The sequence below is a fragment of the Papio anubis genome, chromosome 5, assembly GCF_008728515.1.
Source record: "Papio anubis isolate 15944 chromosome 5, Panubis1.0, whole genome shotgun sequence".
In the NCBI taxonomy this organism is placed as follows: domain Eukaryota; kingdom Metazoa; phylum Chordata; class Mammalia; order Primates; family Cercopithecidae; genus Papio; species Papio anubis.
The window spans coordinates 150,681,829-150,753,917 of NC_044980.1; the positions used below are offsets into that span (position 1 = coordinate 150,681,829).

Consider the following 72,089-nt stretch of genomic DNA (forward strand, 5'->3'; position numbering starts at 1 on the left):
TCTAAAAAAAAAAAAAAAAAAGAAAGAAAAGAAAAGATTACGGAATACTCTTTGGATTTAGTGAGGAGATCTTTGGTTGCACTCACATGGGCTATTGACATGGAATGTTGGGTCCAAACACATATTGGAATGAAGTCGTGATTATCTCTATTTTTCAGCCTTCCTCTTTCTTAGACAAACACAAAGTCACTGAAAGCAAATTTATCTAGTTTGGTTTTTTAGTAAGTAGAGATCGAAACCAAAGATCAATATCATTTGACAGAGGGTGGCCATGAGCCAGTATTGAAACATCTGCCCAGTTCCAACTATCCTCTGATTCTCATCTTCTTACCAGCACCTCCTGGCAGTGGGCTAGGTTGCAATGTTAACTTTTAAAAACATATTTTTGCATGGGAAATAAAGGGAAGGGATAATGTACTTGATTTTCTTTTCATACTGCCAATTGTCTTCAAGTAACATCAAAACTTGGAATTCTAGTTTAGAAAGTAGAAAAAAAAAAAAAGGAGAGATGCTCTTTAGGAGGCTGTTAAGGACATCTGTCTCAGTGATTCTAACAGAACCTTCTCCAGAAGTCTTAGCCTGAAAAGTAAAGAACAGGGCAGAAAACCCAAGGGGATGAGCCCTGACCTGGGAGTCTAGCGACCTGAGATCGGATGCTATAACAGAGTCACTCCCTGTGTTACCTGGGGCAGGAGACTTTTCCTTTGTGGGCCTTGGTTTCCTCATCTATGAAGTGGAGAGGTTGAACTAAGTGGTCTTTGGCATCAAGATTCTAGGGTAACCTATTTCATCAATTGATGAATCTGTTGATGAATCAAGTGCATTGGCTGCAGGCTCTTCTTTCAAGGTCCCGCTCAGGATCTGTGTCAGGTGGGGTAGGAAATGGAAAGCGGGGTGGGCTCTTACCCATTCACAGATAGTCCTGGGAGCCTACTGTGTGCCAGGGACTGTTCTAGGCATTGAGGGCGGAGAGGTGAACAAGAGACTCAGCTACCCATCCTGATTCAACCAAAGAAGGGCTTGAATGAAGGGAAGGTTTGGAGTTTTTTTTTTTTTTTTAATTGTAGAAAATAAATCTTCCTCTCACGTCATTAGAGTTGGCACTTATTGACACTTGAGTGCTGGTATTTATTTTTAAAATTAGATTAACCATTTACTCTTTAGCAGGAAACAGAGCTTTGTTGAAAAATAACACTCAAGATAGGGGCATTTTGGTGGGAAAAATCTTGGTACTTTGGGTGCTGTTCTGGAGAGTGAGATGGGATGAGTAATTACAGCAGGAGGCTCAGGGTGGTATAAAGATGTGGGTGCCTTACTCTGGGCGGGAAGAGGGGTCTGTTCAGAGGTAGAGGAAGGCTCCTTATCTTGGGCCTCCCAGTTTTGCCAATGGCTGGCCCTAAAGTTACCAGTCAGGTTACAATGCTGTTTTCTATAAATGGGGATGGAGATGGGGAGGGGGTGAAAATAGAAATGATTTATTGTCCTAAAGCAACAGATCTGGGCATAGGCCCAGTGCTACTGAAAGGGTCCTTTTCATGATGCGTGGGCAACTCTCTTGGCTTCCTAAGTCATCAGCGAGGCGATTGGAATGACTTTTAAACATGGACCCTGTCAAATGATGCAAAAGTCCCATGATTTACATCCCCCAAAAGTTTATCTTGCTCTGGGAAAAAAGAAGACCTTGGAACCAAAGCTTCACATGTAGAAGCCAATAAAAACATCTTAAAATAACGCCCTCTTCTCCCTCCTGCTCCATAATGAGAAATGGAGAGATTTAGCAAGAGGTGGGGGTTGTGGGTAGGACTATCGCAATCACCAGTGATTGAGCTTCAAGGTCTAAGGACTTTGTTGTGGTCACTGGAAATGTAATGATTTATAATTAACTCCAACAAGAAAAACCAAATGCCATGCACTTTCCTAACAGAGCTACAAAAATAACCACATTCACAGTGTTTGCAAAATTGGAAACAAATGTCCTAAAGAACATAAGAGCTCCATGCCGTCCTACCCAAGCTTTGGAGGAAGAAAAATCCTGGCACTCCATCATGACCACAAATGATGAGCCAATATCGTTTGTCATGGGAAATTCATCTAGGCAAAATCAGATTGCACCATTAGCCCTCAATGACTCTGAGAAATAACCATACTGAAATGCCTCAAATTAAAAGCAGCCAAGGACTGGAATTAACATCCTCTCTTCTTCTAGTTGCTGAGTTTTGTTTCTTTATCCCCTCTTTGTAAATGGAAGAGCTGGAAGGGGGAAAATAAATACCTACTTGTACCTTACTCCTGACACAGCTTAGACCCATGTGGTTCTTAAGAGTGGGTATGAACAAAGGTAATGACCATGAAATGTATTGGGGGGCTCTGAGGTGGTGCAGAAAAGCATGGTGACCTTAGTTCACTGCTGAAGGATGATGAGGATGCTGGTGATTTGGCAATGAGATTAATAACTTGAGTTAAATTTTTTTTTTTTTTGAGACGGAGTCTTGCTCTGTTGCCCAGGCTAGAGTGCAGTGGCGCAATCTTGGCTCCCTGCAAGCTCTATTTCCCAGGTTCACGCCATTCTCCTGCCTCAGCCTTCCCAGTAGCTGGGACTACAGGCGCCCGCCACTACACCCGGCTACTTTTTCTATTTTTCGGTAGAGACGGGGTTTCACTGTATTAGCCAGGATGGTCTCGATATCCTGACCTTGTGATCCGCCCGCCTCAGCCTCCCAAAGTGCTGGGATTACAGGCGTGAGCCACTGTGACCAGCCAAGTTAAAAAAATTTTTTAAGGATATTTAAATTCCACCCCATGAATAACCTTAGTTCTTGTGCTGATGTGGAATATGAAAGGTTTGATTATGAAAGTTTATTCAGGAAAAATTATCTGTAGGACACCTTTGATGCTATTGAAGATGAAAGCCATGCAGGAAAGGACAGAGTTAATATTCTAAAACAATAATGAACTAAATCCAGGTAACATCATAAACACTTTAAAAGCATCTCCTTTAATTTGCACACCCCATGAGACAATCTTTACTATAATTCTAATTTTACAGATGAGAAAATAAAGTCTCTGCAAAGTTCAATAACTTGCTGAATTTCAGTTAGTGAGAAGCAGGACTGGGATAAGGATCCACGATTATTTGACTCCAAAACGTCTGCTCTAAACTGTTTCTTAGGTGGGTTTCTATGCATTTTCCCTGTAAAGGCAATGTTTTCCAAACTGTGATTCACCAGCTCAGGGGGTCCATAGGAAAATTTTGAATGACCTTGCCGTTATTTTTCTAAATCTGTATGTAAAGTCGAAAACAAAACCTTTTCAACTCTCATATCTCATAATCCTACCTGTGATTCTAAGAATTGAGTAATGTGCCTTCCCTCAGGGGACCCCAAGACCATAATGTTAGCTGAGGGAGAAGGAATATAGACGAGTGAACTTTCAAACAGACTAACTTAAAGGTAGCAGCAATCAGATGTGAAAACTTGAAAAGTGCCGGAGAATCAACTGCATGGACCTTGTCAGTCTATGTAAACTTTGCACAATGAATATGCAAATTTCTTACATATTCTCATGGTTATATACTTCTAACAGACCTGGATATGGCCTCATGGGAAAATGCTGGTCTAAGCCTTTCTGCAAAAGTCACCTATGAGACCAAGAATTTCTGCTGTTTCTGTCCAAAGCATGGGATTAATTGAAGAAATTCTCACTCCTTGTTTTTTGCTTGAGAAATTAATTCTTCCTATGGGAAATATTTTTAATGCCCTGAAACTATCTGAACTTCAGGAACTTGAGCCTCGTATTGTAGCTGCCTTCTGCCCCTAAGGAATATAATCTATCTAAGCCATTAAATTGTTGTGAATACCAATAACAGGACATTTTTATGGAGTTCAGGATATGAAGCAAAAGCATATTAGACTGCTCTGTGTGTGTGTGCGTGTGTGTGTGTGTATGTGTTTGCTCACATTGAAAAACTAGTTAAACATTTCAGATCTCTTTAGATGTATACAGAGTTATTACAAGGCTCCCAAATTTTCTAGAGGCCGCAATCTTCTGGTGATCTTTATCAAGCTGTTCTCCTTTATCCTCCTATGTGGCTGCTTGTTTGGTTCTTTCTCCCCCACCCCACGCCCCGCCCCCTTCTCTCTCTCCTTCTCTTGTTCTTTTTTTCTTGAATTTGGCTTTAACAGGGAAGTAAAATGTCAACTATATGTGAAAAAAATCCAGTGGTAAAATTTGCAAGTGGGAATACAATTTGAAAGCAATGCCAAAGTTAGGTTAAGCAGCCAGGTTTTTTTTTTTTTTTTAATTTAATTTAATTTTTAAAATTTCTCTGCTAATTAGGCTGCACATTTGAAATCTTAAACATGTGTAGAGTTGTGAGGGATCTTGTGTGTTGAGAGGGGCTTAATTCCAGCAGTGCTTGATAGCTGAGTGTTGAGTTTTCCAATGGTCACAATAGACACCATCAACATTCATTATTTTTTAAGTGCGTTTTTCTAAATGGCAGTGTGGAAGGAAGAATTAGAGAAAGTTAGAGCTGCCCTGAACTCAGATGTCATCTATCCCAAGGGTTTTTCATTTTTTTTTTTAAGCCCAGGAAACAAAATAATATCAAGAAGTCTGATGTGTAAAGCAGATAGCCTTGAGCCTCTATGTGTATAGGGGTGTTTGTGAGTGTGGGTTCATGAGTGCCTCATACTTCTCTGTTAGGACAGAGCGTTGTCTGCCAGCAGAGTAGCTGGAACTACATGCACACCACCACACCTGGCTAATCTTTGTGGTTTTTTTTAGAGACGGGGTTTTGCCATATTGCCCACGCTGGTCTCAAACTCCTGGGCTCAAGCGATCTGCACAACTTGGCCTCCCAAAGTGCTGGGATAACAGGCGTGGGTCTCTACGTCCAGCCTAGCTTTTTGGTTTACAATTTTTCTCAAAGTTAAGAGAATATCCAGAATATGCTTTCCTACTGATTTTCCAATATTCTGTATTTATAAAACAAAATATCCTCTGTATTTCTACTTTAGAGCTACTATTAGTTCATATGTTACAAATGTAATTAAAAACTTCCCCCCAGACAATCTCTATGCAAAATTGCTCTGCACTTCTTTTCCACCAAATGTGGTAGTTTCTGCCTGCTTGGAACTCACTATCAGTAGTCTCATCCTGTATCACCAACATTTGGTTAGAACTTTGTGTTTTATTTTATTTATTTTTTTGTCATCAGGAAACATTCATTATGTGGATGTGTGTATGGTCCTGGAGTTGTCCTGGGGATGCCACCAAACAAATACCTGATGTTTGAGCAGGTTCAAATCTAGTAAGATCTGAGCAGCTGAGACGGGGCAGAAGGCGGGGAGTGTAGGTAGTCCAGAATCGAAGAATCAAGTTGTTGGCAAGAGTTGCACAACAGAGAGTTTTACTCTCTGTCTTGTTTAGTCTAATTTGCTGAGGTAGAACCTGAGGGTCCCAGATTCTAATATCTTAAAAGGCAGGATGGAGTCAAGGGGCACTAGGCTGGGCAACTCCCTCCTGTGATAAGCCAGGAGCAGAGATACTAGAATTTCCCCACCACCTCCAACCCAAAATGGACTGACCAATGTTAGAGACCAAAGCACTCATTTAGACAGGATTTGGTCCTCTAAGTTGCTTTTTCGTGTGGACAGTACCTCTTCAGAGAATCTAGGCTTCATAGTTCCTCAGAGCTTGGGTGGTCTAATTACCAATTCTTTGCTGAAAGCTTTGCGGCATTCTGGCAACATGAAGTTGAAGCAATCACACCTACTTCTCCAGGCCTTTGAGAAGATGCCTATTTCAGTGCTCATGCCCTTTTCTTTAATGTATCTTTAAATGTGTGTGAGTGTGTGTGTGTGTGTGTGTGTGTGTGTATATATGAACTTTTATGTATATATATATAAAAGTTTAAGTTCTGGGATACATGTGTCTGGGATACAGGTTTGTTACATAGGTATACATGTGCCATGGTGGTTTGCTGCACCTGTCAACCTGTCATCTGTGTTTTAAGCCCCCCATGCATTAGGTATTTCTCCTAATGCTCTCCCTCCCTTTGCTCCCCACCCCCGGACAGACCCCAGTGCATGATGTTTCCCTCCCTGTGTCCATGTATTCTCATTGTTCAACTCCCAGTTATGAGTAAGAACATGCAGTGTTTGGTTTTCTGTTCCTGTGTTAGTTTGCTGAGAATGATGGTTTCCAGCTTCATCCATGTCCTTGCAAAGGACAGCTCATGCCCTTTTCTACTTCCCCTGTTAACCTTGAAAATGAGAGCGAGGGTTCAGCCTAGAAAAATGAATGGGGAGGGCACAGGCTTTGGGCATTTGATAGATTCTGGGAAACTGCCCCCCCCCCATCCTAAACAATAAACACCAGTCGTTCTTCTATTGTGTCAGGCATATATTTACATCATTAAAGATTCATCACCCCTCTGATTCTAAAAAGCATTTTCATGCACTGAAAATGTCTTCAAATATGAAGAAAGTACACTTTAATTGGATTACCATCTTCATAGGAATTAGTACATTTCTTTGATTCTAAAATGCGTTTTTACCCCACATTTTAACACTTGGAAAACGGTTATTAAATTGATGACTCATTTGAAAAGAGATGACATCTTAGAATAAAATACCACACCATAGCTTCTTTAGTTAATTTCTAATTTTGACTCTGAATGAAACTGTATAACCACAAGATCATGGTGGTAGTGACAGGAGAGGAGGAGGTGTGAGGAGCGTGTGGGCAGATTCTTGAAATGAGAGAGGGATTGTGCTAGAGAAAATTTTGCCTGCTTATTTTTTATCTGGGATTATGGTTCTCCTCTGACCTCCATTCAGCTGCTTATAACTGGGCATTTCTCCCCCAACTGGAGTGGAGAATTTTGGATCTTTTTCATCTTTACAATCAGCCGTTTGTTTATTGTCTACTACATAAAATTACAAGGAGATATCAGGCAAGCCCTTCTACTTCAGGATATATGGGAAAATTGAGAGGTTTTTGTGACTATTGTATAGTAGAGTGGGAAGAGGCCTCCATTAAATATTACTTTTTGGTAACTGCTTTGTGTGGTATAACTCACATGCCATACAATTCACCCATTTAAAATATACAATTCAATGAATTAATGAATTTTAGAGTCCTCATGGAGTTAAGCAATGATCATCACAGTCACTTTTAGAACATTTTCGTCACCACTAAAATCCTATACTCCTTAGCAGTCACCCTTCATTCCTCCCATTTTCCCTAACATTAGATACTACTATTCTATTTATATTTGTAGACCAAAAATACAGCATGGTGGTCTTCTAGGAGTTAGAAGTTTCAAGAAGATTCCAAATGTTGGTGTTACTACTCAAAAATTATTTCTTTGAGCCATATTTTCTTCATAAAATTGGTATAATGACCCTCACATCATAGATAATTATTATTAATGTGGAAGTCATGAGGATTAAATAGGGTAACAAGCAGGAAAGCATCAGCGTAGGGCATGTCACATACTAGGTTCAGATGAGATTGGGCATGTTCAGGGTGGTATGGCCGTAGACATACTAGGTTAAGAATGTTCTTCATGCATTCATTTCTCTTTAAGATGGAGCCCAGAGTTGAATTTCAGAAAGATGAGTGTTTCCTGGTCTCTGTCTTCCCTCTGTGTGAAGACCAAGTCCTTGGTAGGTGCCAACTCAGTGCCTCTCAGAAGTCCCGTTTGGAAACCGTTAAAGCTCAGTACTTGCTGGTGACACTTCAGCTCAGCAGTTAAACTGATAACACAAAACAGAGGGCTTGATTTCCATTTTCTTGGAAAAGAAAAAGCAATGTTATCTATTTTATTCAGATAATGGGAAGTAGGCCTAAACTCTCAGTATTTCCCACAAGTGGGTGGCTTTCAGAGAGATGCAGCATCCCCAAAGCCAGAGTGGTCAGTAAGAGTGATGATGTGGGACAGAAACTGTGATCCTCTGAGTGCCAACCCTCTCCTCCTGTGGACCTGCTTGCAATATAAGGACTAAGAGATGAGGGTCACCGGACTCCAAAATCAATCCCACAGGCATTTTTGGCTCTGGAAAAGCCCACTGAACAGAGTCAAACACTGTTCTTAGAGAATCTCACAGAGGGGCGAGATTTTGCCTTTATTTGCCAATTCTTGAGTAGCAGGAAGGTGAGATATGTTTCTGTCTTAGTATGATGGATGGCAAAACTGAAGTGGAGGGTAATTTCTGTGGTCTGAGGTCCTGAGATCTTCCAAGAAGGGTGTTTATGATGATCTTCTCATGATTCTAAACTCTCTGCTCCTGCAAGAATCAGGATGCTCCTGGGAGCTTTGAGTTCTGTCTCTACTGACTTTTGCCAGGACCAACTCCAGATTATTCAACTGAAAGCAATTTAGCAAAAAATAAACTGTTCAACATTACTATTTGGTGAAAGAGAAAAACATAATTATTTCTCAGATATTAATCCAAAAGCCTTGACAATTTTTGTTTGTGATTGCAACTACTTTGTAATCTTTATTTATCTTTAAGGATATTTGCCCATTTAAAATTTAACTTTTCAACAGGCCAGCCATGGTGGCTCAGCACTTTGGGAGGCTGAAGTGGGAGGATAGTTTGAGGCCAGGAGTTTAAGACCAGCCTGGACAGCATAGGGAGATCATGTCTGATATGGTTTGGCTCTGTGTCCCCACCCAAATATCTTATCTTGAATTGCAATCCCCATGTGTCTAGGGAGGGCCTGGTAGGAGATAATTGGGTCATGGGAGTGGCTTCCCCTATGGTGTCCCTATGATGGTGAGGGAGTTCTCATGAGATCTGATGGTTTAAGAGTGGCAGTTTCCCCTGCGTGCTCTCTCTCTCGTGCTGCTTTGGAAGAAGGTGCTTATAACCTTTTTGCCTTCCACCATGGTTGTAAGTTTCCTGAGGCCTCCCCAGTCATGTGGAACTGTGAGTCAATTAAACCTTTGTTGTTTATAAATTACTCAGTCTCAGGTTTTATCTTTATAGCAGTGTGAAAATGGACTAATATGGAAAATTGGTACTGGGAGTGGGGCACTGCTATAAAGATAACCACAAAATGTGAAGCAACTTTGGAACTAGGTAATGGGCAGAGTTTGAAACAGTTTGGAGGGCTCAGAAGAAAACAAGAGGATGTGGGAAAGTTTGGAACTTCCTAGAGACTTGTTGAATGGTTTTGGCCAAAATGCCAATAGTGATATGGACAATGAAGTCCAGGCTGAGGTGGTCTCAGATGGAGATGAGAAATCTACTGGGAACTGGAACAAAGGTCGCTCTTGCTATGCTTTAGCAAAGAGATTGGGGACATTTTGCCCCTGCCCTAGAGATCTATGGAACTTTGAATTTGAGAGAGTTGATTTACGGTATCTGGTGTAAGAAATTTCTAGCCAACAAAGTATTCAAGAGGTGACCTGGCTGATTTTGAAAACATTCAGTCATATGTGTTCACAAAGAGATGGTTTGAAAATGAAACTTATGTTTAAAAGGAAAGCAGAGCATAAAGGCTTGGAAACTTTGCAGCCTGACCATGCAGTAGAAAATAAAAACCCATTTTCTGGGGAGGAATTCAAGCTGCCTGCAGAAATTTGCATGAGTAATGAGGAGCTGAATGTTAATCACCAAGACAATGGGGAAAATGTCTCCAGGGCATTTCAGAGCTCTTCATGGCAGCCCCTCCCATCACAGGCCCAGAGGCCTAGGAAGGAAGAATAGTTTTGTGGGCTGGGCCCAGGGCCATGCTGCTCTGTGCAGCCTCAGGACTTGGTGCCCTGCATACCAGCTGCTCCAGCTCCAGCCATGGCTAAAAGGGACCAATGTACAGTTCAACTGTTGTTTCAGGGGCTGTAAGCTCCAAGCTTCCACATGGCCTGTGGGTGAGTAGAAGACAAGAGTTGAGCTTTGGGAGCCTCCACCTAGATTTCAGAGGATGTATGGAAATGCCTGGATGTCCAGCAGAAGTCTACTGCAGGGGCAGAGCCCTTTTAGAGAACCTCTGCTAGGGCAGTGCAGAAGGGAAATGTGAAGTTGGAGCCCCCACACAGTCACCACTAGGGCATTGCCTAGTGGAGCTGTGAGAAGAGGTCCACCATCCTCCAGACCTCAGAAAGGTAGATCCACTGACAGCTTGCACCATGTGCCTAGAAAAGCCACAGGCACTCAACACCAGCCCATAAAAGCAGCCACAGGGGCAAAGCTGCCCAAGGCTGTGGGAGCCCATACCTTGGCATCAGTGTGACCTGGATGTGAGACACGGACTCAAAAGAGATTTTGGAGCTTTAAGATTTAATGATTGCCTGGCCCAGTTGTGGACTTGCATGGGGCTTATGGCCCCTTTGTTTAGGTGAGTTTAGGTGAGTTTCTCCCATTTGGAATGGGAACATTTACCCAATGCCAGTACACCTATTGTATCTTGGAAGTAAACTGAATTGCTTTTGATTTTACAGGTTTCTACGTGGAGGTGACTTGACTTGTTTCAGATGAGATTTTGGACTTGGACTTTTGAGTTAGTGCTGGAATGAGTTAAGACATTGGGGGACTGTTGGGAAGCCATGATTGGTTTTGAAATGTGAAAAGGACATGGGATTTGGGAGGGGCTGGGGTGGAATGATACGGTTTGGTTTGGCTCTGTTGGAAATAAAGCTCAGGATCTTAAGGAAATTGAGCACTCAAACAAATGATTTTCAGCAAAGCAATTTTACTTCTGTGCAGAGGGATGCTTCTCCTTGGCCAGTCACCATGAAAGCACACCAGAACAAAGGGACTCTGTGTCCCCACTCAAATCTCATCTTGAATTGTAACCCCATGTATCTAGGGAGTGACCTGGTGGGAGATGATTGGATCATTGGGGTGGTTTCTCCCATGCTGTTCTCCTGATAGTGAGTGAATTCTCTTGAGACTTGATGGTTTAAAAGTGGTACTTCCCCTTTCACTCCCTCTCTCTCCTGCTGCCTTGTGGAGAAGGTTCTTGCTTTGCCTTTGCCTTCTACCATGACTATAAGTTTCCTGAGGCCTCCCCAGCCACACAAAGCCTAGTCAATTAAACCTTTTTTGTTTATAAATTACCTAGTCTCAGCTAGTATCTTTATATCAGTTTGAAAATGGACTAATACAATGTCTGTCCAAGAAATTTAAAAATTAGCCAGGTGTGGTGGTGTGGACTTATGGTCCCAGCTGCTTGGGAAGATGAGGAGGGAGGATGGCTTGAGCCAGGAGTTTGAGGTTAGTGACAGCCATGATTACACTACTTTATTGCACTCACAGTGAGATGCTATCTTGGAAAAAAAATTTTAACTTTTCAATTGTTTCCCCACTATTTACTATCATATTTCAAATTTATTTTTAGTCCATCATTCCTAATTATTTGGTGTTTGTTGAAATGAAAAATTAGAATAATAGGACTCAATTGAAATATCCAAAATATCAAGTTATGATAAACACACAGCTTTCTAACATAAGTATTATATAAGCTTATATTTGTAGAATAATTATAGTGTACAGAAAAATTATTTGGACAATTATACACCAAGGTCTGAATAGTGTCTGCCTTGGGTAGGTGGAATTATTTTGCTTATTTATATATTTTTTAATCAATTTGACAAAATTTTAATAAGCTCTTATTAAATGTCAGCCATATTCTTTATGTTGAGGGTATAAGAATAAAGAAAAAAGAAAAATTTGCCCCAAATGAAGGTACATACTTGTAGGATTAGGAAGCAGACAAAAGAATTAAGTAAGATATATCATAGGCCAAACAGTGACAAGTACTATGGAGATAAATGAAGCAGAGAAGGGGGCTACAGCATGTTGGGGAGGGATTCCAATTTTGAATAGGGTCACCAGGGGAGGTCTGACTGTTGAGGTTACTTTTGAGTAAACATCTAAAGGAAATGAGGGCCTGAACCAGGTGGTGGATATTGGGGGTGGGGGGTGGGGAAGCAAGCCAGCAGAAAGAATAGCAAGTACAAAAGCCTTGCTAGAGGAGCATGCCTGGTGTGTGTGTGTGTGTGTGTGTGTATCTGTGTCTGTGTATAGTGAGGCAAGGAGGTCAGAGGACTGGTACAGAATCAACCATGGGGAAGAGTAGGAGAAGGTAAGTTAGAGAGGTAACAAGAGAGCCAGGACATGTGTAGCCTTATAGGCCATTGTGAAGACTTAGACTTTCACTTAGCCAGCTAGAAAGTCATTGGGGGTGCTGAGCAGAGAAGTGACATAATCTATCTTATGTTTTATGTGTATCACTGTGACTGCCTCTTTGGGAGTAACCTGTAGCAGGGACAATGATGGAAGCAGGATACTATGGGTGAGAGGTGGTGGGGGCTTGGATCAAGGTGATAGCAGTGGAAGTGGGGAACAGCGGTTAGTGGTTACACTATTGATATATTTTGAAGTTATGGTCTGCAGAACTTGCTTACATACACAGAACATGGAGTTATGAGATAGAGTAGTCAGAAAGGAATCCAAGCTTCTTGGCCTAAACAAATAGAAGGTTAGAACTAAGTTAATTGAAATGGAGAAGTCTATAGTAAGAAAAAGTTCAGGAGGCAAGATCAGGAGCTCAGTTTTGGACGTAAGTTTGATATGTTTATTAGTCATCTAAATGTTTCTGTAATGAGAATGCATTGTTTTTGGAGTGGGGGAACACAATAAAACTTTCAAAAGGCATTCTATTGTGGGACTGGGTTGTTACAACGAGTCCTCTATTGTTGGCCTGAATTGTTCAGTTTCTGTGGCAAAATTGTTTTCAGTCAAACCATCTGGAACTGGTGTATGCAGGGGGCCACTCTGGGTAACCACAAAGCACACTTGCTCCTGGGACCACCCTGCTTAGAAAAAAGTCAAAAGCAGACTCAGCCTGCTTTGCTATCTTGGCTGTCAGGGCCGTTGATTCAACTGATTTTCTAGATACTTGTTTTAACCCCCTAATCCCATGAGTCTTGCCTCTCTCTGTTGCCAGGCTGGAGTGTGGTGGTGCAATCTCAGCTCACTGCAACCTCCACCTCCTGGGTTCAAGCGATTCTCCTACCTCAGCCTCCTGAGTAGCTGGGACTACAGGCACATGCCACCACGCCCAGCTAATTTTTGTAATTTTAGTAGAGACGGGGTTTCACCATGTTGGCCAGGATGGTCTCCATCCCCTGACCCTGTGATCCGCCTGCCTTGGCCTCCCAAATGCTGGGATTACAGGCGTGAGCCACTGCACCCGGCCACTTACCTAAAGTTTTAAGGCTCCAGTGTCCCTGGACCCTTAGTTCTTATTATTCCCTGATGGTAGACACCTATCCTATTACCACCATGATGTTATTAGTTAATTTACAATACATTTCTTCAACACCTATTTTGTGCAAAGCACTAGGCATTTTTGGGGCAATAAAGTTGAGATATGATATTGATAGGAGGTTGTAGTATTATTGGGGAGCTATATAACAGGGTGTGGTGACAAGCATTTGATATAATGGAAGGGAATCCAAGGCTCTGATTTATTTTTCTAATTTTTTGAGACAGAGTCCTGCTGTGTCATTCAGGCTGGAGTGCAGTGGCATGACCTCCCAGGTTCAAGCGATTCTTGTGCCTCAGCCTCTCCTGAGTAGCTGGGATTACAGGTGCCACCGCCATGCCCAGCTAATTTTTTTTTTTTTTTTTTTTTTTTTTCAGTAGAGATGGGGTTTGCTATGTTGGCCAGGCTGGTCTCAAACTTCCGACCTCAGGTGATCCACCTGCCTCAGCCACCGAACCCAGTGGTGTGAGGCACTGCACCTGGTCCAAGGCTCTGATTTTTGTAGTGAAGACCTGCTTGGTCTCACCAGTTGCAGCACTTTTATAATGTCAAAGACTATAGACTTTTATCAGAGGCTTGCTGTACTTTTCAATCTCTAAAAAAATTTAGTATTTGTTATTTTTACCTGATTATAAAACAGATACTCATTGCAGAAAATGTGGGAAAATCAGGAAACCATGGAGGAAAACAAAAAACACTGAGACTTTTATCACCCAGAGATAGAATGTTACTGTTAATATTTTGTGTTTTTCTTCTCAGTCTTTAAAAAAAATTTATTGTTGGCATTGTCCTATATCATTAATATTCTTTAAAAGAATGCTTTTAAGTAGCTGAATGGAACTGATGTCCCATTTATTTTGGGGTATGGTTGAACCTTTTCATATTTTCATAAGTAAGTTCCTCCTTTCTGGGCTACATAGGTTGGTTGTTGAGGCTGTTCCAAGGTACCTGGGAGAGAGTAGAGTCTCATAAACATGAGGGTGTGCTCATATGAGTGCACTTGGGTGGCAGGGGTGTAGTCACTTGGGGCAGTAGCACTTAATCCATGCTTCTAACCAAGTCTGCACATGTGTGAGCATAGTGGAGACCACAACTGAAATTTCAAAGAGGACCCACTTTCTGTTTGAAAATCGAATTGACCTTGGTAGGCTCCACATTGGTAGACCAAGAAACTCTGAAATAGTGTAATTTTAATACTGAATCTTTTTAATGATAAACATCAATAGTATGTTTGTCAAGGGAGTCAATAGAAATGCCAGGGGGCCCTTCTCTTGAAAAGTAGAAAATGATCAAAGGAAGTTGGAAGGAAGTGGTATAACAGCTCCCCCGATAATATAGACAAGATTCCTCAGTGGGATTCCTTTGTGGGGAGACCATAGGAACAGAGAGGAAAAAAAAATAGAAAAAAAATTGGAAAGACTTGTAATTTAAAAACCAATAATGCTTTTCAAGGCTGGTATGTAGAACTTGCCCTTCTCTTTGGCTATTCCAGCCACTGATGAATGTTTTCTTGCCAATTAGAACATTCTTGGTGTGTTTTCCTTTGCTTCATGTGATGATCCCATGTTTGTCATCTATAAATTAATTTCTTTCATTATAATAAATTATAGGAACAGCAATAAAACCACAATGTGCAGGTAAATCTTTTTTTTTGCTGGGTTTTAATTTTTTTTCCCCTGTGGGAAAGACAAAGTAAATAAAACAAAACAAAAACATTTCCAGTAGTGGATGGGTGGTTTATGGAATACATTTTAACCACCATTTTTCTTAGTTTTTTCAATTGCTGTGTGTATCTCCTATTTGCTTAAGGCTACTCAATCACCTTTCTTGACTGGAATAGTAAAGAATTAATCATGAGGATCAGGGTTGACAGAAAGGAATCGATGGAGTATCTTTTCTTTTGGCAAGCAATGCCAAACGTAATGATCAATACTTCTTTAAATGTACCCAAACCAGAAAAGCAAGTAGAGAATTAGTGGTATCAATAAAATCATGTATAAAAGGTTTATTAGGGTGATGTAAAGTTATCAAAAATTCTTCACTCTTTGAACTTCACTTTCAGATTTTTCTGAGAAAGACTTTCTCAGGAATTTTGGAGGAAGTAGTTGTGAATGCTGTAGAAAAGCATCTCACCAAGTGAGTCCCATAGAATGTTAAAGAGTAGACTAGATGTCTGTTATTTGTGCCTTGAAGGCATTTCCTTCTGCTGGAAGCAATAACCCTCATCATCACTGGTCCATGTGGTTTGGGTGTGACTGAGGGCCATATGCACAGCTCCAGAGGTAGGCACGTGGCTCAGGACTATGAAGTCAGTATATTCCTTCTCCCCAGTCTCAAGAATTGGTGCTGCAATGACTATTGACAAAAGACAGTCCAGCGAGATTTCTTCTAGGCTCTTTGGAATTATTGAGAGAGGGAGAGAGGCCCCTTTTTTCCATTGGGGCTGCTGAAAAGAGAGAATGTAAGCTCAATGCAGATGGTCATCTTTCTGCTTTGTGAAAGGAGCCTACTTGAATGAAGGCAACACAAAGGTGTAGCGTCCAGAAATGGAAACAGTGAGTCATGATGATACTGTCCAAGCCCCGGAGTCCTGCCAGGCCTAAAGCCAGCCTTGTCCTGGTCTTAAATAAACTACTTTTTTTCTGTTTTCACCAGTTTTTTTTGGGCTTCTCTCACTCGCCACTTGGATCAACCACTTGGGATTGATTCTGGAGTTTTGACTAATTGAAAAAGTGTGATGTAAAGGTCTATCATTAGACATGTGTGAGAAATCCTGGGCATATTAGTTTGGGCTGACCCAGAAATAGACTCTGCAGTTGAATGTGTGTGCTAGTAGTTAGTTTATCTGGGAGATGGGAATGAGGAAGCAGGGAATGGAAGGCACTTGATTAAGGGGAGCTTCTCAAGCCAGCAACCACTGTGGGTGGCTGGAACTAACTTAACTGCATGAGGAAATGATAGGAGACAGTGTTAAGCGTATGACTCAGTTATCCCCACGAAGAAGCAAGGGAGCTGGGATACCTTAACTCCCATCAGTTATTGGTTAAGGAGTGTTCTTGGGTATGTGTTAATTTCTTGGTATTTCAGGCCTGCTCTGCAAGCAGGCAGAACAGCCTTCTAAGGCTTAGAGAGAGGGAGAAACAGAGACTTCAGACAAAGAGGCACAGAAGGAAGTCAGTAGGACTCAGGGGTGTGAGCTAAACAAAGCTGTGATTTCTTTACTTCAGGACTTCTCAGAACCTCTAATATGCTAAAGTAGATATTGAATATCCAAAAGTGAAGTTATGATATGCAGTGTTTTCCAAATCTATTTCATCACAGAGCCTTTGTTTTGTGGATTATTTTTGGACTTGTACTTTGTAACACATACTTTGAGAAATGCTGTCTTAGAATATCCTGGACTTAAGGCATAACCGGCTATAAAAATTTGTAGGAGTTGAAAACCAAACATCGTATGTTCTCACTCATAAGTGGGAACCAAGCTACGAGGATGCAACAACATAAGAATAATACAATGGATTTTGGGGACTTTGGGAAAGGGTGGGAGGGGGGTGAGGGATAAAACTATACATTGAGTACAGTGTACACTGCTCAGATGATGGGTGCACTAAAATCTCAGAAACCACCACTGATATGGTTTGGCTGTGTCCCCATCCAAATCTCCTCTTGAATTGTAGTTCCCATAATCCCCATGTGTGGTGGGAGGGACTGGTGGGAGGTAACTGAATCATGGGGGTGGTTTCCCCCATGCTATTCTTGTGATAGTGAGTAAGTTCTAATGAGATCTGATGGTTTTATAAGGCACTTCCTCCTTTGCTCAGCTCTTTCTTCTCCTTGCTGCTGCCACGTGAAGAAGGATGTGTTTACTTCCCCTTCTGCCGTGATTGTAAGTTTCCTGAGGCCTCCCCAACCATGCTGAACCGTCAGCCAATCAAACCTCTTTCCTTTATAAATTACCCAGTCTTGAGTATTTCTTCAGAGCAGTGTAAGAATGGACAAATACAACAACTAAACTCATTCACATAACCAAACACCACCTGTTCCCCAAAAACCTATTGAAATAAAAGAAATTTGTAGGACTTTATGGCATCCACCTCAAAATGTTGAAGTAAACATTGGGTAAACTGTCAAACCTTTGGACAACAAGCATAATTATTATATTTTAAAAAATGTAACAGAGGCCAGACACAGTGGTTTGTGCCTGTAAATCCAAGCATTTTGGGAGGCTGAGGCAGGAGGATTGCTTGAGGCCAGGAGTTTGAGGTCAGCCTGAGCAACATAGTGAGACCCCGCCTCTCCAAATATAAAACATTTAGCAAGGTGTAGTGTACATCCCTGTAGTTCTAGTTACTCAGGAGTCTGAGGTGGCAAAGACTGCTTGAGCCCAGGAGGTGGAGGCTGCAGTGAACCATGATGGCAGCATTGCACTCCAGCCTGGGTGACAGAGTGAGACCCTGTCTCAAAAAAAGAAAAAAAAATAACAAATGACTATCGTAGATGATTCTATTGTCTTATCATTTGAAGGGTAAGGCAACACAGGCACAGAGTTTCACTCACATGCTTAAGGCTGTTAACAAGTTTGTGCAAAGTCAGGACTAGAGTCTAAACTCAGGGTTCCCTCTTTCCCCTAACTAAGCTAACTTTGTGGATCACGCATTTTAAATTAAACCCAAGGATACGTTGGAATAACATTCTGTCCTGTAATCTTCCACTTATGTTGCTAGACTTCTCCACCACTTTTCTTTGTCGATAAGTATTTAACAGATAGCAGAATCTTGGTTGTTTTTGTTTTGTTTTGTTTTTAAGCTCAGTTTTGCAAATAAAGATCTTGGTCACTGTGTACCCTTTTCCTGTGGCTGGCTGGCAGGCAGCCTCCGTTCTCTAGACTTGGGATTTGCCCTGGCTTCGTGAATAAGTCTATTTTTCTTCCCACTTGCATTTCTAGATCGTGGTCATAAATATTCCTAAGCTCATGATGCCAGTGAGTCAGAGAGACTAGTTAGGTCAAGAACTGCAGTTATGAACTTGCTTGTGGATGATTTCTTGTACTATTGAGTATGATTGTGAACAGTAGCTTTAATATGTAGCCATATCCATTTGGCAGTTACAGGCATCCTAAGATCTTGGCAGATGTGCATACAATAGGCATATACCCACACAAAGGTTTAGCATGCTGACTTCTGGTTACCCAGGATGCTTTGCCCAAGTAAGTGGGTTTTTATGTCTAGGGACATGGCCTTGGTTCTCAGATGGAGAGAGATAATGGGAAGACATTTCTGTGGAAGATAAAGAACAGGGAGTTATTGTTTGTTCTTATCCTGTGTTCCTAGGGTGATAAATTGAAATGAATAGGGTTTTCTGCTGGTTGTTTCTGACCATCAACCTCTTTATGCTGTCCACTATATGTTCTTATATATTGATGGTCACAAACTTGAGGTGTAAATCATTCAAGGTCTGTATAGTAAAGGCAGTAACAAAAGATGTCCTAGTAATCAGTAATATTATTGCCAAGCATGGCTTCTCCTATTCATTTCTGCTCATCCTCCAAGACAAAGGAAAAGACATGCACAGTTCATTAGGTAACTAAGTTGTGAAAATAGTGCCATTTTTCTTGAAACAGTAATAGAGATTTAAAGGCTTGTTTTCATTAAAATTGCTGGATGAAAATGTCTACAATGTACCTTTATTATGATTTACTTCTATGTACTATGTATAAATACCAAATATTTAACCAGCCTTCTCATTCTCTCATTTCTGGGAGTTCAAAATTTAGTACTAGGTTTTAAATGATATTATCTACATGCAGGGAAACTGTCTTAAACATGTTTCTTTATTATGTAGCTCTGGCTAAAACGTGGGTCAGATTATACCCACTGAAACATAATTCTGTAGAATAAATTCTCAATACAGTGTGATAAGCTTATAAGTGGTTAGTTTTAATCATATAATATTAGTATTTTGATGGAATGACTCTTACCATTAGAAATATCCCTCAAGTTTTAGCAGTTACTCATATGGCCTCATAATGGTGCTTATCATCTGGTGAATACAAAAGTAAGAGAGAGACATGGTTTTTGCTTTTGAGGAGTTAATAATCAGTCTGGCTAGACATGTATTTCTGTGATAAATAGAAGGTGATAAAACTCAGATATCATTCAGGCAGTAGATTGTGTGATGTAGACTTTGAGAGAGATACACATTTATAAGAAGGAAGACCATTCTGGGTTGGGGATGTTGAAAAGACCTTCTTGCAGGAGGGGAGGCAGACTTTATTCAGAATTTCATACCTCTGGGGCTCTGAATTTTTTTTAAAATTTTGAGATGGAGTCTTACTCTGTCACCCAGACTGGAGCAGTGGTGCGATTTTGGCTCACTGCAACCTCCACATCCCAGGTTCAAGCAATTCTCCTGACTCAGCCTCACAAGTAGCTGGGATTACAGGCACTCACCACCATGCCTGGCTAATTTTTGTATTTTTAGTAGATACTGGGTTTTACCATGTTGGCCAGGCTGGTCTTGAACTTCTGACTTCAGGTGATCCGCCTGCCTCAGGCTCTCAGAGTGCTGGGATTACAAGCGTGAGGCACTTTGCCCAGTGGGGCTCTGAAATTTATTGCTGAGTTCTCTATATGCTCAATGCTTGTGGGTCCACATCGAGTCCAATTCATTTGCGCTCATAGGTGGACCCAACGGAGCTGACTCTCCTACGAACATTCTCTTCTGTCTACCAAAGAAAGTGACTATTCAGACAGTATTTTGCATGGTCTATCTTTTCTTTTCATATTACCTTTGGGTAGACACTACTAAAAGGTACAAAGATAGGCTACACATTTAATTTTTTGCTTCAGTCCACTCTCTTGAAAAGAAAGGGCTTTTCTCTAATGAGTAATGTGTTACGAGTGCTTTTCTCAAAAGAGTAGTGTGTTGTAGTAGAAAGAGCAATGAGGTTGGAAGTCAGGAGATTGAGATTTGAGTCCTGGTCCCAACATTTCCTAAGGGATGTTGATCAGCTAATTAAACTCCTCCTAGTGTCAGTTTTCTCATCTATAAAATGGAAAAATATGACATACTCCATCTATCTCTTATGTTGTTGTAAGGATCAAAAGAAATAATGCAAGTAAAAATATTTTTATAACCTGCAGTACCTGATACAAATATGAGGTATTATTAGTGCTACCTTAAACAAATACATCATTTTCCTCATCTGCAAAATGGAGACAGGAATTGTATCTATGTCATTGGATTACTCTAAATAGTCAATGGAATAAACCATTTAACGTCTTCTAGAATCGGGCTGCGTGTGGTGGCTCACTCCTGTAATCCCAGCACTTTGGGAGGCTGAAGTGGGTGGATCACTTGAGGTCAGGAGTTTGAGACCAGCCTGGCCAACATGGGGAAACCCCATCTCTACTAAAAATAGAAAAAATTAGCCGGGTGTGGTGGCGCACGCCTATGGTCTCAGCTTCTCAGGAGGCTGAGGCAGGAGAATCGCTTGAACCCTGGAGGTGGAGGTTGCAGTGAGCCAAGATCGTGCCACTGCACTCTAGCCTGGCCAACAGAGCAAGACTCTGTCTTAAAAAATAAAAATAAAAAATAAAAAGTCTTCTAGAATATTTCATGGCAAATAGTAAGTACTCATTAAATCCAGAGATTTCAAAGATAAAAAGCTTGTGACCTAAAAAGACCCTTTAAATCTTAAAGCCCTCCAAAAAAGTTTTTGCTTGTAACATTTTCACTAGTCAAATTCACCTTTACCTGCAATGTTAAAATGTCAACTTTGAGTGAGGTTGATCATTCACAAAACAGTCGTTTTCTCTGTCACTCTGTGCTGCTCAGATCAAGCAGGCAAGCTGGTCTTTGGTTCTGCCCGGATGGTGCCAGGTGAGAGGGGGAATCAATTCTATAGATTCTCAAAGTGTCATCCAAGATGTGGTCTTCTCTATTATTCATGCTGTAATTTGACAGCATCCATACTTTAGTTTCTGGCATAAATTAATAATTTGTTATTGAATAATTATCCTGTTGAATACAAACCAGACATCACCTCATTGGTGTCTCAGTGAAACCACGGACTTTCCCCCAGGCACTTTGAGAAGGTTTTCTCAGGACCAAGTGGATGAACTTGGACCATCAGTGGTGACTGCCTAGATAAACTGATGTCTGGACCAAAGAGTCTTTGCAATCCCTTGGATTAGTCCTCCTTTGCCTGTAGTTTTCTGTGAAGTGGCCAACAAACAACAACAACAACAAAAATTCTGTGGGTACACAGCAGGGAAAGCTAATCAAACTCAAACAGGGAGGGAGCTTTGAGGCTGGTTTCTCCAGAAGCCTAAATATCTTATATTTGCATATGGTTCTCAGACCTTAGGTATCCATGGATATAGTTTTGGGGAGTGGAATTGATTTCTAAAGAGGAAAATCATGTTTTCTGGGAAAGTGAAAGGCACTAAAAGGTGTATAATTTTTCTCAAACTGAAGATAATTTTTGTCAGAAGAATCTATCATAAGAGAATATCCAGCTCTTCAGTCTTTATTTCTCCAAGGATCCTGCTTTTAGTCTTATAAACTGAAACTCGCCGGGGGAGTGGTTTAAAAATTAGACTGGAGTCTGGTCAGATGTGGTCTGTTGCAGCTGGGGGTCAGTAGAGTAAGGGGCCTGTTTGGAGGGAATGCATAGTTCTCCATTAGCCCTCCAGGTTTCACGGTATGGCAGGTTCCGCTCACTTACTCTGTTACTTCCTCACCATGCACACAGTGAAACTACCTTTCCCAGCCTCCTCTGCACTCAGGTGTGCACGTGACTGAGTTCTGGCCACCAACATGTGGGTCGAAGTATTATTTGCCCATTCCAGTCCTGGCCTCTAAGACCTCCTCTGACTCCATGTTCTTCCTTCTCTGCACCCCTGACTCAGAAATGAAGCCCGGGGAACTTTGTAAGCTGTGAATTTGTGCAGACTTGTCCATTTATGCAGAACCCCAAATCAAAGGAACCTGCTTTCTGAATCATCAGTTGGAAAAGAGCTGCTTAAATGTCATGTGAAACAAATCTTTACTGTTTTAAGCCTCTGAGATTTTGGTGCTGTTTGTTATCGTGATTGGCTTGCCTGTCTCATATGCAGGGGAAGGCAACCATCATTAAGCAGAACATCTTGCTCTCCCCTAAAGGGAAATGAATGTCTAAACTCAATTTAACAGTGCATTCTACGACAGCCACACTCCTAGGCTTGTAGCAAACATTGGGTGAGCACAGGAATCTTCTGGAGCAAGATTGTTAACATGTGAGTTACTTTTCAGGAGAAGTGTTTCATGCAAACTCACAGAATGTATTTGGATAACTCAGGAGGTGACCCACCCTACCCTACACATAAGTGAATTCAAATGGCTTGGCTGGATGTGCTTTTAGGAGTATTTTCCCAACTTTCTTCATTAATTTTCCAGAATACTTAAAAATCCTCACCATGAGAATCATTAACCAGAGGTTTAGAAAACTACCTCAGGTAAAGTTCCTGTAAAAATACATGTATGTTACCTGGCGGAGGTACCAGATTAACCAATTCATACCTATTAGTAGCATTTAGTATCTCAGATTCTGAGAAGAACATACAATGTTAAAGAGATGACACAACAGTGAGATGGAATTTTGATGGAGGCAGAGAGGGTGAGGAGAGATGGAAATGTTTAGAATGAGGGTATTTGGCCGGGCGCGGTGGCTCAAGCCTGTAATCCCAGCACTTTGGGAGGCCGAGACGGGTGGATCACAAGGTCAGGAGATCGAGACCATCCTGGCTAACCCGGTGAAACCCCGTCTCTACTAAAAAAAATACAAAAAACTAGCCGGGTGAGGTGGCGGGCGCCTGTAGTCTCAGCTACTCGGGAGGCTGAGGCAGGAGAATGGCGTGAACCCAGGAGGCGGAGCTTGCAGTGAGCTGAGATCGGGCCACTGCACTCCCGCCTGGGTGACAGAGCGAGACTCCATCTCAAAAAAAAAAAAAAAAAAAAAAAGAATGAGGGTACTTACCACGGGTAAGGAAGAGCTGGTTGGGAGACTATGATTCAGCTGGATTCTATCCCTCTAAGCATCTCTGAAGGAATTTAGAGATCTTGAAAAGTCTGTTTGGATTCAAGCCTAGAACTGATGTTAACATTAGTTGGGCTAATCTCAGCTTATTCCAAAAATGGTGGATTAGAAAAATAAATAATCATATGAAAAGTTTTTCCAAAATAACATGTGTGTCATAGCCTGATACTCCTCCTCACCATGCTGTTTTTCATCTGGCTCCTCCAGCTTCAGCAGTTCAGCATCAACCTTCGCTTCTGGAAAATGCCTGACTCAGCTAGAGCTAAAAGAAAGAAAGAGGAAAAGTAGTACTGCTTTATCCCCTGAACTCAGAACTGCTGATTTCAGGCACCTGTGAGTTGTTAGCCAGTAACTGATCGGCTCTGTGGTCTTGAGTTCGGTGGTAACCTGTATGTATCTGTCTTGCTTACCCGTGTAATAAAGCTTCTATCTTACATTAGCCCCCAGCCATCTTTTATTAGCTAACTACAGACTGTGAGCTCTTTGAAGGCAGAGACATCTTCAATTACTCCGTTGTCCTGACATACGGCACTTGTACCTGACACAGGCAGTGAGGAAATGTTTACTTAATGAGCTAATCACTTATGAATCCTCACCTTTTATTTTCCGTCTTCACTGGGGGAGAGCCAGGCGACCACATTCACTAAATGCTATTTCCCCACAAACATATTTCTCTGAAAGACAAATTCAGTGAAGCTGAGAGTCTAGAGTGATTGTAACACATTCCTCCTGACTTAATTTTTGCTGGATGTGCCAACTGATTTCCATTGGCTGCAGTCTGATTTTTTTTCCTTTTTTTGAGGGCTGTGGCATAGGTAGATGTTTATTTCTCTGGCTAATGTGCACATTCATTTTGTGTTTGCCATGGAAAAGACTCCACCTAATCTTTCAGGTATAAATGAATCATTCAGTTGTGTGGAACTCACTAAAATGCTCTCTGGATTTTCTAAACCCTGTGCCCCCAGGTTCTGTTGTGACCCTGTCTTCACTTCCTTCTTTGTAGGCCTTTTTCCTTATTCCGTGTTCCTTAAGGCAGACTAGGGGAGTGTGCAGACAGGAAATGTTCAGCTGTGAGTGGAAAAAAACTCAATGAGAAGTAGTGTAAACAGTCTAGACATCATTATGTCAAATTGTAAGTTTGGAGATAGGGTAGTTGCAGGGTTGGTTCATTTGAGGCTCAACCAAGTGCATCACCTGGGTTATTCCCATCTTTCTGCCCTGCTATGTATAGCATATTTGCCTTTGTCCTCAGACTGACATCTTTTCGTGATTGTGGGAAAGCCGCAGTGGCTCCAGCCATCACTTCCTCACCAGCCATGCTGTGAGCAGAAAAATGGGCTTTCTTCTCACACATTTGCTTTTAAGAGTAAGAAAACTTTTTTGCAGGCTGGGTGAGGTGGCTAATGCCTGTAATCCCAGCACTTTGGGAGGCTGAGGTGGGTGGATCACCTGAGGTCAGGAGTTTGAGATCAGCCTGGCCAACATAGTGAAACCCTCTCTCTACTAAAAACACAAAAATTAGCTGGCCATGGTGCTACGTGCGCCTATAGTCCCAGCTACTCAGGAGGCTGACGCAGGAGAATTGCTTGAACCTGGGAGTGAGCTGAGATTTTGCCACTGCATTCCAGCCTGGGCGACAGAGCAAGACTCCATCTCACAAAAAAAAAAAAAAAAAAAAAAAAAAAAAAAATTTTCCCGGAAATCCCTCTACAGATCTTCTCTTAATCTTACTGGCTCAAACTGGGCCACATGCCCACCCTTAAAGCACTCACTAGAAGTAATTGGAATTACTACGATTAGCTTAGATTCATTAAGATTTATCCTTGGGAATGGGGAGGTCCCTGCTTCCTTTGAAGCCTGAAACTGGAGTTGTGTGATCAAGGAAGAAGGGAGAGGTGGGTTGCTGCAGGAAGCAAAGGGGATATGATTGCAGCCTCCCTGGGAAAACTTCGACTTCAGCCAAAGGCCAGGGCAGCTCCCAGTGGGACCCTCTGCCCTACCATACCATGGTAACTTCTCTCCCTCGGGCTCAGTCACACTTGCAAGCCTGTTGTGCGGGGATGGTTTCAGGATTTAACTGTTCCACCACAGATCATCAGCCATTAGTTAGATTCTTTTTCTTTTTTTTTTTTTTTTGAGACGGAGCATTAGTTAGATTCTTATAAGGAGCATGCAGCCTAGATCCCTGCCCTCCCCTGCCAACCACGTGCAGCTCACAACAGGGTTCACACTCCTAGGAGAATGTAATGCCGCCACCATCTGACAGGAGGTAAGGCCGGGTGTGGTGGCTCACACCTGTAATCCCAGCACTTTGGGAGGCCAAGGCGGGTAGATCACCTGAGGTCAGGAGTTTGAGACCAGCCTGGCCAACATGGCAAAACCCGTCTATACGAAAAATACAAAAATTGGGCGTGGTGGTGGGTGCTTGTATTCTTAGCTACCCAGGAGGCTGAGGCAGGAGAATGATTTGAACTCGGGAGGTGGAGGTTGCAGTGAGCCCAGATCATGTCATTGCACTCCAGCCCGGGGGACAGAGCAAGACTCCCTCAAAGTAAAAAAAAAAAAAAAAAATGATGACAGGAGGCGAAGCTCAGGCGGTAATGCTCACTTGCCTGCTCACATCCTGGGTGGCCTGGTTCCTAACAGACCACGGACCAGTACTGGTGTGTGGCCTAGGGATTGGGGGCCCTTGTTTTACTTGCCTTACCAGTGGGATGACTTGCCTTACCAGTAGATGTTAGGGCCCACCCCAAGCCTCAGGATTCCCTAGGGGGCAGTCGTAATTTTTTTTTTTTAACCAAAATTTTATTAAAACTTCAAGAGAAAAACAGAAGTTGAAAAGTAGGAAATAAAAGTCTTGTCTTCCCTTATAGAAATCCTAGTCTTCAGAGATGCCACTTAAAATCTTGCTGTTTATCCTTCTAGACTTTATAATGGCAGGTTTTAAAAAAATGTAATCAGGATATGCTTAGGGGAAAAGGCGACATTGTTGTAATTAAATACCCTGGGCCTCTCTGAGTAATGGTTCCCTGAATTCTCTAATCTCACACTATCCAAGCCACCCAGGGCCAGCCTAGACCTTAGCAATGCCCAGAACCAGACCAGAGGATGTCTCTCTTGGACATCATACAGTGACTATTCAACTTCAAAAACCAGACAATGATGAGTTTTTCCAGGACATTGCACCCACTTTTTAAAATAAAACATATTAGCATTGTTATAAATCAATCGAATATGGTTCATAATAGCAATAATGCCCTTGAAATCTGTTAATCTTGCCATTGAAAAATGGTATGCCATGGCATTTGCTGCCCTTGGCTTCACCTTGGGCTATTAACTAACAAATCAGTTATTAGCCAGTGGTAATGACCAATTTTCGAGAGATGATTGCTTAAATTTCGCCCACCTTGAGAAGAGAATTATTACTCAACCGAGAACTGAACTCTTGTTTTCGACTCAGTAGAGCTAATGATCTTACCTCACCCCAATGTGTCTCCTTCCCCCGGGTCTCCCAACCCAACCCCCTTTTTCTTCCTGGCTATGAGGTGTGTGGGGATCACATGGTTACATAACTGCTTCCCTCTCGGCCTCAGTGACTTGAGTGCAGGAAAAGTTCCATATTTAATATTTATTCACCAAGCAGCAGTGGATGAAGACAGATGGTAATGAAATCAGTCTTGCTGAGAGTGACCACAATGATAATAGATTCTTTATGATGTCCAGGAATTCTGGACTCTTAGTCTCTGCTTAAATGCATGTTGGCGCCAACTCTGTCGTCTTAAGCCTTAGTATTCTTGTCATCCTCCTGACCTCTCCTAGACCAGAGCAGGCAGGCTGTGCTAAAGACATCAATCTGTCGTTCTCCTCATATAAATGCTTTAAACACCTATAGCCACAAATGACTCACCAGCAGAGATTTTTTCAGAAGAGGAAAAATGAAGATAAAATAAAGGCACCCCTGCAGCCCTGGTGGAAGGGCTGGCACTGCTGTTCGGGCTGGTTTTGCATGTGCTGCCTCCGTGCCTGTAAGTGGTCCTGAACAGCCCAGGTTACCCATCTGGACTTGCTGGGGATTTCACAATGCCTCCTCTCCGACATCACTTTATTGGCCTGGAATGAAACTGGGAGAGAGGGTGGGATAGGGAAGAAAAAGGGGGAAAAGGGAGACATAAAACCAAGTGCAGTTGGCAAAGAGTCATGCTCCTGTCAAATGAGTAAACTCAGAACGCTGATTGCACTGGAGATAGCAACGTCCTGGGTCAAGCAGAGCTTTTTTAAAGCAATCTGGCAGCCCTTTTTAGTAATAGGAGGTAAATCATTCTGACATTCCTTGCTATCCAAAGCATTAATCATACTGAATTCCTTTGTTGTTCTGGGGTCTGGATCAAGTGTAATTCTATAGGAATTCCATTGTAATCTAGTATTAATTAATCTCTGTGTTATATAGAGTGGTGCCAAATACCTTTCTCTGCTTGCTTGTACATCGGTTATTAACTTTGTGAATACCTAACTCTAGCTAGGGAACTGTTACTCCACCCTCTCGTTCTTTTTTTCATCTCAGTCTTGGAAATTGTCATTTTCCTTGGGTAGGAACCCGGGCAGCTCACATATGAAGGAGGATCTTGCCTTGTTACACAAAATCGTTAGGAGGGGGTGGGAGGCAAAGATGGTGAGCGGGCTGGTTACAGTCCCCTTGTGGTTTCCACTCCAGCCCTGCCCTTCCCAGCTGTGTCACTTTTGGGCAAGTTATCTAACCTCAGTTTCCTTATCTGTAAAGCAGACATTGGAATTGTTCCTACTGCCCAGGATTTTTATGAAGATTTAACAACAACCAGCTCTTTCTTTGGCGATGACAAAGGCTGCCCAGGGAGGGGCTACGTTTGATGGGATGGTCTTCAGTCAGTGACGCTGCAGGAGTCTTCCTTCTAGGACGCAGGGTCTTGGGGTAGATCGTCACTAGCGTCACTGCAACTTGACGATTTGAGTGTTTGCGGGAGAAACCATGTGTTACTGGCTCCAGGAAACACCTGCCTGCCTCTCAGCTCTTCCCAGAATATGCCTAAGCAATAATAGAGGGTCAGAGGCTGAGATTCTTGGTTTTTCAGTGGTAAATAATGAATGTTGCACCAGCTGCTGGCTGACTCTGAAATCTTCTGTTTTAAAATGCAGAAGGAAAAAGAAACACAATAAAAATACCCAATATGCATTTATCTGGTACATCATCTTTAAATAGCTCCCTTCAGATTGCGAAAAAGGTAGCTCTATCCTCCTTCCTGGCTGGCTCTCTGAATCCTGCCACAAGATAGGGCTATTGGCCCTCAATTTTGACCTGGTATAAAAAGCAGTATATTTTTATGACCTGGTAACAATCACATTTCTACACCATAAAATATTAAAGCAGGCATGACAGTGCCTTTAAGATCTTTGAGGCAGGTGCTATCAAAATGTGCCCCTTTATTATTTATTTATCTGACTCCTTTTGTATAGTGAGGCTTAAATGCTTTTCAGGCCAAATAATTAAATTCCATTATGGAGAGCGGGAATTGTTGGCGAAATGTACTCGCTCTCACTATTAGACCCTTGAGTCCCCAGCGGAACTCCATGGAGGGTAGTAAAAATCTGGCTTATATTTATATGTAAGATATGCAGTATGACATATTGGGCCCACAGGAGTGATGCTACATAAAAAAACAAATAGGGAGGGGGCTGCTAGAGGTCCTTCTCTCCTGGCCAGCAATCTCCTAGAGGCAGGGGTCTGCAAACTATGACTTGTGGGCCAAATCTGCCCATTGCCTGTTTTTGTACATCCTATAAGCTGAGTATGGTTTTGACAATTTAAATGGTTGAAAAAAAGCAAAAGAATAATATTTTGTGGCATGAGAAAACAAAATGAAATTAGAATTTAATCGTGCATAAAAAAGTTTGACTGGAACACAGCCATATCCATCATTTACATATTGCCTATGGTTGCATTTACATTCCTTCAAGTTGAATGGTTGCCACAGAGAACGTAGGACTGCAAAGCCAAAAATATTTACTGTCTGGCCTTTTACAAGGAAAAGCTTGCTGAACCCTGTTCTACAGGAATTTGGACTTGGGCTCTGGATAGGATAGCACTGGGGCTCTAGCCGAGTTCAAGATCCTTTATGCTGTCGATGCATTTGGATGTTGACTTTGACTTGATGAACCTGATTGTTTTCTGAAATGGACACACAAACTGGTTAAGGGAAGAGGACAGGCATGCCCTAAAGTAGTTTTTGGATCCCATAACCCTCCCCTTCAAATGCAGCTCCTGGGATTGCATACTGGGTGATGTCCTTTCCCTCTCTGCAGTGTGTTTCTTTATCTCTTCTCCGCCTCGTCATCTCCATGACTGTTACCCACGGTTAAGGCATGACCATCTCCCCTGTTTTTGGGCAAAAATCTCCAGACTGGTCTATTTCTATTCCATTTCAATAAACAGTTCATCCTCCACATAATAGTTGCAGCAATGTTTTAAGAAACAAAAGCAGACCATATAACTTCTCTCAGATGGATGTGTTCCCTACTTTAGTCAAGTCTCTGCTCAAATGACACCCCCAGGGAAGCCTTTTCTTGCCCACTATTTCTAGAACAGCCCCCCAACTCACCCCATCGCTGTTTATGTTGTTACTTTTTTTTTTTTTTAACTGTGTGCATCGCTCACTGCAGCCACGAGCTCCTAGGCTCAAGTGATTCTCCTGCCTCAGCCTCCTGAGTATCTGGGACTGCTGGCACATGCCACCATGCTTGGCTAATTAAAGCAAATTTTTTGTAGACACAGGCTTTCACTTTGTTGCCCAGGCTGGTCTTGAACTTCTGGCTTCAAACGATCCTTCTGCCTTGGCCTCCCAAAATGCAGGGATTGCAGGCATGAGTCACCACACCCGACTTTGTTATTCCTTTTTATTGCTATTCTGGCATTTGTTACCATCTTACATTATCTGAATTGGTTCACTGGGTTACATTTGGTTTCCTCTGCCAGAATGGAAACTCCATAAGAGTAGGTACCTCCACTATATTATTCATTAGGGCATTTCCAACATGTCACATGAGTTCTCCAGAAAAGGTTGTTGAGTGAGTGAATGAATGGATCAATACTCCTGGCATAGGCCATGCAGTGTTGGCGTCACCTTCTGCCTGCTTCTCCAGGGGTGTGTCAGCTTTTAAAATTTCTATGTCCTTGCTCTCAAGGAGACCTGTGACTAGTAGGAGACACAGACATTAAACACTTCTTGGCATTTCACTTTCCTGCCATCTGCGCCTTTCCTCCTGGATCCTGTTGTCTTTTAAGGCTAACCTGGTTATTTTCCATGAACCCACAGAAGGTTGAGAAAAGCTTCCCGTATGTGGCAGACACTGTCAGGCTCCACTCAGATCCCTTTGGATTCATTTCACTCTCCTTCCCCTGATTGCTTTTGCTTCTGTGACCTGTTCCAGTCACTTTCTTCAAAGGACACCTTTGGGTAACTGAAGTGGCTTTGCCCCAAATCTCAGATAGGTGGAAACACCTGTGGGTTTACCCACCAGGCGCTGTTCTTAGTAAACAGCTGACTTGTGTAGAGGCATAAAAGCCTCTCTTCCTTGCCTCAAATGCAGACAAACTCTGAGGTACCCAACTTTCACTCCCGGGTTCTCTGTGGAGTTGGGCTGAAGCTGCTCTCCATGGGAGAAGGCCAGAAATCAAGCCTTTGCTCAGCTTCTCCCCATTTCCTTCTTCTCCCTTACCAATTTCTCCTGGGAGCATTTCCTTAACAAATCTCTTGCCCATATACCTTCCTCTCTGAGTCAGCTTCTGAGGAATCTCAGGTAACACATTCTGCTTTTTGCATCATAGAAAGGCAAATACACATTGAATCCAAAGCAAGTACATAATGGGAATATCAGCCACTGTGGCAGACCAGGGTTTAACATATTTTTTGGTTGGTGGGTGGAAGGCATGAGACCTAAGACAAGAGGACTTTGAAGGGCCATGAAAATTGAATCATGTTGGTGATGTACTATTTTGATAATATGTTAGGCTTGTTCTTCGTAAAGGAATTGTGTAAAAAGAGGAAGTTAGGAATGCCCTTATTTGAGCAGTAAATGTTAAAAAGAAAATAAAAGTAAGCATACATTTGGTTTTAGGGGCTGGCAGAGCAGGAGTCATGGGGCGAAAAAGGATGATTTTGCATTTAGGATGTTCTATATCAAGGTCCATTCTGGCAGATGTGCTAAGCTGTCCTGTCGTCATTACCGACATGCCAACAAATATTTTCATCCTGCACATGCCGGCAGCTTATTTGAGATCCTCGGGCCCAAAGTGACATGGTTTTTGTCTTCCACCAGATGGTTCAATTAGTCAAGATTCTGAAAAAGCCAACTGGAACATTCTTTTAGCCCCATCTATTCAAGTCAGCCAACACTTCAGAGCTGGGTGGGGCTTCTGAGAGCAACAGATTTCCCCAGCCCCAAGGCATCCGGGTTATTACTTTTTGATGGGCTCCCGGAGGGCTGGCGGAGGCTGCCAATGCGCTTTCTCCATTGGACAATGCCAACGCCAGAAGAAAATGGGGAGAAGAGCTTTCTTTCTGTTGGACTGTTTGGAGTGAACGACCTGTTAAGGAGTTGTCACGGAAGAAAACCTTTCCTGTTCTTCTGCCACAACACACTCCAAGTCACATAATCATGTTGATTTTGATTCCCTAGAATCTTGGTGCTACCTGGATACCTTTGCTTGAATGATACATGGAATTAGTTCCACAGTTCTTCCCTTGCCGTTAGCATATTAATGTGGCAGATTGATAATGCTAGAAGGATGGATGCTTGAACACACAGGCTGCCTTCTTTCAAGGGCTCCAACTAGCAGCCCTGTTTTAGAGTGAACCTCAGCACATTGGCACCAAGTCACAGGATTTAAAATGTAAAAGGCATCATCTAGATAATTTTATCTGGAGGAAAACGAGGGCTTACATTGATGACATGAACTGATTCAAGGGAAGTTTGTTGGGCCCATATGCTAGAGACTGATGAAACAAAACAATTTTTATTACAGTCTCATATTTTAAGGAGGCAACTTGGTGGTAGTGAGAAAAATGAGAAGAATCTGTGCTTTCTAGTCAATAGACATGGGTTCAAATCTTGGCTTTCCTACTGGGTATAATTTGGATCAAATGCTGAAACTCCCTGAGCATTAGTTTCTTCACTTTAAAAAACTGGGAGAGAAATAGCTTCTTGGCAGGGGAATTAAATTTTTAAAAATCTGTAGAAAGTGTTTAATACAGAGTAGGCTCATAGCAAGGGCTACACAAATGTTCTCATTCCCTTTCTTCTCCCCAAAGACACAGAGCTAATTAATGGCAAATCTGGTTAATGGCAAATCTGGTCTCTAGTTCTTCTGACTTCTGGTTTGGTATTTCTTCTACATCAGCTTTATTTGTTCCTTGATTTCTAGTTATTCTGAACAATTTTATTCTTATGAGTGTGTTGGTGAATAGCATTACCTGAGTGTAAACATTTGAAAATTATGAAATATAAGATGGGAATTAAAAATTACTGTAAAACAGGGCTCATAGAATATGGTCATATTTTCCAGGAGAAATGAGAAAGTGGAGTGGTTTATTTCAGGTACAGAATAGCAAAAATGATTGATAATGGTAAAATTGATATTATTTAATAAAGTCAACCAAAGTGTATTGAGCACTTGCATTAATTTGGCACCAGAGGTGACTCAGAGTTGATTGAAGCAGCTATGGCAGATGTAGTCCTGTGCTTAGGTTATGTATGGGGGTGGGTGGGGTCAAGAAGGATTTGTTCTTTAAGTAAACCCTGACTCATTTTACTCCCTTTGAGCTGTGAAAGATACAGCTAAACAGAGGTAAAATAAAAGGAAGCCCTGGTAGACACAGCTTGCAATCAGAATATGGTACTTGCAAGAGACAGTAAAAGCTGAAAATGTAACTTTTAAAAATATTTAGGAAAAGGCAGGGTGAGGTGGCTCACACCTGTAATCCCAGCTCTTTGGGAGGTTGAGGCAAGAGGAACCCTTGAGCCAAGGAGCTTGAGATTACAGTGAGCTGTGATCATGCCACTGCATTCCAGCCTTGGGGACAGAGAAATATTCTCTCTTAAAAACAAAAATTAGGAAACAACTTTGATGATAGATAGATAAGTAGCTGTAAGGGGAAAGAAGGACATTTTGGGGGATATTTCCAATCTTTGAGGATGGTGTTAAAGAAGACAGACCTGTTTTCATACTTCATTCTCTTAGCAATAGGTTGGAGTAATAATAGCTTCTGTTAGTGAACACTTACTAAGCACCAGGTATTGTGCTGAGTGCTTTGAACGCATTATTTCAATCTCCACAAGATGGGATGGTAGGTTTTAATATAATCATTTTTACAGATAAGGGAGTTGGAGTGCTAGGAGAGGTTGATAAAGTGACCCAAGGTGAGCCTCAAGGTTCAGATTGAGGCATTCTGACTCCAGAGCCCAGGGCATTCATGTCTGAGTCCAGTTTTGAGGGAGACACACCTGGTAGGCTTAGTTAGCTCCGTGCTTCACAACCTTGCACATTGGGCAATTACTGAATATCTCTGATTCAGTTCCCTCATCTGTAAAATGAGTTTTGTCCCAGGGTTGTGCTGAGGATCGAATGAGATAATATTAATGAAAGCGAGTGGTGAATCTGCCAGGCAGGTAAGGTGATCAGCTGTCCCAGCCTTCCAGGGACTTCTTCATTTTCGGAATTTAAGTCTTGTAGCCTTGGAGACTCTTCAGTTGTGGGTAAATCAGCACAGCTGGTCACTCCCATGCACGTCCCATTCTAACCTGCAGAATATCTGGGCAAAGTGATAATAGATTTTGGAGAACAGGAAGCAGCTCAAGGAGGCAAATGAATTTCAGCTGGTGTTTGAAGCAGCTGTCAAGTCTCTTGGGCTGAAAGACATCAGGGAAATTCTCTCTGATAAAGCCTGTGAGAAAAGTGGGGGAGTTAGGCAGAGTTTGGGAAACAGGATGCTTGCCAAGCCGTGGTGCTAATGCTTCGCGTCTGGAAACCTCTGATGCACAGCCTCTTCCAGGGCGCTCAGAGCCTAGGGATGACTTACTGACTTAAAGGGGAGTTGGAGGGGAGGTCCAAGTGGCAAACTCAGCCCTTTGACATTTTGAGATACAGCTTGTCCCATTTCCCCTTTTATGGAACAGATTTTGGTGGATTTGAATCTGACTTTGCCACTGACTAACTGCATGATATTGGGAAACTATTTCACCTTTTCCATCTTTAGTTACTGCACCCATAAAAAGGGAATGATGGTAATCCCAACCCCCTATGATGTGCTTAGGATTGAAAAAGAAATTGTGCTTGGCATAAAGGAAGCACTCAACTGTTGGTTACTGCTATTGCTACTACTATTACTAGTTCCACTTAATCTATTAGGGTAACATTGTCAAATTTTGCAAAAAACAGTTCAGGCTTCCTGGTTAAATTTGAATTTAGATAAACAATAAATATTTCTCAGGACAAACTTATGCTAAAAAATTATTCATTATCTTAAATTGAAATTTAAGTACGTGTTCTGCATTTTATCTGGCAACCCTGTCTGATTATATCCCAGATTTGAGGGGTTTCCCAAGACCCAGGACTTTTAGTCTACAACTGGAATAGCCACAAGCAAACAGGCATGATTGGTCACCCCATTAATTCTGGTAACTCTTTAGATCGTCACATTTGAAACCTAAATGATGGTAACAGGCACTCTTCCTCTAATGATACATGCTCAACATAAACATACACATGCAATGTTTTACATACATTTTCAGGAATTTCTTGGACTTTTTGAAGCCTATCCATGAGTTCCTGGTTAAGAACACAAGCTCCCCCAAATCATCCAGATTCCAAATACTTATTCTTTTGGCAAAACTTGTGAAGATCTTATGAAGAAACTCAGGAAGTAGGTGGTAAGGGATCTGCGGCCCACTAATCACTTCCAAACTGAGCTTTCAGTAGATTAGAACATTGATCAATAAAATGAAGATTAGAGCATATGTCTATGTAGCATAAAATGAGGCAGACTCTGTGTTGAAATTCATTCACTTAATTAATTCAGGCCTTTCTTCCAAATCCAATTTAAGGTCACAGTGATCTGGTTTGGTGGTCCATATTGATTGAATTGACTGAACTTATTTACTATTCCACTATATGAAGAATTGAGGCAGGGCATGGACCTATCAGAGTCTGGGAGATATTACAGAAAAAATATTGAAAACTGTATATGCTTGCCTAGATCTTTCTCTTTTTTTTTTTGGTATTTAGAAAATACAGTGAAATATACATACAAATGACTGAATATAACAAATCAGGCCAGTAAAAAGAGTGTTAATAAAATAACCAACCACATATTCACTAACAGCTTAACTAGAATGTTATCAACAATTTTGAAGACACCTCTGTGCTGTTTATTGTCACTGTTGTACAGTGCTCCACTGAATACAGACATCCAACCTATTTATCCATCATATCATTGATGGACATTTGAGCTGTTTCATATTTTGTCTTTATTTTCTGATTACAAACAATGCTATCAACATTCTCAACATGTTTTCCTGGTACACATACATTGACAAGAGTTGCTCCAACATGTACATTCAGGAGCGGAATTGTTGGGTTGGAGAACAGATGTATTTTCTACTTGATGTTGATTGTTTTCCAAGGTGTTTATGGAAGTTATAGCCCCACCAGCAGTGTAGAGGAGTTCCCATTGCTCCACATCCTCACCAGTGCTTGGTATGGTCAGGCTTGTTAGTTTCTGCCTATCTAGTAGACGTAAAACAGTATCTCACTGAGATTAAGCTTTTGTTCTTATTACTTACAAGGTTGAACATCTTTTCATCTGTTTATTGCTAGTCATTGTTTCCTTTTTTGTGAAATGCTTGTTCATGTCTTCTGCTAATTTTCTCTTTTTTTGGTCTTCTGCTTAGCTTTTTTGCTTATATATGTAGTAAATATCTCTTTCCAGTTTGTGACTTTTCTTGCCACTCTTTATAAAGAAGAATTTGTTAACTGCTTGTGCCTGTCATATTTATAATTACTTGTTCAGTGTCTGCCACTCCAAACTGTCTGTAAACTCTATGAGGACAGATACTGAGTCTGTCTCTGTCCCCAGAACTAATACAGTGCCTGACCTACATAGTAGGTATTTGATAAGTATTAGTATAGAAATAAATATGCATGTCAATGTATTGCACAATAGTGAGGGGTTCTTTTCTTTTTGGTTGTTGCAGTTTTTAAACTGACATTTACAGAGGAAGGCAGAATATGCTGGGTGGAAAATCTTTGTCATCTCAGCATGATTAAGACGATGATCTGGGGTACAATTGCTGCTTACTAGCTCTGTGACAATGAGCAAATTAATTAACCTTTCTGTGCATCAGATCCTTCTTTGTAAAATGCTACCTATCTCATAGGATTGTTAAGTTAACACATACAATATAAGGCACTTAGAGCAGAGCTTGGCACAAAGTGAGCACTACATTAGTGTTCGCTGTTATCATTTTCCTGCTGAGTAAAAATCCTGGTGAGATTTTCTGATTACAAGTTTGAGAGTTGGAGTCAGAGAGTTTTAGCTTATTCTGCATGACAGAGGGGCAAAGATCTGAAATTATGGGGGTAGCTGGGTGTTGGGTGGGGAAAGAGTTGGGTAGGATACTTTCTGGGGGTGGGGTGCCTGAAAAAGGATTTTGAAAACAGCACTGTCAGCGATGAATTAACACTAGCAGAAGCCTTCTAATTGGATGTGACAGGAGCAGTAGCATAGTTAATGAAAACAAAAGGTTAAATCAGGATATCATAAGAAACACATTTATATGTTTTATTTTAACCTGAGACACATAAAGTATGTGCTCTTTACTCATCATCTGATGTCTGGCCAAAGTCGGTTTTCTGGCCAGTGTCTGCTATTGGAATTTCTTGCAGCAGGCACTCCATCCGTAACACATTATCTATGAATTCCAGTTTTTAGTTTTTTTAATTGGAGCACCAACTTAAAAAAAAACTTGAGAAATAATCTCAGGACAGAATCCTTCCAGAGGTTTACTCTTATCCCCTTATCTTTTATAGTGATCTTTTTCCCCCAAAGATTGAACCTGACGGTAAATTCTCTAAGCCTGTTCAAAGCATTCAACTTCATTTTGATAGAAATGAGAGCTGTATTTTCGTACTTCTATTTTTGTCTGCTTATTTATACTGAATTGAATTACATAATCACCAGACCAGCACAACTGCCACAAGCGAGTTGGGGCATCAGATTGGGGCATCGGTTAAAAGTTGTATAAGGTCATGGGTAGCATGGATTCATCCAGTGGGTCAGTCAATAGAGGTCATTCAATGTGACTCCTCATGTAGCTTGCTGGAGGGCACACGCTGTCTTCTCTCCGAGATCTTCAGTTAAATCCTCATTGTTCACCATTAGCTCTCTGAGTGGATTCTTTGGGAGCAACTTGAGGAGGGGCTGAAATTTACATCTGGGTCCCTTTAGTGGATAGCAGAGATAATCTGTTGGACTTGGGAGTCAGGGAAAAGCAGGTAAGAGAGAGTAAGCTCCTGGAAATTACAGAAATCTTAGGGGAGATGTAGGGCTTCCCCCATACCACAAGAATTGGGAATTTGAGGCAATCCTCTTTAGATTTAAAGGGCCTGAGAAGTCCCAGATGACTTCATAAAGAAATAAATCTTAGATGTTAATTCAAAAGGAAATTCTCCTGTATCTTTTCATAGATGTTTGCATGTTATGAGAAGACCAGAGAGATGACTTTACAAGTTGCATTTTTCTGTGGGCAGTGGATTCTCTTGACAGGAGATCAGTAGTTAGGCCAAGTTTGTTTTCTTTGTAGTCTCTGTATGTCTGAGGCTCAGTTTAGGAGGAGTTTGGGGTGGGAGGCTTTGCCTACACAGAGCTGGGGGGCATCCTGCCTTGGAGTGTAAAACAATGCCTCTCATGAAGCAAGTGCCTTGCCATGTTTATGGAGCACCTCACAGTTTATAACCAAACTGTGATTCCAGGGCTGTCCACTTCACACCAAGCCTTAGTCACTTGTGAGGTAGGTATAAAGCAGCTCTTGGGGGTACTAAGAGCCTTGTAAAAAATGCAGATTTGATATTAGAAATTAAAACTGTGCTTTTTTTTTTTTAAGCCCTGTAAACTGAAGCTAGACAACTTTATATAAACTTTGGGAGAAATCATCACAGAAACTTACACGTAAACAACCTCTGTGCTTGTTGATGGATGAACTACTCAGAAAGTCCACTGTATTGACCTAATGGAAGCAACTGAGGCAAAATTAATATAAGTAGAGAGTTTATTTGGGTCAAGTTTGAAGACTACAGCCTGGAAGACATAATTCAAGTTGCCCTGAATATATCCTCCAATTAGCAGCAGTTACAAGTGAGTTTTGAAATGAAAAAATGATAGTTCTTAACTTGTTTATCAAGAATTTACATTGGTTTATTAAAATAACAGAAGCCATCGATTTGGTGTTCATTGTTCTTTGTATCACAAATTCCAGGAACATGAAGATAATGGGTGAGGGTCATGTTGTGCAACTTGTGGTAACATTTTAGGAAATTTATCAGCTAGTCTGGGAACAACAGGGAAAGAAAGAAAAAACAAAATGGCTTGAAACAATTACCCCTGGGCACAGCTGTGGGGGACCAGATTGAAGTCTCATGCTCCTGTCACTTTGGGCCTGATAAATTTTGCTTACATTCTTCAGACTGCTCTGAGACACATTTCTTTCTTAACTGGAACATCTGATTCAAACTACAATCCAGGAAAATATGTCAGATTGTCACTGCCTGCCTATGACAACTGAAGATGCTTCAGAAACTCTAGAAAAACTAGTTTATAGACTACAGTGATAGTCCTTTTTTGTGTCACCATCAAGGAATACCTGAGGCACTGGGTAATTTACAAAGAAAAGAGGTTTATTTGGCTCATGGTTTGCTGTATAGGAAGCATGGCAGCAGGTTGCCTCAGCTTCTGGCGAAGCTCAGGAAGCTTCCAACCATGGCAGAGGCAAAGCGGGAGCGGGCACATCACATGGTGAGAACAGGAACAAGAGAGAGAAGGGGGAGGTCCCAGATTCTTTTACACAACCAGATCTTGTGTGAACTGAGTGAAAACTTACCCATCACCAAGAGGATGGTGATAAGCCGTTCATGAAGGATCCACCCCAACAATCCAGTCACCTCCCTCTAGGCCCCACCTCCAACAATGGGGATCACATTTCAACATGAGATTTGGAGGGGACACAGATCCAAATTATATTAACTACTCTGGGCCTTCACCTTTGTTTTTCTTCTGTTTCCATAGAAAGGCCTCTTATTAAAGATCTGTTTGCCTGCACTATATATAGAGGCCCAGCTTTGAGAGCCCATCTGCAGCACCATCTTCTGAAATGAGACATGACTGTTTAATTGAACTGACCTATTTCTAGAAACGGGAGACTGGTTTAATGGGATCGTTTGCCACTTGGCTATTAACTCAATTTTTCTCTGCACAGCCACTAACTCAGCTTTTAAAATATAAAACTTCTAGGGAAGTTTCAGACAGGTAATGTTGGGGTTCAGAAAATGATACCTTGAAGTCTGGACATACTGGAAGGTCTTAGAAGTGGCCTCAGAGTCAATGTCCCTCTAACCTTGTCTGCCTCCCATCCTCACCCCCAACTAAGCAAAGAAATACAATTATCTTCCTCCCTTCCTTGAAATCTCATTATCTATCTCAGAAAAGAAGACTGAAGAATGCAACCACACTTGGATGGACTTTTTCGGAAGATAATGCCTGCCACTGGGGGCTCATTCAAATTTCAAAGAGAATCTATAGTTAATTTCTGTTCATTCATATTCCCTAATAATCATTTGCAGCTCCTCAAAAGAATTGTCTGTATTCTTCATCTCCTTCCTTCCCTGTGAAAAAGAGTATATAAGCTTCTGAACCCCACTGGGTTATTCTGTACCCCATTGGGTAATTATTCTTTGGTGATTTCTCTGTGCATGCACGTTATAGTGAAAATGTTTATGCCTTTTCTTCTATCTACGAAAAAAAGGCAGAGTCAATAGAAGTGGTAGTGGAGGGAACCTCCATCCTTTCATAGTACTTTAGAATACATTAATTTTTCAGATTAGTGAGAAGCAGAATCTGAAGCAAAGGGAACATGTGGCAGGTTTTGATGGGGGACAGGTGTGTTTCTTGAAGATTCAGAGTGTGTGAGTTTGCTTGAGAGAGAATGTTGCTGACTTCCAGACCTGGTCATCAAAAGGGCAGCATGAATCGCTGGGTGCCTAGTCAGGAGGGCATGCCCTAATATATCAAAAAAGAAAGAGAATAACAAAAGGCTGAACAAAACCTTGGTCTTTACAATTTTTTTTTTTTCCCCCTGAGACAGAGTCTTGGTCTGTCGCCCAGGCTGGAGTGCAGTGGTACAATCTTGGCTTACTGCAACCTCCACCTCCCAGGTTCAAGTGATTCTCCTGAGTAGCTGGTACTATGGGTGTGTGCCACCATGCCCGGCTAACTTTTGTATTTTTAGTAGAGACGGGGTTTCACCATGTTGACTAGGCTGGTCTTGAACTCCTGGCCTCATGATCTGCCCACCTTGGCTTCCCAAGGTGCTGGGATTACAGGCGTGAGCCACCATGCCTGGCCCACAATTTTGTTTGATGGCTCTGGCCTGACTGTTTTGCTCCCCTGGCTGACTTCGCTTTCCGGTTAATCTTTTCTTTCTGCTTGACTCCTTCCTATTCTCTGGAACAGCTGACAATGGGCCCTGTGGAATTCCTTTCTTAGACACCTTACATCTATTGGCTTCTATCTTCCTTGAGCGCAGCGAAGCTCTGGTTCTCTCCTATGGGCAGTGAGGGGAAAATCAATATTTATATTGGATTTAGTAGAGTCTGGAACAGCCACGTGCTGGTGCTGTGTCCTTTGTTTTCTTTAATGTATGTTCTATAGATGAAATCACTGGGCAGATGTTGGTTTAGCTGGTTTCATTATCCAACTTCTGAATTCCTGGGGGGCCTGGGCTGTTTTCCATTAAGGATTATTATTTTAACAGGTAACCCTTTGTCGAGTTCTTACTATGAACAGGTATTGAACTAGACTGTTTCCATCCATCTCATTGAATCCTCCCAACAGAGCTGAGAGGCAAGTACTATTATTGTGAGGAAACTGAGGCTGCCTAAGGTTAAAAAAAGCCAATAAGTGGCAGAGCCGGGATCTGACCTCAGTTTGTCTGACCTTAAAGCTGGTGCTCCTGATGCCCACATGGAAACATTGCTTCCTGAGCAACCAGAAAAAACTACACTTTCTTCTCACTTCTGGAGAGATTGCAGGGTGTATCTTGACATCCCATTCTACAGACTTGCCTCAGATGAACTCTATTGTCAGCTAAGAAGCTATCAGCTGGGCTTTGTCCAGTATGTGAGGAATGTGGGGATTGTTGCTCTGTGTCAGGATCACAGTGTCCAGGTCAGAGCAACAGAAACTTCCAAACATCTTGGGACTAAGGACACTCTCAAACCCAGGCTTCTGTAGGCCAAGGCCATGGCAGCCATAGGGCTGGGCCAAACAGGAATGGCCGTCTGAGAAAACTTGCCCAGAAGTGTTAAAAACAACAACAACAAAAAACAAACCAGAGAAAAACCAAGGGAGAAAGAACTTTTTTTTTTTCTTCCCCAAGTTGGAGTGCGGGGGTTGGGGGTATGCATGTGACTTACTGGAGCACTTTCAAATTGCAGCGGTTCCCAATCTCATATGCTCAAAAAATGTTGTAGTCTTTTTTCCTTAAAAACAACCCCAAACCACATTTCCCTGGTGGGCTAGAACTTCAGTCTTGCTTAGTCCCAGAGACCATCCTTTCCCCCATCCCCAGAAGGACTAAGGGTGTCTGCAATAGAGTCAAAGGATTTGGGAGGACCCCAGGTCATAGGCCATTAGTGAGCCTTGGATGCTGACATACTGTTTAGCCCATTCTATGAGGTGTGATTCCTGTCCTGCTGCTTTTGCGCCAGTTGGAATAAGAAAATCACCGTCAAAGTAGAGAGCTACACAACCATTCCCTTCTGAAGTCTTGCTATTTCTCTGGAACACAACCAGCCAGTCCCCTTGGGTCACTGCTGCTCAGGGTCCGAAATCCCTCTTGTTTTCTCTCTCAGCCTTTGGGAATATCCTTCTTAATCTTGAAAAAATTTATTTCTTTTCTTTTTTTCATTAGAGGAATTTCCTCTAGTCTCCAACTCTACTTTCCTATCCACTAGGGCTCCTGGCTTACTCTCTTCGGTAGGTTTAGATGCAGAATTGCAAATTTAAGTGCCTGAAGAGGCCAGGTAGGAATGGAAGTGAGCACAGGAGCTTGGCAGGGGCTTGGAACATTAGAAAGCACTTGGTCCATGTAAAGAGTCTGCTACTCAGTCCTGGTGAACTGCTGTCAGTCATGCTGACCTGTGCTGCTGTGTCTTCTGATTTTCCAAGAAAAGCCAGAAATCCATCTTTTTAAAAATGAGTCATCTCTTTTGGATTAAATGTTGGCTTATACATTTAAAATTACTCTGTGTAGGGCAAAGTAAAATACCCAGGGGCTGCCATGTTGCCACCATGACCAGTGCAGCCTTTTGAAAACAAAAGCCAGGGAAGAAAGTGTTTTACAGTTTACAAACCTTCCCTTAGGCAAGAAAGCACAGGGCTCAGTCCACGATTGGACATAGGAAAAAGGAAAGAGAAAAAAACAGGAAGGAAAAACACATCAGTGAATTTCTCAAACAACCATCCTGTTTAAAAACACACTGCTTTCACTCACACTGTCTGCATTCCTGAAAAGAAAGCTGCTTTAGGTTTTGGGCTTCGCTTTTCTCAAATCGGTTGCTTGGGGATTAAGAAATTAAGTTACTTTGGTTCAACACAAATTGCACACAGAAGTCTTGGTCTTGCATGATTTTGTCTTAGCATAGAAAGAGTTTATACCTGTTGGACGCTGAAGCCAACATGTTTTGCATTGCTGGAGTCAAGGCTTAGTGGAATTGGTTTGTTCACACTCAGTTTTTGATGCAGATTTTCTCATTCGATTTTTCAGACACCACTCCCAACTCTGGAGAGAAACTTCACAGGGATGTGACAATGATACAGATGATGATAAGTGTAGAAGACTATATAAAACCAGTTTCCACTTCTACTACTGTTAATAATGTGCATTATATCTATTGAACACTCTAAGTACAGGTTAATTTGGTTGAAAGTGATACATACCTAATTCAGACTGGCTTAAGTAGAGAAGAAGTTTCTACAGAAAAGTACAAACTGTCTCTCTCCAGTGGCATGTTTCAGGAGTGACATGGTCCAAGGGCTCAGCTGATGTCATGAGGACTTGCTTTCTCTTCATTTCTCAGCTGTGTCTCTTGCATGCTGGCTTCATTCCCAGGTTCCTGGTGATGGCCCTGGAAGCTCTAGACTCAAATTCTCCTTACAGCTAGCAGACCCAGGGGAACACATGATGCTTTTCTCTCATCACTCTCGGAAAAAGCCTCTTTGGTGCTGATTAGGTTATAAGCCCAGCCTTGAACCAATTGTTTAGCCTGGAGAATGCAGCTTTTTGATTGGCCACGGTTACATAGTGCTCAGCAACCCCTTCTGTTGGAGCCTGGAGTGGAAGCAACTTTCCCCAAAGCTCATGGACTGAAATGGGAGGCTCCAGAGCAAAGCTGGGATACTATCACTTGGAGACGGATGTATAGATATTGGGGGAAAATAATAGATCTCTGTGCTAAGCACATAGAGTAGTGAATATATGGTTTCGCCATCATACCCTAAATACATTGAATTAGCTTCAGAACTCCTAACTAACATACTGATGGTGAATGATACTAACTTCATGCAGCACAGATGTGGTGGTTGGGAGTCCACTGTGAGGGAGAAAGTTGAATAGCATATGTAGAAAACACTAGTTATATCTGGGAGGATATGGAGATGGGAGCAGTAACTCATCAGGTGCTGTGTCTTGTCTAAACAATAAAACTAAAAGCTCCATGAAGGTAAGAACCATGTGTTATCCTGCCTGGTTTTCCTCATAGGCCCGGGCTCCACACATAAGGCACATATGAAATATTTAATGGAAATTAGTATATTGAAGAGATACCTGCATTCCCATGTTTATGGCAGCACTGTTCACAATAGCTAAGATTTGGAAGCAACCTAAGTGTCCAACAGATAAATGGATAAAGAAAATGTAGTATATATACACAATGGGGTACCATTCAACCATAAAGAAGATTGAGATCCTGTCATTAGCAACAACACGGGTGGAACTGGAAATCATTATGTTAAGTGAAATAAGCAAAGCACAGAAAGGCAAACATCACATGTTCTCACTTATTTGTGGGATCTAAAAATTAAAACAATTGAACTCATGGACATAGAGAATAGAAGGTTGGTTACTGGGGAAGGGATGTGACAGGGTTGAAGGGGAGGCTAATAAATACAAAAAGTAGTTAGAATAACTAAAACCTAGCATTTGCTAGATAGGGTGACTATAGTCAACAATAATGTAATTGTACATTTTGAGATAACTAAGAGTATAATTGGATTGTTAGCACCAAGGATAAATGCTTGAGGGGATAGATACCCCACTTTCCACGGTATGATTATTATGCATTGCATGCGTATATCAAAGCATCTCATGTGCCCCATAAATACATAAATTTACTGTGTACCCACAAATTTAAAAATGAAAAAAATGTAATGGTTCGAATAATTGAGGAATTGATGACACAAAAGGAAATAATAGCTATCATTTACAGAATATTATGTCCCAGTCCCAGTCAGACTTGACTTTAAATCTTGGCTGTAGCAGCAAATGACTCAATTATCCCAAACATCATCTGTAAAATGGGACTAACAGCCATATATGTGCTAGGTCGTTGCGACGCATAAATGTGGTATAGAAGGCTCTTGACACTGTCGGCACTCAGTAAATACTGGCCGTTATTATTTTTATGTTATTTTAAGTGATGAGCACTTTTTAATGCTATCATATTTCATTCTTCCATCAAACCTGTAAGAAACATACTGTTTCCATCTCTAATTAAGAAGTGGAACTGAATTATGAACCCAAATTTTCCTGCCTTTGAATTTTATGTCCCTGATTACTATTCTGTCCTGCCTTCCTATCCTTTAATGTACCAACTGGGAAGACACGAGTTTACTCACCGCCTGAGTTCCTGTTTCTGTGGGGGGTGGGTTGCGGGGGTAAGGTAGACCACTGGGAATATGGGAATGTGGGAAGAAAGCAAATAACCCCTTGCCTTTTGTGATTTAGTTATTTTTTTTCACACAGAGTGGTTCTGCAGAATCCCAACACTGGCGGCTTAGCTAACAAAAGCAAATTACTGTGCAACATAAGACCATTCTTCAGTTAGACCAAAGCCTTTGGCCTCAACCATCTAGATGGGGACCTGTGCCTGGTTCATCTCAAAGTGGTGATTGTTGACGCCAGGGTGATTGTGGCTACCAAGTCCTCTTCCCGGTCATAGGCAGCCAGGGAAGGATTTCATTCAACAGTTACATATTCCTTACACCTTACAAACGTTATCTCATTTAATCTTCTCAAGAGCCCCTTGAGGTAGACCATCATCTGTGCTTTCATTATAAATCCAAAATGCAGAAGCACCTGTAGGGTACGTATTGTCTTCCAAATACTGTTCTAAGTGCGTCAAATACACAACCCCACAAGGTAGATCCTATTATTATCATTCCTATTTCACAAGTGAGGAGACCTAAGCATTGGAAGATGAAAAAGCTTGCCCCAATGTCATCCAGATAGTAACTGGTAGCTCTTAGATTTGAATCCAAGCATTCTGGCCTTAGAAACCATACTTGTCTACTAACTACCCCAGCTGTCAGCACCCATTCCTCCATTTCTTGAAAATAGTTAACTCTTTTTGGCTTGTGAAACTTTAAGAAAATACAGTAGCTCTGCTTAATGGGAATGTGTTGATTCTGAAACTCATTGACTGAATGTTCTAGAATAGTTAGCTAACTAGGAAAGTAGGAAGCACTGAAGCATGTTGAGTTTGGACTTAGACAGGTATGAGCCACCTACTAGCTGTATGCTCTTGGACAAGTTATGTTACTTCTTTAAACCTCAGTTTATTCATCAGTAAAAAGGGATAATAATATGCTTACCTCATGGGGTGTGGTGAGGATTCAACCAAAACCATATGAAGACCTCAGTGCCTAGAATGAGGAAATACACCAATAAATAGATTTTTAAAAATTATTATAGACAATTATTTTGCCATATTAGGGATTATCTTAGTGCAGGTATTCTATTAAACATGCCCTATGAGCATCTTTTTTTTTTTTTCTTTTTTTTTGAGATGGAGTCTCTTGTCACCCAGGCTGGAGTGCAATGGTGCGATCTCAGCTTACTGCAGTCTTCGCCTCCTTGGTCCAAGGGATTCTCCTGCCTCAGCTTCCCGAGTAGCTGGGATTCCAGGTGCCTGCCACCATGCCTGGCTAGTTTTTGTAGTTTTAGTAGAGACAGGGTTTCACCATGTTGGCCAGTTGGTCTCAAACTCCTGACCTCAGGTGATCCGCCCGGCTTGGCCTCCCAAAGTGCTAGGATTACAGGCGTTAACCACCGTGCCCGGCTTATGAGCACCATTTTTTAATCACCTTCATTTTGTAAATGACTGGATTGTTTTATCTGCTGAATGCCAGTCTCTTTCACTGAACTATAAACTTCACTGGAGTGTGAGCAGCACGTGTGTATTTATGTCATCCAGTCTTCATGCCAGGGCCTTGTTGGGTACCTGGGTGTCCCGAGGGAATATATTGTGTTCTGTAAGGAACAAAGATTGGACATTTTACAATATAAAACATTTTAAGGATAACTCTGGATATAGGAAGATTAGTTTACAAAACCAAATTGGGGATTAATTCTGTGCCATTTGGGATCAATGTCATCTGATGGGTGTTTTTCTGCTCCAGGTTTGGTTCTGGACCGCCTGGATTTTACATCAGCGTCCCTCAGACCACATCTTCCTCCTATTTGCATTTGACCTTCCTCTTTGTCTGGGGCACCCCATCTGAAAAGTCCCCCCCAGCAGTGGCCCATGCTGTATTTCACCAAAAAAGATCTGTATTTGGAAGGAACATTTACACGTTGTTGGTGTCTCTCTGAGAGTGTAAGGTGCTTACCATATAGCTTGGCACAGTTTTTATTAAAGAAAAGAACAAAGAGGGGCGGAACATGAAGAAATTACTAAATTCCAACATGAAACTGAGAAGATATGCCCTTACATTTGCCCTCATGAACATTAAGCATTTTTTTATGGTGACATTTTTAGCCCATTCTGAAACGTATTGATTTATTTCCTGTGAGTCATTGTCTGTTTCTTCTTTCTATGTTAAAAAAACATATTAAATATCAGTGTGATGATATAAATATATATGTGTGGGTGGATGGGCGGGTGAAAGGAATTTTCTTTCAAATTCTAAGAAGGGAAATAGCTTTTTCATAGGTTCCCACATCATCCATCAACTCATCACATCCTCAGTCTACTGCATTTCCCCCCTCGACACAAAACTGAATAATCACTCTGGTTTTAAAGCTTGAGGGAAAAAGTTTCAGAAGGTTCTGGAGATGGCCTGTTATTTGGGACTTGCTGACGTTTTTGTAGCTATAATTCTGGGTTGAGGGGACGTCCAGCCGCTATTTCCATTTTGAGCAGTAGAGGGCAGACGTCTCCACTCCCGCCTGCCCAAGATCACCCCGGCAACTTTATGTTTATGCAAACAGCCTTTGACATAATAGCTTTGAAACAGCTGAAAATCGAATTGTGCCTTGAGGCCAAACATCTAGACCACCACCTTTGTTATATTCATCTGCCACAGTAAATTGGGTTCACCACTGGCTCCGGGAGCTGCTTTTTCCTCGATTCTAGCCCCACAATAACTTTGCGTAGGAGAAAGACAAATGCGACTTCCTCACACAAAACGTTGGCGGGGTTTCATTTCACAAACTCTTATCTGAGGGGCTGGAGATGGCTGTGTGGATTTCTCCAGCCAACTGAAGAAAATAAAGGGGAAACTGGAAAGCTAAACCAAATCCATCTAATTCTGGAATCTCTCTGTGGGTTTCCATAGCTTTTTAGCTTCTCCGCTTAATCTAATTAGGACTTTGCCTCCCGAAATAAATACCTAATAAAGAATGAACCTATTAAAAGACTAAATTTACTACACACACGTTTGTGCGAACCCTTTGCCTGTTTCCTTGAAGCGGTAATGCCGATGAAATTGAACGTTGTTTGACTGGGTAATGGCCTCCCGCTGTAAGACGGATTATAGAAAATAAACATGGATGGGGGGAAAGCCAGCCGCTTTATTGAATTCCGCCGATGATAATGCCATCACCTGAAATCGCTGCCTGAAAAGAGTGTCAATGGGGGAGAAGCAGCAGCAGCAGCCAGAGCCCATTTGCAACTGGGGAACAGTTCATTTTCTTAGAAGTAATTTTATTCTGCTTTGGGTTCACTGCCCTGGTTTGGGGGGTTAACAGAAAGTGGATTTTTAAAAGAAATCTGATTGTGGGCCTCATGGATGCTTTTCAAAGGAGGGCACTTAGGCATTGACTAATTGATTGATTCATTTGTTTATCAATAAATATTTCATAAAGGCCTACTCTGAGGGGCTAGTTAGGAGCTGGGGATTTGATAATGAGCAAAACAGGTTTGCCATCACTCTACTAAAACTTAGAGTCAGTGCAGGAGGTAGAATTCATTTAGCAAGTATTTATTAAGCACTCACTTTGGATCAGGCTTATAATCAGAAAATAACTATACAGTTACAATCTGGATGAGTAATATGAAGGCTCGGCAGTGAGGTTGCCGGACTGGATGTCCACTATTTCTTTGAAGAATAGTTTTAAGGAAAATCAGGTAATATCGAACAGACGTTCAGATCAGTATGGAGGTCAGAAGATTACAGAGTCTATTAGCATGTTTGGGAGTTCATTTAATGGGTTCAAATCCAATTACCAAACTTCTCTGGACCTCAGTTTCCTTATCTTGATAGAAGTTTATAGTAATTCCTGTCCAATTTGCCCAATAGGATTGATGTTTGAGTAAAATGAGAGACTATGCATGAAAGCACTTTGTAGTTGTTGAAAATAAGAGAAATTATTTTTAACGGCATGTGCTTTTCTAGGGTGTACCCACAGGATCTTACAGTCTTCTTGGGAAGACAAGAGGAATACAGGTTGATCAACAGTGAGCAATTCAAACAGTTTACGGATAAGTGGTAAAGTATATGGCGCAGAAGATATGTTGGATGCAGTCAGGGAGAAGGCAGGCCTGGAAAAACGGATGGAGGAAAGAGAAGAGCAGACCTCTAAGGCCATTTTACATTTGGGGCTCATGGGATGCTGGTGTTCACACTGGCAGTGGGAACACGCAGCTCAAGTTTAGGGTGCCACAGGCACCGACCTAAAGTTGTGACTGGGCATTCAGTAGTCAGCGCTACTGACGGGAGATCATGGGAACATTCACATTTTACCCCACTTTCCTGAAAAGACAGTGCTTAAAACCAGAACTTCTTAAACTTGTGTAATGTATGGACCATTTTTTTTTCTTTTTCTTCTTATTCGACACATAGTTATTGTACATATCTATGGGATACAGAGTGATATTTTCACACATGTATATAACGTATAATGATCAACTCAGTGTAATTAGCATAGTCATCACCTCAAACATTTATCATTTGTGTTGTGAGCATTCAAAATCCTCCCTTCTAGTATTCTTAAAATATATACTATAGCTAACCGCATTCACCGTATATAGCAGCAGAACACGGAAACTCATTCCTTCTATGTAGTTTTGTGTCTGTTAACCAGCCTCTCCATATCCTCCCCACTCCCCATCCTTCCCAGTCTCTAAGAACCACAGTTCTACTCTCTGCTTCTATAAGCGTATTTTTAAAAAGTTTCCATCTATGAGGGAGAACATGTGGTATTTGTCTTCTCGTGCCTGACACTTCACTTAACATACTGTCCACTAGGCTCATCCATGTTGCCACGAATAACAGGATTTTATTCTTTTTTATGGCTAAATTGTATTCCATTCTCTGTATATGCCATATTTTCTTTTTCCTTTTTTTTCTTTTGAGGCTGGAAATGGAAACATTTTATTGTGGGATATACATACCACTATTAGTGTTAGGAAGATGTTTTTTACGTAGTGACACCTTGTATTATGGAATCTATCTAGTTCTATACTATAATCAAGACATTTATACCAAGTGACACTTTGAGATATGCTTGGCCCCTTAAGCTGGATACCAATGAAGACTGGCATCCACACATTCATAGGCATGTTTATGCTTCATCCCAGTGTTAGGGTTTCTGTTTATTCCAGTTGACTTCCCTTGGCAGACAGAGATTACATTTTACTTTAGCACCATCTTGTCAGTGCCAAAGAACTTGCATTTGCCAAGGAATCAATGTCCCGGGATGCAATGTCATGAAGTAGAATGTTATAGTCTATTCAATAAAGTCATTTTTTTGCATTTCCTTGACAGTTTAATTTTACCACTTTTATACCAGGTGTTTTCAGTAGAATTTTCCATGTCATATAACAACAGGTAACCCAGGCTAAATGTTGACCTGGCTTCATTTTTGGAGATACATTTCTCAAAATGTCTGGAACATTTTGTGCTTCTAGTGATTCCTTCATGGACTTGAGTTTTTGATCAGATGTGTTGTTTTCTCCATCTGGGCTCTTTCCATTTCTCCTTCACATGTGACGTTGATTTCTGGTGCAGTATCTTGTCCCACTGTAGGATAAGGGAATTCAGCTATGCAGTTCACTGTAACTTATTTTAGAATAACTCATTCCACAGAGCATTTGAGGTGATACTTACGTCCTCTTCCTGGAATATTCTCCGTGCTGGCTTGTTTAACTCTCTGCCTCAGAAATACCTTGTGGGGTGTCCCCCGCTGGTAGTTGAGGCAGTTCACTGCCATTGAGGCCGCCTTGGAGGCTGGGTCATGGGTCCATATGAGATTTCTATTCTTGGTGAGCAGTGACCATGAGTCCGCTCAGGCTTAAGGGGACTGGTAGCCTCCTACCCCACTTGCTGAGGTAGAAAAATTGTCATGCCTGGCTTGGGCTGGGTGTGGGAGGGATCCCCCCCCCCTTTTTTTTTTTAAACATATGTCCCCTTTTTAAAGAAAAAATATTATCTTGACTCCAGAGAAGACAACCACCTCTTAGTTAAGAAACTTTCCACTGCAAATTGTCAGTGCTAAGGAGAAGTTTTGGTCTTCTAGCTGCTGGAACTTTTTTTTTTCCCCTTTTAAAATTCTCACCGAAGTAAGAATACATGATGAAAAAATCTTCTTGAAACTCTTGGGTCCTGGAGAAAGTGTGCACAGAGTCCTCAGGACAAACATGGGGCTCAGTGTGAGAAGCACTGCCTTCACCAAAGGCAAGTTTATCCATATGATTTTAGAGTGCTGTTTCCGGTCCTCAGGAGAGAGATTTTGGGTCTTTTATGGTTTTTTAAATTAAGCACTGCAGCGGTCTCCCTACACACAGGGTCTCAGTTCCCCACTCACTTCCCCGTTTCTCCATTATGTTTCTTTAGACAGCCAAGCAGCATTTCTTTGATGACTGACGCTGGTGCCCCTCACTGCCCCTCATCCTATGTCCTTGTGATGACTCTTACTGAAGATGGACCTCAACCCCTGTTGAGAGGCGTGGTGGTGCCAGATTCACAGACCTGTTTTATACTTAGTCGAAAGAGAAATAGCTCATTTAGAAGTCTCCTGTGCTGTCTCAGAGGGTCGCCTGCACTGTCTGCCTCAGGCTTAACATCCCCCCAAGCTTCATGGAGAAATCCAGTAAGAAGAGGCAGCCATTTTGAGAAAATTATTTAGATTCTGGGCATAGAATCGGTAAGCTCCAGAGAGCATTGTCATCTTTGTGTGATTTTGATAGTGGTAAACCATTCTTGCCCATTCCTTAGTATGTGTTTATCCTGGGCATCAGGAGAAGAAAAAGTGATGGAAACAGGCCAAGGTAGATTATAAAAAACAAAGGAAAAGAAGAGGTACACAACACAGTAGAAAAGAGATCAAGCCTGTAATCTCATCACTGCAGCTTGAGGCAGGAGGATTGCCTGAGCTCATGAGTTTGAGACCAGCCTGGGCAATATGGTGACATCCCATCCCTACAAAAAATAAAAAAATTAGCTGGACGTGGTGGCACAGGTCTGTGGTCTCAGCCACTTGGGAGGTGAGAGGATCACTTGAGCCTAGTAGGTTGAGCTGCAGTGAACTGAGACTGCATCACTACACTCCAGCCTGGGTGACAAAGCGAGAGACCTTGTCTCAAAAAAAAAAAAAAAAAAAAGAAGAAAGATATTTCCACATGGTGCCATCAAAGACTTTGGGTAGTGGGACTAATATGTTGAGCACCTACTGTCCACCAGCTGCTTAACAGTGCACCCTGCAATGTAATGGGGAGGAATCTTTATCCCCCCAAACCAGCTATGTAATTCAACTGTAAGTCCTGCATTCCAATGGCTAGAGGAAAACCTGACCCTCTGGGAGTTTAACTTTCCTTGCTGTGCCCTACCCCCTCACCTCCACCAGGAATTTCCCAAGATTCTAGACTTTTTCTTAGAGTCAGCTAGAAGTGGCCCCATTGGTTCATAGAGGTCAGCTCTCACTGCTTCTGTTGGCCCTTTTGTTAACTGGCTTTTGGGGTTTAGGACTCTTTGGGAGCCCCTGCATCCTGGGTTAAGACTCCCTTAGCCTGCCAGATGTTTAGCCCTTGAGCTTTGTTGCCCAAATGTCATCTCTTTCCGCTTACAAAAACTTTCCTCTTTCCTGGTCATTCTCTTACTACCCTCAAATGCACACCTTCTCCTTCCTGTTGAGTCTCCTCCTCCAACCTCTTCAAAGTGCTGAGGCTTTACAAAAGTTGGAACGAACCATTGACTTAAGCAGCTTCTGCTTTCTATCCTGCAAAACACCCTAAGGCAAGGAGTTATTAAGGGCCACAATATGTGTTTGGGAAAGAGAAATAGGGAAAAATAAAGCAGAATACTAATTAATATCTTAAAAATTTTCCTGCCTAGTGATACTACTCACATCCTGCAGGTCTAAACCTACCTTCACAACTGTTTTAGAATACGATGAATTTTTGTCTGATTTTTTGCAGCTCATTAAAAAATATCTTTTGAATAGGTAGTACATGTCCATGGTTCAGAATTCAAAAAGTACAAATATATATAGTAGAAAATCTCTCTCCCACCCTTATTCACCAACCACTCATTTCTCTCCACAGGCAACCACTATTATCTGTTTCTCAATTTTTCTGCCAGAAATATTTCCTGATACATAATCATATATGAATACATCATCTTGCACCTGTTTGGCTTGATAAATGAACTTCTGTCTGCATAATTACATAGAGCTACTTCTTTAATTTTAGTAACTTTGTAATGTATTCTACTGTATGTATTTACCATAATTTTTTTTTACCAGCCCTCTGTTGATAGACATTCAGATTGTTTCAGTCCTTTCTGTGATAAGCAGTGATACAATGGTGATCCCCGCTATTGTACACATATGTAGGTAAATTTCAGCATGAATCATTAGAAGTTTAATTATTGGGTTAAAGGATATGTGCATTTTTAATTTTGATAAATATTGCCAGATTGCCTTTCTCAGAGATTAAATCAATTTACGTTTCCATCAATAAGGACCTGTTTTCCCCACCTTCAATACAAGTTGCTACAAGGTTTTTTTGGTCTTTGTCAATCTGATCAGTGAAAGATGGTATTTCAGTATAGTTTTGAATGTTCATTTCTCTTATTATAAGGAAACTGAGTAAATTTAATATGTCTATAAGCCATTTTAGTTAATTGTGAAGTATCTATGTCCTTGGCAATTTTTCCTTCTGCAGTTGGACTTTTTCTTATTGATTTCTAAGAACTCTTTGTATATTAATAAAAATAGTCTTTGATCTATAATTTGCTTTGCTACCTAGTTTCCTCCAGTTTGTTATTTATCGTTGTTTTTTCTTCCAGTATTTTCTTTTATGTAGAATTTTGTGGAGTAAAATTCATCTATACTTCATTTTGGCATCTGAATTTTATGTTACACACAGACATGCTTTCTCCATGATAAAATTATAGCATTTTCCCTCAAGTTTTCTACTAGAACCTTTATGGCTACATATTTTCTGGTTTAATCTTTGATTCGTCTAAACTACTTTTAGGTATAGGGAGTGGTTTTGGAATTAAACATTATTTTCCCAGACGATTACTTAGTTTTTCCTAATGCCATTTTACTCATTTTGCAGTTCTTTAAAAATGTTTTGGCATGTATGTTGTTTCTGAATTCTGCTTCTAGAGTCTGAGTGGGCATAGTTGATAGTTAGCATGAATATCCTGGGTACACAAGTAATGAATGGCTGCCATTGAAAAGTCTAGAAATGAGTCTCATGGGCAGGGGTGGGGGAGGAGTCTATTTTCATTTCTTAACCCCTTTCATGGATGTTTATAGCCTTGAGAAGAATGGGTTGGCTTTAGAGTTAACACCCTTGGGGCTAAACCTTGGCAGCAAAGAAAAACCTAGTTAGAATTTATAGTAAATGAAGTATAATGAGCCCATGTTAAATATATACTTTGCTATCATGTGGGAAGACCATTTGGTTTATAATGGCTTTTTTTTCCTACTATAAATTATTTCCCAATATTTCTAAAGGAATTTTTTTTCACAAAAATAGAGAGGTGATTTTTATCTCTGGAGGCACTCATTCTGAACTGTTTCCTTTTTGTTTTTTCTCCACAGAGTGATTTACTATACTGGTTCCATTTTTTCCGTAGTCATCTCTGTTATATTGAAATCCTTTGTCCTATGTCACAGTCACAAATCATTTATCTTGGTTATTTTGGGGAAAAGATACTTTCCAATAAGACACAGTCATTCCATTGCACTCCCCCCATTGCCCTTGTCTCTCCCCGAGCCTGTGTCTTCTTGAGACTCTTGGATCATCAATCAATTTCTGACTGGCCAGTTTATTGAGGCAAACCTTCTCCTGGTATTTTTGGTTGGGTTGAGCAGGCATTTGGCATTGTGTGGACACAGTAAAAGCATCTCTCAACAGATAATAATCAGATCTTCAGGAAGAATGCATTGCTCTTAAGTCTTTGGATGAAAATATGTGTGACAAGGGAGCCATCTGAGATAAATATTTATTAGGAACTCTCACTTGGGAAGAGTGCATACTCTTGAAGTCAGTGGTTGTAAAAATGAATGAGTAGGAAAAGCACCTGGGGAGCTTGTTAACCAGGCAGAGTCCTGGACTCCACCCCTGGGGTTTATACAGTCTCAAGTCTCAGATAATTCCTAGGCATTTTTACGTGAACAAACTCTTCAGATGATTTTGATGTAAACTGTCCACAGAGGATACTTTGAGGTTCTCAACCAAAAGACTTGGCAGTGCCCGTTTTCAGCAGAAGTAGAGTGAAGACCAGGTTGGACTTTGGAGTTGCTCCTTCATACTCCGTCCATGCTGTCTTCTTGGTCTGGGGTCTCCTTTCGCCCTCAGTTTTACATCCTTACCCCAAATGCCTTAGACCACTACTTGGCAGTTTGTCTTTGGGCCTCTGATGCTTGCCATGGCCCTTCTCCTGATGAAAGTGGTCTGTCTTGTTTTTCAACACCTGAGAGCCCAGATAAGAATCTGAATGGTTAATTCTAGTGAACTCATCATTTCATATGTAATCAGTGTTCTTGGAGTCCCCAACATGTGTTAAAATAATTATCCTTTAGGTCTGTTTGCTAGATGCTAGGGATAAGAAGGTGAAGCACATAGCTTCTACCTTAAAGGTAGTCATGGTCTGGAGCTGGGATTTGCAAACTTTAAAATAAAGGCTAAAATTATAAAGCTTTGTGAGCTATGTGGTTCTCTGTTATAACTACTAAACTCTACCACACAAGTGTGAAAGCAACCATAAAAAATATGTAGACAAATGAGTATGGCTGTGTTCCAGTAAAATTTTATTCACAAAAATGGGTGGTAGATCCCTAGGGCATGGACAAGCAATCAGTTACATACATTGTGATAAGGTTGGAATAAAGGCCAGTACCAAGGGTAGCTATTGTGCATCTTCTCAAAAGCCAGCTCTGATCAGTTGGTAGTGACTGCTTAGAGCACTAGGCTCATTCATTCATTTGCTCAACAATATTTCCTTATTTAATGTGCCTACATTTTAGATTTTGTGGCACAGATTACAATTATTTATTAGCTTTGTTTTCCATGCATAGGGAGTTGCAGCATTAGGACTATGTATTTGCCATCCGTGAGCTATGTCTTAAAAATACAAAAACGAATAAAGAATATTCTACATGTAAAGCTCATACATGTATGGAGTCCACAGTTTTGCAGTAACCTGTTAAAGTTGGCACTATTATGCCTTTCAAACAGATGTTAAAGGGATGTTAAGAAGCATGGTAGCGATCACTCAGCTAGTGAGCTATAGAACAGCGATTTCAGCCCATATCTCTTGCTTATAAATCCAAGACCTTTACACTGCACCCAAGCTGCTTTTAATAATAATGATTTATGGTACAGAGTTGTGGTTTGAACTGTAGTGTAAACTAGAGGTCAATGACCTTTAAAAAGTGGCTTGCCAAAATTCCAGTCTTTTTCCTTTTGACATGCCTAGACAAGGTCAGAATTGGAGGCAGATCATGACAAGCTTGTCCCTAAAGGGTGTGGGAAACAGGGTTGTTGAGCTTATGCCGTGTGTGTGTGTGTATGTGTGTGTATGTGTATGTTTGTGGCTGGGTGTGTAACCCTACTGAAGCCAGGACTTACATAGGCCTGTCTCAGAGCTATGTTGCAATCAAAGAACTTAGTTAAAAACCCAAAAATGTCAATTCAAAATAACTCAAGTTCTTTATTAGGATTGCTCAAACATTTTAAAAAACATTAAACCCAATTTTAGTTTTGAAAACTGTACATATTTAATATATACAACTTGATGAGTTTGGGGATAAGTATACACCTGTGTAACCATCGCCATCATTAAGGCCATAAACATATCCCTCCCCTCCTCAAGTTTCCTCTTGCCCTTTCCTCCTCTTTCATCTTTGTCATCTCCTCTTTCTTCTTTTTCTTTATAACCTTCTTCTTCCCCTCCTGCTCTTTTCTCTCTTCTTTTTCTTCAATTTTTGTGATAAGAGTACTTAACATAAGATCTATCCTCTTAGCAAATTGTAAGCATGTGGTACCATATTGGTAGCTGTAGGCACCATGCTGTATAGTAGATCACCAGAACTTATTTATTTGACATAACTGAAACCGTGTGCCCTTTTACCATCACCTTCCATGTTCCCCTCCCCTCGGCCCCTTGTAATCACCATTCTACTCTCTGCTTCTGTGAATTAGACTGTTTCAGAATCCACATATAAATAAGATCTTACAGTATTTATCTTTCTGTGTCTGGCGTGTTTCACTTAGCGTAATGTCCTCCAGGTTCATCCATGTTGCTACAGATGGCAACTGAAAAATATTCCATTGTACATATGTGCCACATTTTCTTTATCCTTTCATATACTGGTGGACATTTAGGTTGTTTCCATATCCTGACTATTGTGAATAATGTTGCAGTGAACATGGGAGTGCAGGTATCTTCTTGAGATGCTGATTTCCTTTCCTTTGGATGTATACCTATAAGTGGGATTGCTGGATCATATGGGAGTTCCACTTCTGCTTTTTTGAGGAGCCTCCATACTGTTTTTCATAATGGTTGTACTAACTTACATTCCCATCAGCAGTGCACCAGGGTTCCCTTTTCTCCACATCCTTACCATTTTGTAAATAATAGCCATGCTAACAAATGTGAGATAATATCTCACTGTGCTTTTGATTTGCATTTCCCTGATGATGGCGAATGTTGAGCATCTTTTCATAGATATATTGGCCATTAGTATGTCTTCGTTGGAAATATGTCCATTCAGATCCTTTTCCCATTTTTAAATTGGGTTATTTGCTTTTTTGCGATTGTGCGAGTTCCTTATGTATTTTGGATTATTAATCCTTTATCAGATATATGGTTTGCAAACATTTTCTTCCATTCTGTAGGTTGCCTTTTCATTTTGCTGATTGTTTCCTTGGCTGTGCAGAAGCTTTTAGCTTGATATAATCCCATTGTTTATTTATTTTTATTTATTTTTTGCCTGTGCTTTTGCTGTCATATCCAAAAGATCATTGCCAGGATCAGTGTCAAAGACTTTTCCCCCTATGCTTTCTTCTGGGAGTTTTACAGTTTCAAGTCTTAACATTTAAAATTTTAACCCATTTTAAGTTCAATTTTTTGTGTGGTAAAAGCTAAGGGTGCAGTCTCATCCTTTTGCATGTAGACATCCAGTTTTTCCAGCACCATTTCTTGAAGAGTCTGTTTCCCAAACATTCGGAAGGGGATACATATGCCACAAAAGCTTTTCTAAAAATACCCCTCTTGTCTAATCATCTAATTCCTTCATTCCTTGTGGCTTCTCCTTTTCTACAATTTTATAAAGTTCCCAGAAAATTACATCTTCATTCTAGTCTTTGTTCATCTATCCCTGCTGCCTTATGTCATGAAGTCTAAGGAACTAGTCTGATGAGAGCAGGACTTGTCCCAAATAGCTGGGGAGAGGAAGAAACCTAGTGAACAAAGCTACAAACATTTTGGGGACAAAGAGAAATAGAAAAGCCTGGAAATACCAGATGCATAGTTATACCTACAGCTCTATCTGTATCTCTTTCTATACCTTCCTATCATCTATATTGTTCTTTACCTCTCTCTCTACTGAGGAGGACACAGCTGAGAATCAAGGAAAACAGAGCTGGAGCCCTGATGGTACCATGCCCAAATCCTGCATCACTTCCGAATTTCACCTTGCCTAAGCCAGTGACATTCCTTATTGTTTAAGACAGTTTGAGTCAGATGTGTATCACTTGCAGCTGAAAGGATTCTAACTATTCCAAGGTGTAATCCCAATCAGGTCTGGCCTCTTAACTCTGTTCCCTACCTATCTTTTTCAAAGTCTTTCCCTATTTGTGCCTTCTCTGTGATTATATCCTTCCTTCTCTCTGCAATATATTTTTTTCTGGACTTTGCTTCCTTCCTGTTTTTAGAAGCTGCCCTCATCTGAGAGAGAATGTGATGTGCGGCTTCAATTACATTTTTTCCATGATGGACTTGCCTTTCCTCCCATCTTTCAATGCATTGGCTTATCCTCACTTGTCAGGTCTACAGGGAGGCTCCTTGAGCACCCGATGTGACTGTGCTCTCTGACAAGCCTTTCCATTCCATGGCTTTGTCTTCTTTCCTTCATAGCACTCATCATCAACCAATGACATTACTAATACATTTGTTTATGCATTTATTATCCATTTCTCTGCCCATTTTCTCCTACGCCCTAGATTCTGAGTTCAAAGAGAACTGTCTTGTTTACACCTGGAATATAGTAGGTGCCCAGTAAATATCTGTTGGTAAAATGAATGAATGAATGATACAAGCTTAATGTGTTAAATCTCTCAGAACTTCTTGCAGCTTTATAGGTAATAACGCCTTGACACAAAGGAGTTTCTTTCTCTCTTTTTAAAATAAATACAAGTTTTTTTAACTGCATTTTAATTTTATTCAAACACTTTTTCCATTAGCAATTTTTTTTTTAAATTTTTGTTTTAAGTTCCAGGGTACATGTGCAGGATGTGCAGTTTTGTTACACAGGTAAACATATACCGTGGTGATTTGCTGCACCTGGCAACCTCTCACCTAGGTGTTAAGCCCAGCATGCATTAGCTATTTTTCCTCATGCTCTTTGTCCCCAGCCTCCACCCCCATTGACAGGCCCAGTGTGTGTGTTGTTCCCCTCCCTGTGTCCATGTGTTCTGATTGTTCAGCCCCCACTTATAAGGGAGAACATGCAGTGTTTGGTTTTCTGTTCCTTCGTTAGTTTGCTGAGGATAATGGCTCTCAGTTCCATCCATATCCCTGCAGAGGACACGAACTCGTTCCTTTTTATGGCTATATAGTATTCCATGGCTTATATGTACCACGTTTTCTTTATCCAGTCTATCATTGATGGGCATTTGGGTTGATTCCATGTCTTGGTATTGTGAATAGTGCTGCAATAGTCATACATGTGCATGTATTTTTGTAATAGAATGATTTATGACTCCAAAGAATTTCTAATAGTGAGATATTAGGCACTGGTATCAGGACCATGGGGAAGATATTTTTGGTCATGGGACCTTCTTGGTAAACCTTTCATCAAATAGGCAGGTAGCGGAAGGACCTTGTTAGTGGTATACCTGGATTGATGTTAGTGTTTGTTGTACCTACACGAACCTCAAGAGGTTAGGACACCCTGCAGCTGTAGGCAGCTATTTTGTGTATTCACATTCCTTGAAGAAAGATCCACAGCTTTTATCAGATTCTTTTGGGCTCCATGACCTTCCAGATTTTAAGAACTCCAGCCCTCAGTTACACTTGTATCCAGGATCTTTAATTAAGTTTCCTTAGGAGTCACACCTCCCTGGGTTTTCAAAGGCATTAGAACAATGATAGCTGGTGTAGTAGGTGGATGAGTCTTCTTGTCCCCCCTTTTTGTGTTCCTGCAAGTTGTTTTCAAAATAGAAACTTAATTTTTTTCTTCTTAAGGTCTTGCTCTGTCACCAAGACTGGAGTACAGTGGTACAATTACGGCTCACTGCAACCTCAATCTCCCAGGTTCAAGTGATCCTCCCACCTCAGTCCCCAAGTAGGTGGGACTACAGGTGTTTGCCACCATGCCTGGCTAAGTTTTTCTGTTTTTTGTAGAGGTGGAGTCTCACTAGTTTACCCAGGCTGGTCTCATAAACACCTGAGCTCAAGTGATCCTCCTGCCGTGGCCTCCCAAAGTGCTGAGATTATAGGTGTGAGCTCCCATGTCCAACCCTACTTAAAAAATGTATAATAATTACACACAAACATATATACAACACACATAGGTTACGAAACAACAAACCTATAACATTGCAAGTTTAAAGTAAAATTATCCTTTTAATTCCATGCTGCAGAAATTAGTCCTAATACTCTGGTATACATACTTTCTAACATCAACTGCAAAAATAATAAACTTGTATTATTCATTATAATAATAATAATTTTTTGAGATGGGGTCTCCCTCTGTCACCCAGCCTGGAGTGCAGTGGCACATTCTTGGCTCAATGCAACCTCTGCCTCGCAGGTTCAAGTGATTCTCCTGCCTCAGCCTCCAGAGTAGCTGGGATTACAGGCATGCATTATCATGCCCAGCTAATTTTTTTTTGTGTGTGTATTTTTAGTAGAGATGGGGTTTCACCATGTTGGCCAGGCTCGTCTCAAACTCCTGACCTTACATGATCTGCCTGCCTCGGCCTCTCAAAGTTCTGGGATTACAGGCATGAGCCACTATGCTGGGCCTATTCATTATTTTTATAGTGGAAAATAATAAAAATGGATGAGACAGATATGCCTGTTGAATGACAATGAAATAATGCTTATTTTTGTGGTTACTTGTGTTTTTCAATACCGAGTACAGTCAGGCAGTGACATAGAACTACAACTGCACCACAGTTAACATTAAAGTGCTTACTGCCATCATGCTAAGTATTTTGCTTGCCTAGCTTTAAGCCTTGCGAGAACTCTGTGATTCTATTATTATTATTATTAATTAATTAATTTATTTTTTGAGATGGAGTTTCACTCTTTCGCCCAGGCTAGAGTGCAGTGGTGTGATCTCGGCTCACTGCAACCTCTGCCTTCTGGGTTCAAGTGATTCTCCTGCCTCAGCCTCCTGAATAGCTGGGATTACCGACGCCTGCCACCATGCCTGGCTAATTTTTGTATTTTTAATAGAGACGGGGTTTCACCATGTTGGCCAGGCTGTCTCGAACTCCTGACAGCGTGATCCACCCACCTTGGCCTCCCAAAGGGCTGGGATTACAGGCATGAGCCACCACGCCCAGCCCCGGCTACTATTATATTATTTAGCAGATCAGGAAGCTGCAGAGAAATGAATGAACTTGCTTGAGGTAAGTGGCAGATCCCAGACTTTCTGGCAGCAAAGCCCACTCTCTTGGATTCTGACTCCAGCTCTCATAGAAGGAACCAAGATATTAGAGGAGTAGTGTTGGAGGAGAAAGAGGCAGTATTTTCTCCTTCCTGGGCTCTTTCTTATGTAAGGTCATCAAGTATAGTCTTGGTAACCTTTACTCCTGTCCCTATCCCCCATCCTCTGTCACTCAAGGAGGAGCGAATTGAACTTAATGAAAATTATATTAATCCAGCTTCCTCAAAATGGCTGTCCAAAAAAACTCAGAAGGGGCTACAAAAATTGAACTGTGCATCTCTGAAATTCTCATATCAAATTACTTTTAAAATAACTATGTTAATGCCTCCCCTGGCACAGGAACTTTCGGAGCAGGAGTGGGACCTGCAGCTAGCTCAGGGAGAAGGAAGTTAATGATGTACTATGGTAGCCGATGGAAGCTGGGACTTCTCAGATTATTAATGGTAGTAAGAAGGATGATGATAAATGAAGTATATTTGTGAGATTTCAACAAGGTCCTAATTACAATGTGAACAGGAAGGCATCCTCTTTCAAACAAAGCCACTGGTGTATGCATGGTGATCACTGATTGACTACACTTCTAGTCTGAGTAAATGGAGACAGCTTCCTGTCGTCTTCTTTGGGAAGACGGGTGAGCAGTCTAATTCCATGCTGAGAGCTTCACAAATAAAACGTAGTCTGTCAAAATGCCACTCTTTTGCAGCTAAAGTCCTGGGAGTTTAAGTATGAATATGAGAATTTCCTAACTTACAGGATCGTAGAAAGTATCTTGTCCAGGTCCTTCATTTACAGATAAGTAATTTGAGGCTGAAAAGCCTTCCACTATGTACCTTTTCATCTCTTCAGTGCTTCCTCCCTAGCATTTCCGTTATAATTGACTTGGACCAGTGCTTCCGTGGAAGACGATGCATTGTTCAGAGCACAACTTTGCAGGTTGTTTGATTTGAGATTTTTACTGCCATTGAATTATTTTATTGCTCTGTAACTTACAGGTAACAAATAGCAAAGCGAAACAGTTCTGTTCAGTGGAGAGACAATGCTTCTCTCCTGTGGAAAAGTCAGTTTTACATCAATTTCCACATTCACTTCAACGTTATTTTACTCCATATACATTTGAGTGTCTTTGGCACCTACTTTGAACTGGTTATGCTATCTGCCTGTTTCGCTAACTTCAGTAATGTATTAAATAATAAATAAAAGATTTAATGTTGTTATTTTATATGTGTATGAGTCATGATTTTAACCTTACTTGGTGGAAACTATAATCTTCATGTTTTTGGACATCAAAAACCATCTTTTACTTAATAACTTTGAAACTGATTAATTTAAAAATTCTTAATTTATTTTAGGATGTTTTATATCTGTACTGTAAATGGAAACCATTTGCCATAAATAGAAGTTAAACATAAAAATAGATACAATAAAAATAAAATAATGTTATTGAGTTCTAAGTAGAAACTGTGGTTTGTGGAAGGCCTCTGAATGCAAGGCCTTCTTTATCTCTGTTATAAAGAGATTTTTATAGGAATTGGAGGTCATTAAGGATATACTAGTAGCAAAGTGAGTCTTTCTCCTTGTGGGGGTCTAGTCAGAAAGACTGAAAGAAAATGGAAAATGAAATAAACTATTTTACGATGAGGCTCAATGTTGTTGAGTGCCATATTCATGAATCATCCAAAATCAACTCTCATATCACTTAAAATAATCTTGAGTGCACAGGGAACACTGCTTTAGATAATTAGCTTTTTGCTAATTTTGTAGATCTTCATGACTTGCTTCATCCACTGTAGCACATGATAAAAAGTTGTTTATAGTTAAGAATTAGAATGCATTTTATAGTAGCATCCCTTTATGCAAAACTTTAAGTAGCAAGAACATATCCATAAAATTGAAAACGGAAGTTTTCCAAGTTGCTGTGACAAAGGTCTGGCATTTGTTTTTCTGCAGGTCTAGCTACTTTCATGCCTTTACTCAGTTACGGCCAATTCAAAATAAAGGCAGATTAAAAAGAAGATTCCACTGACATCAGGGTGACAACTAAAGGCAAAGGGAGGAGACTTGTAAAAACAGAGTAGTCTGGACCATAGAATACAGGAGCAGACAGCAGTACACACATCTATGAACCCCTAGACCCCACCATCGTTTCAGCGGCAACTATCTAGAATGACTGTCAGATCTTTAATTTCAGTTCAGAGCTCTTTCCTCAGCTCCTGCTCTCTATGATTTATAATCTGGGAGACATCTTCACTGTGGGAACCCCATAGATGTCAACAACCCAAGAGGCCCACGTTCTTCCTCTTGAGCTTCTTAGCTCCGTGAATGGTGTATCTATCCTCCTAGTTGCCCAAGTCAGGGAACTGATTCTCACATCCCTTCCATTACATTCAATTAATTATCAGGTCCTTTGGAGTCTATTGCTTTAAACATTTTAAATGTGTTAACTTCTTTCCATTATTGCCATCATTTATGTTGTCATCTTCTCTTATCTAGACGTCTTCAACAACTTCCTAACTGGTCTCTCTGACTTTAGGTTTCCTCCTCTAGCTCAAATCTATTCTACATATTCCTGCAAATGGATTTCATGAAATGAAAAACCTGCCTGAAAGTTTAACGTGACCTTGTATTGCACCTCAGAATGAAGTCTGAATTGCTTTCGGAAGTCTACATGTTTGTATGGTCCTTCATGGTCTCACTCTGCTTCCTTCACTAGTCTTTATTTGCTGACCATTCTTCGCCTAAGCACCTATACTTTATCCATCAGCCTCAGCACCCACTGACTCAGTCGCATGCCTGTTATAATAAATAAATGACTCATGATTCAATCTAAGGCTAATTCCTTCACTTGTTGCCTAGACCCCATACCCTCTTGCCTACTCAGGGACATTATTTTAGCAATCCTTCCCTTTCTCTCTTACAGCATCAAACTTTTCCTCTTTACTGGATCATTTCCATCAGCATTCAAACATGTTGTTATTTTTCGAATCTGAAAATCTTAAATTTTTTTTGGTACAGGGTCTCACTCTGCTTAGGCTGGAGTGCCGTGAGTGGTATGATCACAGTTCACTGCAGCCTTGACCTCTCTGGGCTCAGGCTCTCACCTCAGTCTCTTGAATAGCTGTGCCCACAGGTCTGCACCACCATGCCTGGTTAGTTATTTGTAATTTTTATATAGATGGAGTTTCATCATGTTGCCCAGGCTGGTCTTGAACTCCTGGGCTCAAGAGATCCGCCCACCTCAGCTTCCCAAAGTGCTGGGATTACAGGTATGAGCCACTGTACTTGGCCAAAAAACAAACAAAAAACAAACCTATTGAATTCACTTTTCATGCCAATTACAACTTCATTTCTGTTTGCTTTGTTCTTTTCATTTTCTCCCCTTCCTTTCTCTTTTAAACTCTGCCTGATCAAACTTTTGCCCCTAAATCAATCCATCAAAATTGTTTCTGAGTTCACCAAGCAGCCTCTACATTGCTTAATTTAATGGTAATCTTTCATGACTCATGTTCCGTCACCTATTGACCACTTTTGGTGTCCTCCTCCTGGTTTTTTTTTTTTTTTTTTTTTTTCTCATTTTGTTTTTTGAGACAGAGTCTTGCTCTGTCACCCAGGCTGGAGTGCACTGGGGCAATCTTGGCCCACTGCAGCATCTGCCCCCTGGGCCCAGGCAATTCTCCCACCTCAGCCTCCCAAGTATTAATAGCTGGGACTACAGGCATGGGCCACCACACTGGCTAATTTTTGTATTTGTTGTAGAGAGGGGGTTTCACCATGTTTTCCAGGCTGGTTTCAAACTTCTGGGCTCAAGCAATCCATCTGCCTTGGATTATAGGCGTGAGCCACCACACCTGGCCACTTCCTCATTCTTTGATACTCATTCTTCCCTTGGCTTCCAGAGCACCATATGCTTGCCTGGTTTTTCTCTTACCTCACTGGTTATCCCTTCCAAATCTGCTTTCCTAGCTTCTTTTCTTCCTGACCTCTCATGGTAGGAGTGTCCTGGGGCTCTGTCCTTAGTCTTCTTCCTTCTTCTGTCTATATTCATTCCCTTGGAAAGTTTGGCTAGTTGCCTGGCTTTGTATGCCATTTATATGCCAATGATTTTTAAGTGTGTGTCTTCAACCTGACATCAGACTCATACATTCAGGTTCAACTTGAACCTCAGACTCATACGTTCTACAGCCTACTCAGTTTCTTTATTGGGATACCTCATAGATATCTCAAGCTCAACTTGAGATCAAGATATCATAGATATCTCAAGCTCAACTCCAGATCTTCTTTTCTACTGCACTCTGAATCTGCTTAACCCACAGCCTTTCCCTTCTCAACTGATAGCATCTTCATCCTTTCATGTCTGTAAGCCCAAATCTTGGAAACATGCTTAAAATTTTTTTTTTTAAAATTTGAGATGGAGTCTTGCTCTGTTGCCCAGGCTGGAGTGCAGTGGCACGATTTTGGCTCATTGCAACTTCCGCCTCCTGGGTTCACACCATTCTCCTGCCTCAGCCTCCCGAGTAACTGGGACGACAGACACCCGCCACACCCAGCTATTTTTTTTTTTTTTGTATTTTTAGTAGAGATGGGGTTTCACCGTGTTAGCCAGGATGGTCTCAATCTCCTGACCTTGTGATCTGCCCACCTCAGCCTCCCAAAGTGCTGGGATTACAGGCGTGAGCCACCGCACCTGGCCATGACATGCTTAAATTCTTTTTCTCTCACATTCTGCAACCAATCTGTCAGGAAATACTGTGAACTTGGCCTTCAAAATGTATCCAGTATGCAATTATTTCTCCCCACCTCCATTGCTACCACTCTAGCCACTATCATCTCTAGCTTGGATTACTATCGAAGCCTCCTAACAGGTCTCTCTGTAGCCACCCACCTTAGGGTCTTTGCCGCCTGCTTTTATCTGCCTGGAATGACTGTTGCTCAGATATCTGCATGGTGATCTCCTTTATTTCCTTTAAGCCTTTGCTAAATGTCACCTTCTCCATGAGGTCCACCTGTCCACCTTGGTTTAAAACAATAAACCTCTCCCCTCCCCTAGGCTGACTGTGGCACTCGCTATCCCCTTTACTTCACCTTATTTTCTTTTCCTTAGCACTTAGCGCCTTCTTACACATTGCATACTAACTCATTTATCATGCTTGTTGCTCATAATGGGGTAGCATATGGGATATATATACTGTGCCTGCGATCAGCCTGACTCATGGAGGGGATGCCATGCTCAAATGAACAATGGATGATGGACTTGGACTTTTGTTCCTCTTATCTTCTAGTCCATGGTCCCAGGATTTGGGAGGCTCCAGATCCCCTGGATACCTGGAGAATGGGTCAGGATAGTAAGTCCGGGAATCCGTGTTCTGATTCATTTGTCTCCTGATTAATTGGGTAGCCTTAGATTACTTCCTTTACTTCTCAGGATTTATTTTTCGAGTGTAAGAATTCCTTTTTTTAGGTAAATCTCTCTAAATCTTGAGAACATAAGCTTTCCTTCTGTTCTGATGCTGATAAGCAAATTCAAGAAAATATGGCATATCAAGAAATATAGCATAGCAGAGACAAGCATAGGCTCTATTATCAGGCTGCTTGGGTTCTAATCCTGAAACTACCACTTAGGTCATTAACTTCATTCTTTCTCCACCAGTTTTCCTGTCTGTAAAATAAGCACAAAAACAATACCTATTGCCAGGAGATAGACTGCCTTATTTTGGTGTGTATGGGTTGGGAGTGGAAGGATATAGGTGGAGACATTGAGGGAAGACCTCAACAAAGATTTCTTTCTGTCTTGAAGGATCTGTGTCACTGAGAAAGTAGGGACAGCCATTCTCATCCATCGATTAAATTATTTAGTTTGGGATTGACTAATTGGTGGACCTGCTCAGTAAATGCTAGTTGAATGAGTAAATGAATGAATGTATCTGAAAAACAATACAGTACCTGCATCCTAGGACCCTGTGAAGTTGAATTAGATATCTAAGTAGGAGAGCAATTTGAATTTATATAGCCCCTTTTCTCTAAGTATATCAAAGGACATACAGTCAATTCCTGGTTTATGTATGTGTGGTTAGCTATGGTAGATTTTTAATGTCCTGCTGTCTTTGCAATGCATGTCAATTTGGTTTTGGGCTACCTTTCTTTGTTCTCAGGTTGGGGGTAGCGGTAAAGACACAGTAAGGCAATGCAAGCTCAGTTTAGTAGCAGCTTAAAAATAACAATGAAGATAAAACTGGGGGTTTGGAAATATATACTGGATTTTCCAAAGCAGAATGAAAATGAGTTTTGTATTATCTATTCATTTGCATTGTTTACATACCACTTCCTTTCCCACAGTGTGAATAATTACTGTGGGGGAGTGGGAAGAAGATGGGATTTAGAATTGGATACATCTGGGTTTGAGCCTGTGCTCCTCCATTTTAAAGCTGTGTTCCCTTAAGCAAATCCATTAGCATCCCTGCACCTCAGTTTCCTTATCTGCAAGTATAGATATAATCATGATGTGGATGATGCTGACGACTGTAATAGTAGTGATAATAACACCACCACCACCAGAGGAAGCATAGTTTGTAGGTGTTAAGAGTGAAGCTTCTGGGGTCAGATTTAGCTCTGATGTGTTAGAGCTTAGACTTTTAACCTATTCAGGCCTCAGTTTCCTTATCCATAAAATAAGCATCATCATAATGACATGGAGAAATGTCATAAAGTCTGATTGAGTGAGTTACTGCAGGTAAAAAGTTTAGCACACTGCCTGTGTATGCCATGGGGCAGAGTATATGGTCCATACATATTAGTATTTAAAAATCACACTCAGTTGGACTACTTACTTTATAGAGTTCTCGTGAGGACCAATGAAGGTCCTGAGTAAAATTAGGTAGTTTTATTGATATAATCCAGACATGACAACTTCGGATGTGTTGTAAGCATTATTCATCTAATAAACAATATGCTTTTAGATACTCATAAACTTTCATTTTATGACATCTCTCTGTAATTTTCCCACATGAATCCAAGTGGTGGTAAATAGCTGGTGGCTGTGTTTTTGGTCAGAGCTACAGCAATTTCAGAACCACATCCTTTGGTTTCCAGCAGGCAAAGCGTTAAAATTACATTTTATTGCTTAGTATGACCCAGGGCTGGAAAGGGCTGGTTGTAAATGAATCCAAATTATATTTCCAGGAAGAGAATTTATAGGAAAAATATTAATGACAAAAGGGAATTTAGAGCTACAAACATTTTATAGCATCATGGGCTTAAGGGTCAGATTGCTTGATGCTTTTCCATCATGCCTGGGTTTATTTTTATTTTTATTTTTTTTGAGACGGAGTCTCGCTCTGTCGCCCAGGCTAGAGTGCAGTGGCCGGATCTCAGCTCACTGCAAGCTCCGCCTCTGGGTTTATTTTAAAGATTTAAAAATATATAGCTCTTGATCATTTTTGTTAAGTTATTCTTAAGAACTTTACATTTTTCATTTCTATTATAAATGGGATCTTTCTTCAACATGGCATCTAACTGATTTTGCTGTCGTGCAGACAAACTATTAATTTTGGTATGTTTATCTTGTATCTTGATCCATGTTGAACTTTATTAGTTCAGTTTTTTCAGTTGATTTCCTTGAATATTCCAGGAAGATAATGTTGACTATGATAATAACTTTGTCTTTTCCTTTCCAATAATTATTCAACATTTCTTTTTCTTATCTTACTGCATTGGCTAGGAATTCCTGAATGAATCTCAATGACAGCAGTGACAGTGGCATCTCTCCTTGTTCCTAATTTTAATAAGGGTATCTTTAGTGTGTCACCATTATGTATGTTTGCTGTTTGTGTCAGATATACACTTTAAAAATCATATTAAGAAAGTTTCCTTTGATTCCTAGCTTAATAAGAGTTCACAATTTGATTTCTTTATATCCATTAGTAGAAGTCACTGTTCTCATACATTCAAACAAGGACTATTTTCCCATTCTCCCTGGCTTGTAAAACCAGGGCTACTGGGAGTTGGGAAGTTTGGATAAATCCTAAGCAGCCAAAATGCCTTGTGCAGATTCTCCTGGGTCACGCCAACTAAAGGAACTTGAACTGAACTGATTAAATCAATCACTGAAAAAATGCATACTAATTTTTTGAACTCTCTAGCCAAACCCAAATGTTATTTTTTAATTGAGTGATGAATCAAAGAAAAGTCCTTTTCTCTCTTTTTAAAACTCCCTAGGAAATTAGTTCAAAGTGGTGGCAAAGCCATATATTTTTGAATACTGTTAAAATGGAACAAAGCAAGAACTTCAAATGTCTCTAAATTCAATATGCTGGGGACAAATGCTGCATCCATGCAAAGCCTCCAGTAACAGGGGGAATACTGCTTGGGGACTGGGATGGCCAAACTCCAGATGTGGCAGCAGAACTCCAGCTCCTGCTTCTGATGTTGCAGTACCCTGGTGGCCTCTCACCTCAGCATCATCTCAGGACTTTGAAGCAGAGTATGAAACTTGGTTGACCTGATGCTAGGAATTCAGCTCAAGCCATAATTTCCTAGGATATATTCTTTGAGGAATGGGAAGTAAACTGCACAAACATATGTATGTAGTTCATCTGTAAACCCTCTTGTCATGATGACAAAGCAAATGGCACTAGCTACTTTGCCTTTTCCATGTAGGTGCTTTCCCATGGTAAAGTTGTGAAGAAGGCAAAATTTGTCTTCAGTCCTACAGGTTTGCATCTCTTTCATGTTTTTAAGAGAGTACAGGTCTTATTTACCTCTGCACTCTGAGGAACCAGCTAAGTACTAAAATGTTCTCACCATTTTTTTTTAAACACACCTCTTCAGAGGTATCACCATTTAAAAATTTACCTTTTAAGGGAAGGCTTCTTTGACTGTTGCACCACCACAACCCAGATCAATTTGAATCTTGTGATCTGGTTTATTACACACTGTATTCATGGCAGTATCACAACTGAAGATAAGTCATTTGTACATTTTTCTTCATTTCTTGATTTAACATCTGTCTTCACAATTCATGGTTAAGCTCCATGAGATTGCTTATGTGGAACATGACTTGCTCAAGGTATATGCCCAATAAATGCTGAATGGATGGATAGATAGCCTGGAGGACCTCAGTAGGAGAACTCTAATATTGCCTTTGCTATAGCAGTGGTTGGCAGCCTTTTTGAATATGACTATAACCTGCTCTCTCTTTTTAAAAATATTCATTAATTTATGATGTCCCCAGTGAGTATAATTTAACCATGTTAGATGCATGTTGGGGTTACATAGCCCCTGCAATTCATCTGCAATGCCAAATGTTGATTGGTTGTCAATTGGTCTAACAGATGAAGTGCAATCTTTTTTTTTTTTTTTTAAAGTGCAAGCTCCGTCCACAGTCTGGTTTCTTTCTTACATCTCACTTATTTCACTGGGTGACTCTGTTAAATTTCCTTTGAACATACTTTGTACTTCCTGCCCCTTTGCCATTTTCCTGAATTGTTCCTCAGCTACCTAATAGTAACCACCATTCCAGACCCAGTTT

General features: G+C 41.0%; 1 long non-coding RNA gene across 1 annotated transcript; it reads right to left on the reverse strand.

Annotated features, from left to right (window-relative positions):
- Positions 1-18,472: 18,472 nt before the first annotated feature.
- Positions 18,473-21,356, reverse strand: LOC116274978. Its single transcript, XR_004183866.1, has 3 exons — positions 21,040-21,356; positions 19,262-19,323; positions 18,473-18,560 (listed from the first exon to the last, which is right to left on the reverse strand). It is a non-coding gene; the product is annotated as an uncharacterized LOC116274978 (long non-coding RNA).
- Between the last annotated feature and the right edge of the window lie 50,733 nt (positions 21,357-72,089).